The 72,089-nt window shown below is 41.2% G+C and overlaps 1 protein-coding gene across 2 annotated transcripts; it reads right to left on the reverse strand.

Annotated features, from left to right (window-relative positions):
- Window positions 1-4,931: 4,931 nt before the first annotated feature.
- On the reverse strand, window positions 4,932-41,166 carry htatip2 (HIV-1 Tat interactive protein 2). 2 transcript variants are annotated; one of them, XM_073049752.1, is made up of 6 exons: window positions 41,092-41,166; window positions 39,000-39,189; window positions 35,002-35,109; window positions 29,047-29,184; window positions 11,548-11,609; window positions 4,932-6,317 (listed from the first exon to the last, which is right to left on the reverse strand). In XM_073049752.1, exons 2-6 carry the CDS (start codon window positions 39,186-39,188, stop codon window positions 6,092-6,094), a joined length of 723 nt encoding a protein of 240 aa, XP_072905853.1. In that variant the 5' UTR covers window position 39,189; window positions 41,092-41,166; the 3' UTR covers window positions 4,932-6,091. The 2 variants fall into 2 exon arrangements, with proteins under 2 accessions (XP_072905853.1, XP_072905852.1); XM_073049751.1 differs by having other exon boundaries at window positions 40,976-41,117.
- Between the last annotated feature and the right edge of the window lie 30,923 nt (window positions 41,167-72,089).

Consider the following 72,089-nt stretch of genomic DNA (forward strand, 5'->3'; position numbering starts at 1 on the left):
ATAGCGTATATGCCAAGGAACACGGTGCTGGACCAGTGGTGTCGCTCGCCATCCTTCACACAACCCGCTGCCCTAGATTTTCCTTAGCTCTGCAGCAACAGCTATTTCAGCTTCTCAGGGTGAACTATCCTTCTGACACAGTAATCACAGCATCACTGGGTGTTGTCGGGCAAGGCACAGACATAATATTATTCTCCCTTTCAAAATCGTGCATAAATGTCATTGGGCTCATCAGAGAATGAAGCATCCCTGCCATTTGAGATGAGCTCGATGCTTACTATGCTCACTTTGACCACCAGAACAGGGAGGAACCATCGCGCACCCCCGGCCTCCCAACGATCCTTTGGGTTCAGTATCTGAAGATGGCGTGCGGGTTGCCTTCAAGAGAGGGAATCCAAGGAAAGCATCCGGCCCGGACAGAGTACCTGGCTGAATGCTGAAGACTTGTGCTGACCAAGTGGCAGGTGTATTCATGGATATCCTCAAACTTTCACTCTGGCAGTGTGTGGTACCCACCTGCTTCAAGCAGGCCTCAATCATACCAGTGCCCAAGAAGAGCGTGGTAACCTGTCAAAATAACTCTCGCCCAGTGGTTCTCACGTCCACAGTGATGAAGTGTGAGAGGCTGGTGTTAAAGTACATCAGCTCCTGTCAGAATGGGGACTTGGATCCGCTCCAATTCACCTACTGAAGCAACAGGTCTACAGCAGATGCTATCTCGTTGGCTCTTCACACAACCCTGGAACATCTGGTTAGCAAAGCTGCATACATTAGGATCTTCAACATTTAACACCATCATCCACTCAAAATTGATCAGTAAACTCCAAGACCTGGGCCTCAATACCCCTTTGTGCAATTGGATCCTGGGTTTCCTCACTTGTAGACTGCAGCCAGTTTGGATTGGCAAAAACATCTCTTCCACACTCTCCATTAGTACAGGAGCTCTACAGCGATGTGTACTTAGCCCCCTGCTCTACTCACTTTACACCTATGACTGTGTGGCTAGGTACAGGTCCAACACCATATACAAGTTTACTGACTACACCACTACTGTGGACTGTATCAAAGGGGTTGATGAATCAGCATACAGCAGGAAGCTTGAAAACTTGGCTGAGTGCTGTAATAACAACAACCTTTCACTCAATGTCAATAAACCAAGGAACCAATTGTAGACTTCGGGAGAGGGAAACCAAAGGTCCGTGAGCCAGTAATCATCAGAGGATCAGAGGTGGAGAGGGTCAGTAACATTAAATTCCTGGGTGTCTCTATCTCAGAGGACTTCTCCTGGACCCATCATATAGATATTGCAAAGAAAGCACAACAGTGCCTCCAATTCCTCAGGAGTCTGCTGAGGTTCGGCATGTCATTGAAAATCTTGGCAAACTTCTATGGATGTGTGGTGGAAAGTGTGCTGACTGGCTGCATTACAGCCTAGATTAAGAACACCAATGCCTTTGAGTGTAAAATCCTACAAAAGGTAGCCCACTGCGTCACGGGTAGAATGCTCCCAACTATTGAGCACATCTACATGAAACATTGCCATAGCCAAGCAACATCCTTTATCAAAGATCCTCCGCACCTAGGCCATGCTCTTTTCTTGCTGTTGCCATCAGGTAGAAGATTCAGGAACCCCAGGACTTGCACCACCAAGTTCAAGAACAGTTACTACCCCTCAACCATCAGACTCTTGAAGAAAAGGGGATAGTTACATTCATTTAAGAACTGCTATATTGTTATTTCATGTTCATTATTTATTGCTATTTATTTATATCTATAGTTGTTCCATTTGTTCACAGTTAACAGTTCCTGACGTTTATTGTTACTGTTCTATGGGTTTGCTAAGTATGCCCACAGAAAAAGAATCTCAGGGTTGTATGTGGTGACATGTAACAATAAATTTTACTTTTGAACTGGGGACATCTCTTTTTCCCTGATTAGGGAGAGAGAGCCTGTGGTATGTTGAATGATTGGGTGAACGAGTAGTTTCTGGGGTACTGCATGCTTTGCTGCATGCTTCAGTGCTTGGTGGAGGGTGCTGATGCTGGTGGGGGGTGGGGGCATTGCCTTGCTGCTGCTTGTGTGTGGGAGGGGGAGCGGGGGGGGCTTTGGGTTCTAACATTTAACTGTCATTCATTCTTTGGGGCACTCCTCTGTTTTCATAGATGTTTGCGAAGAAAAAGAATTTCAGGATGCATATTGTATATGTTTCTCTGACATTAAGTGTACCTACCTATTGAACATTTATGCTGTTAGGTTTCATTCGTAGGAAGTAATGGCATACAAACCCTGTCACAACTGTCATTCATATGGCTGTGTCTAATTTCAGGCGGAATTTTTTCTCTCTTTCACGATGGCTTTCTGTAGGTCATTCCTGAACTTCTTGTAGGATTCTGGATCACTGGTCTTAAATGTCACAGATCTAGCCTTCACCAATCTGTAAATCTCCTTGTTCATCCAGGGCTTCTGATTTGGGAAAACTCAGTACATTCTCAAAGGCATATGTTCATCAATGCAGATCTTAATTTAAGTCTGTGATGACAGTGGCACATTTATTCAGATATTAAGATAAATCCGTGAATATGATCCAATCCACAGATTCAAACTTTAAATGCTCCAACTCCTCCCTTAACCATACTTTCACAGTCCTCACCGCTGGTGTGACAAGTCTTCAGTCCTGATGAGTGGTCTCAGCCCGAAATGTTGATACTTTATTCCTCACTATAGATGCTGCCTGATCTGCTGAGTTCCTCCAAGACCTTGTGTGTGTTACTCTGGATTTCCCTCATCTGTGGAATTTCATGTTTCGTCTTCACTCTCTGCCTACATACCAGGGAGCGGAAGGATCAAAGGCACATAATAATGAACCCAGAAAATGGCCACACTTATGATCAACATCTATACACATTCTGGCTATACCTTAGATTACCAGTCAGGAGGCCTTAATACATTTAAGTTAATAATCTCACAGTTAGGGTTCATTAGTCATTGTAATGAAGTTCCATGTCAGAATTTGAAACTGAAATGAACTTGAAATAATGTTCTTCCAATGCAATGAAGAACAATACAGGAAAATAAGAGACAGGAGAAGAGGGAGGCTACTGGAGTATTGCTGGAATTCGCTCTAGTATTCAAAATTAAAACTAAATCTCGATTCAAGTCCACCTTCCTGCTTTATCCAATTCCTCATCTCCCTTTGTGTCTAAAAGTACACAAGTGCAATATTACAGGTCTTATTGTTGAGAGGTATTTTTCAGGGCATGTACCAACCAAAATGTAACCAGGAAACTTTCAAATATTTTTTAGTTCTGTGATGTCTTCAAGTGTAAAGTCACTAAGTTCACACATTCCCATCTCTGTCACAGCATCAGCTCTACCGATGCTTCACTTCATCTGCTGCTGAAACCTTCATGTCATATTTCATTCCTTCTACTCTGCTTGCTGCTGTGCTCATGTCCCACTAATGACAAATCTGATTCAGCCCTCGCTCCTGTGTTCAATATTCTTCACGAGCTCCTAGTTAAAACTGTCACCAATGGATTTTCCTTTCTGACCACACCTTCCCTATCTTATTAATCTTATTAAAAGCAGATTTTTTTTAAATCACAGAAGTCATTTTTGTTCACAAAGTGATCTCACTGTGCTGGTTCATGAGACTAGGAGGGTTCAGATAGCACTTAAAATACAGACAGTAAGTTGGTCTTTATTGCAAGAAGATTGGAGTACAAAGGAAGTCTTGTGGAAGCCTTGCTGAGATTACGCAGGGATTAGGCAAGACCCCATTTGGAAAGAGTCATTTTAGTTTCCTTACCTAAAGGAATAATCAGGTTTAATATTACTGACATATGATATGAAATTTATTGTTATGCAGCAGCAGTACATTGCTTGGTGACTGCTGTGTAGGGACGGGGTTCGTATTCGGGAGATGGAAAGAACAACCAGAAATCAGCAGGAGAGCCAGGAGAAATGCAGCCATGGTTGCCATCACTACCACCACTACCACATATGCATGTCCCATCTGCAATAGAACTTGTGGGTCCAGGATAGGACTGTATAGTCATCAACGATCTTACCGTTAAAGGAGTGGACGTTGTCATCGGATTCCGATGGACAACCAAAGAAGATATTGCAACACATAATAAAAACTGAATCAAAGTGTGTATTAATATATAAAAAACATTTAAACATTAAATGAAATAAGTAGTGAGTGTTCACGGATTCAATGTCCATTCAGGAATCTGGTTCCCTTAATTAGTTCTTCGGATGAAAACATTACACAATGAAGAGAGGATAATTGACCAATACTTACTGCAGTTTACTGTGAGATACACAAGGGGACAGTCAATGCAATCTGACATCTGCTTGCCGCATACCTTCCAAATGCAACAATAAATGCAACATCCAGAGATGTACAATGTTGTGGAGTCAGTATCCAACCTGACACCGCTCAACCATCATTAGCAGATGGGGAAAGACCATGGAACTGGCCTTTGCATGCACTGACAAAGGCAGCTTCTTTCTCAAAATCTAACATTGCGTCCCATCCTATATCCATATTTTCAGGAAAAACAGCAAAGATAATGGCTGCTCAAAACTGTTCCTTAAGTACAAATGTCTTGTGTGCTTTTACATGCTGGGGAATTCATTCACCTTTAATAAATTCTACATTATAATAGCAGCCCTTGTTAGACTAAATGCTTCCATTTAGAACAGATGGTCTGTTAAAAGTGACCATCACCCTTCCTAGATCTACCATATGTGAAACAAACCGTCCCTGCTGATATAGTATTTCATTTGGTACCATATTGTCAAAGGTGGCGTGTAACTTTCAAAGAGCTGCATCAAAGGTTGGTGATGCCAGCTGTGCCAACTCAGCAATAAATCAAGTTTCCCCACCTGCAAAATCACCAATAACAAGTAAATTAACAAGCATCTTCTTTTACAAAATAAATCCTTTATTTCTTTCAGTTCATTATGATCAAGCAATGAGTTTATTAAATAATTATTGAGTATTTCAGAGGCATCCAGAAATGTGACAGTCCTGAGAAGTCACATTAGGCAACATGTAATTAAATAACCATACATAACAAATACACATTTTTGATAATAAAGTATTTAGTTTTAAGATTTATGACTTGTGCTTTCTTTTCTCCTTTTATGTAAAAATCATTATAAACGTGGTGTAGAAAAGGGGGATGGGGGAACTGCTAAAATGAACATTCTGAATAGTGTTTCTAGAGGTTTGATGTATTTAAATAAAGATCAAATAAAAACGTGCAAGAGCATAAACGTACAAACACAGAGAACGTTGCCCGTAATATTTTGCTCAGTTTCTGATTAGGTAATAATAAACCTGATGGAATAAATCCCCTCATACGTTTAAGATCGAGGTTCCTAATCTAGGGTTCACAAAACCCCACAGTTAATGGCAGGGCTTCGTGGCATAAAAGCTGGGAACCCCTGCTTTAGACAAAAGTGCTTCCCGTGACATTATTCACAGCCGCCATAAAGTGTTGGGCCAACGCACTCAAGAACTAGTATCTTGCAACTTATTCCAACAGAAAGCATCATGGTGTAGCTGTCGCAACTCCAGAGATCCAGTTTCAATCTTGACTTCTTCTGTGGCTTTTCCCTCCTATATTTCCCTCCTGGATGCCTCCGACATTGCAAAGACATTGTGTTGGCAGGTTAATTGGCCACTGTAAATTGTCCTTAGTTTGTGGGTAAATGGTACAATCTGGGGGAAGTTGACAACAATGTGGGGAGAACTGAGAGCATAAGTAGGTGCTTGATGACTAATACATATTCAGTGGGCTCAAGGGTTTGATATTCTGTTGTATGACTGATTATAAAATCTCAGGTTTTGAATGTACAACTGAAATACCTTCTAAAAGGTATACTTTTCCCATATCTCACACCTCTTTAGCAGTTCTTCCAGAGCAGTGTTAAAAGAAAATTGCAAGGAGCTTTGCTATGCATACCAACAGCTATAGAATCCGAGTATGTCCAAGTGAGGACACAAATAATTCAGAAGGTCAGAGGGATTAATGATGTTTAAAGAGAACACATCTTCCAAAATGAAACCCAAAAATTGCTACTTCTCTGTAGTTTCTCCAAGTTTACCCAACTCATGAACACCCTTGTTGGAAAAGAGTTCCACTTTCTTCTCAGATGGGAGCACAACATTGTTAAGCATGGCTTTTGCAACCACTGAAATGGGGATCGTTATTGCAGTTGGAAACATGTATGCCACAGGCACAAGTGCTTTTCTTGCTATCCATTCCATTGGTCGCGATTCTTGTCTGTCACACATCAAAACTCTGTTTTGAAAAGGCAGTTGAAAACAAAAGAGGAACAGATTAGAAACATTTCTCTGAGAAAGAAAGTTGTGGGTTAAAATCCCCTCACATATACTTAGGCACAAATATCTAGCCCGCTACTCTAGTGTAGTACTGAGGGAGAGCTGTACTGAATTTTCAGGCAAGACAATAAACCTCCATCTCACAATTAAATCATTCCATAACGTTATTTTCACATCATCCCAAATCAGTGAAGGGGTATTGTGCCTAATGTCCTCTGACATCCAGTCATTCCCTATTCCTTGCACTACAATAGAATAGTGGTTAGCTTGACGTTTACATCTCGGGATGTTCTGGAGTATGGAGTTCAATCCCAACACCATTTTATAAGGAGTGGGTTGCATGGGTTTTCTCCGGATGCTCTGGTTTCCTCCCACAGAGCAAAAGACATACCAGGTGGGTTAACTGGTTATTGTAAATTGTCCTGTGATTAGGTTAGGGTTAATTGGGTATGTCAGGGGTTGCTAGGGCAGTGTGGCACGACGGGCCATAAGGGTCTACTCTGCACTGAATTGCTAAATAAAATAATTACTTTCCTTCTAACACCCATCTTCTTCTCTTTTAAAAGCCCCAAATGGCACTTCATGCCCCCGACACAATGATTCAACCCTTACATGCAGCACCAACTTTTAGACAGGAAAATAAATAAGGTTGTCATTGCACCCCTTAGGCCATAACACCATAAGGTATAGGAGCAAAATTAGTCCATTTAACCCATCGAGTCTGCTCCGCCAGTTCATCTTGGCTGATCCAATTTTCATCTTGGTCCCAATCTCCTGCCCTCTCCCCGTATCCCTTCATGCCCTGACCAATCAAGAAGCTATCAACCTTTGCCTTAAATATACATAAATGCTGGGCTTCCATAGCTACCGGTAACAACGAATTCCACAGAATCATCACTCCCTGGATAAAGGAATTCCTCATTTCAGTGGCACCTTGTCAAAGGCCTTCTGAAAATCCAAATACACAACATCATTTGATTCTCCTTTGTCTATCCTGGCTGGTGGCTCTTCAAAGAATTCCAACAAATTTCTCAGGCAAGATTTTCCTTTGAGGAAATCATGCTGACTGTGCCTCCAAGTACCCCGAGACTTCATCCTCGATAATTGACTCCAACATCTTCCCAACTACTGAAGTCAGACTAACTGTCCTATAGTTTCCCTTCTTCTGCCTCTCTCCCTTCTTGAAGAGTGGAGTGACATTTGCAATTTTCAAGTCTTCTGGAACTATTCCCGAATCTAGTAATTCTTGAAAGATCATTTCTAATGCCTCCACAATCTCTTCAGCCACCTCTTTCCGATCCCTGGGGTGTACACCATCTGTTCCAGGTGACTTATCTACCTTCAGACCTTTCAGTTCCCAAGAACCTTCTCTCTAGTTACAGTAACGTCACACACTTCATGCCCCCTGACACAATGGTTCAACAACTTCTGACCCTATGTCACCTCTTCCTAATAACTTGATTTCATTTTTTTTTTTAAAAACCAACAGAGCAACACCATCCCCTCTGCCTTCCTGCCTGTCCTTTCAATACAATGTGTATCTTTGGACATAAAGATCCCAATTGTAATCATCTTTCAGCCATGAATCAGTGATGCCTACAACATTATACATGCCAATCTGCAACTGTGCTCCAAGTTCATCTAACTTATACTGTTTACTGCGCACATTCAAATATAACTCCTTCAGTCCTTTATTCACCCTTTTCAATAATGTCTACCTTTTATGTTGCAACTCATCCTGATGACTATAATTTTGCCCTATCAACAGCCTCTCTTCATTACACATTGCCTCTATTTGTAAACCAGCTACCTTATCTTCAGCACCATCAGCCATTCCTACAATACTCCTTGAAATATACGCAGCTCAGGACACTAGTCACACCATTCTTGACCTTTCGATTCCTAACTTTGTTTGAGGTCTTACCAACATCTGCTTCAAAAAGTTCCCTACCATCTGGGCTGGCACTCTGGTTCCCATCCCCCTGCAACTCTAGTTTAAATCCCACCATGCAGCGTTAACGGGTCTTCCTGCTAGGATATTAGTCCCCTTCCGGTTCAGGTGCAAACTGTCCCTTCTGTACAGGTCCCAATATTTCTGGAAGAGAGCCCACTGATCAAAAATCTTAAGCCCTCCTTCCTACACCAAATCCTAAGCCACGTATTGAACTGTATAATTTTCCTAGTTCTGGCCTCACTAGCATGTGGTATGGGCAACAATCCTGAGAGCACAACCCTGGAGGTCCTGCCCTTAATTTAACACCTGCATCCCTGAACCCTCTATGCAAAACCTCATCACTTGTCCTACCTAAGTTATTGGTACCTACATGGACCACAACTTCTGGCTATTCACCCACTTAAGAATGCTGAGGACTCAATCAGAGATATCTTGGACTCTGGCACCTAGGAGGCAACATACCATCTGGGAATCTCGATCTCGCCCACAGAACCTCCTGTCCATTCCTCTAACTAACAAATGCATCTCCCCTAGAACTCAAATCATCTACTAACAGGAACATCTTGGCTTCAATGACCGTATCAAAATCATGATCTTTTATATTTATATCAAATCTTCTTCACCCCAAATCTCCTTTTAAAGAAGAACCAACCCTGGTTCTCCAAACAAGAGAAGATTTGCAGCTGCTGGAAATCCAAGCAACACACACAAAATACTTGAGGAACTCAGCGGGCCAGGCAGCATTTTGTGTGTGTTGCCTGGTTCTCCAGTCTACTTTCACTGTAAAGATAGTTCACCCAGAATCATTTCAATATAATTCACTCTCTGATTTTCACCTACAAGTGCTTTGATCAAGCATTTTGTTTGCCCCCAAAATCACAAGCAGTAACAATTGACAACTATAATAGTAACCGATTATAGTAAACCACCCTTCGATTGTTCAGATTGTTCACCCTTGTGGTTTCAGCATTTGACTCATTGGGTGCTGATTTCCACACACTCGCTAAAACATTGAGGCCCTAATTTCCATGATCCCTTTAATGAATTCCAGTCTCTACTCTCTTGCTACCTTTAAACTCACTGGGTTCACTGGAAGATTTATTGTACTGTGTAACATTTAAAATGGATTAAATGTCTACTGGAGTGTTAATTGGAATAACGTCCATAAGTCATGAAAAGCTGCTAGCTTTACAATATGAAGGTCCTGAGCATGCCAAATTAAAACTGTTTCACTGCATGTACACCTTTTCTAATCCCTTATTAGTAGTAAGCAGAACTAGACCCAACACTAGTTGTGGCCTGATTAACATTTTATGAAAGGTCAGTGAAACTTTCCTGCTTTTCTATTTTGTGACAGTATTTAAGAATCTTAAGATCCCTTTGACCCGGGTTATGTATTACCATTCCTTGCTGATGCATTTCCTATATTACAGCAGTAGCTTCACATCACAAGTACATTGCTTGTAAAGGACTTCTGGACATACTGAAAGGAATGTGTACAGTGCATTATAAAAATAAGTTGTTTTTTTTGAAGAGATGCCCTTCTTTCCTCCTCAAATTTGGGACAGGAATAAAGAAACAACTCAGTGTACACTTCATGGGGGCTCCATATTTTCGATTCTACTCGGCCTTATAACGTTGATACAGAAATTGGAACATTACCTTTGGTCTTTTACTTATTGAGATTCAGCATGGAGTAGGCCCTTCTGACCCTTAGAACCACACAGCCCAGGAATGCCCCAATTTAACCCTAACCTAATCACGGGACAATTTAAAACAACCAATTAACCTACCAACTATTATGTCTTTGGACCGTGGGAGGAAACTGGAGCACCCAGAGGAAATCCATGCTGCCGCGGGGAAAACGCACAAACTCCTTACAGGCAGCAATGGGAAATGAACCCGAGGCCGCTGGCACTGTAAGGTGTCTCGCTAACCACTACGCTACGGTCAAAGAAAGTTATGCTTCCTCTTCCACACCTGTCAAGATAGGCAGGAACGGAAGGTTGGCAAGAAATAAAATGAAACTTCATAGTTCAGAATTGTATCGCTTTTTGCACTTATCCAGTGATCAATCCAAGGATGTAGAGGATTATGGAATTATGAAATAGAATGGAAAATGTAAAATTATGAAGGTCTGCAAAATCAACAAAAGCAGTTAGAATTTGGAAATGAGTCATTTCACCAGTGCAGCACAGTTGGCGCAGCTAGTAAAACCAGTGCCTCATGGTGTTAGTGAGCTCAGTTCTATCCTGAACTCAGATGCTGTTTGTGTGAAGTTTGCACGTTCTCCCTGTAACAGCGCAAGTTTCCTCCAGGTGCCCCTGCTTCCTCCCACATCCCAAAGATGTTGGAGCTGACGGGTTAATTGGCCACTGCAAGATGTCCTTAGTTTATCTGCACGTAATAGAATCTTTAGGAAAGTTGATGAGAATGTGGGAGAATTTAAAAAAATTAAATGGGTGCTTGATGGTCATCATGGACTCAGTGAGGCAAATAGCTCATTTCTACAGCAAGAATTTAAATAATTCCCTGTTGATTATGAACTTCAGAAATCTTGGTTTTTCAACAGTAACTGCATAATTTCAAATGTTATTAAATTACTTTACAAAAAAAGTTAAATTTATGAAAGCAACATTTTAACTATGCCAATAGGAAGCTGAGGATGTGATACATTGAAAGGATAAGCTCAGGACTTATGAACTTTGAATGACTGGGGCTAGGAACCATGACCCAAGAATAGACAGCCTATGGCAAGTAAGAAAGTGAGGAGTTGGTACAAGGCAGATGTATTGAAAAATTTGAAGAGAAGATGAGGCTGCAGTGTAAAAGTAGTAATTCTGAACAAGAGGGAAACAAATCAATTTTGAAGACAATGTGAAAAAAGTGGAACAAAAAATGTAATTAAGATCACTGATGTACAATTTTTTTTGAGGTGGTGTGAGTTGGCAAGGGGATGCCATAACGAAACAGAAATAGGGCTGAAAATTCATAGTTTTATACAAAACAAAAAAAACTGAGAATATCACAACAAGTAGAAAGTGCAAAAAGAAGCATTGAGTGTTATTTTTAAATGGTACAAAATAGTCAGATAAGGTCACTCATTTGTTGGGGTTTACCAGTTATTTGATAAACTGCTGAGATGATCTGATGAACATTGCCAAGGTGACACTTAATTACTTGAATTCATAGGAATTAAACAAATTTACAGATGATTTCACAGAAATATCCTTACCCTGGTCGAAAGATGCTATATCTGTCAAAATCCAGTTCTTCAATAGCAGCTTCCACTTTACCCTATTGAGAAGTTAACAGTTTTAATACACAACATAAAAACTTAGTTTTAGTTGAACTAAGTTAGCAAGATTTCTTTGTCAATCTAACCAGACGGAGAAGGGGGTTCCCAAACTGGGGTCCACAGACCCCTCAGTTAATGTTAAGGTTCCGTGGCATTAAAAAAAGTTGGGAACTCCTACGCTGACAACCTGAGCTTTTGTCTGTGCTACCTGAAGGTGAATCACACTTTGCATGAAGGAGAATGTCCTGACATTGTGCTGCATTTGCATTTTATCCATTTACTCATTCTTCTGTTCTGTCCTAAAGATTAATGATCTGGACTATTTCAGCATCACTACAGACTTCAGCACATAATCTAATGTGACATTTGGCTGATTGAAGTGCACAGCACTGTCAGAGGTGTGTCTTTCAGACAAGGTGTTAAAGAGAAACCCTTTCTGCCCTACAGATGCATCAGACTGGTGCAAAAGACCCCATGAGTTTTGCTGCAGAAAACTCCTCAGTACTACATCTTCAACCAAAACCCTAATACAAACAAACATAATTTTTGACAATGATATGGCAAGGATGCCAGAGATAACTATCCAGTTCTTCTTTGGAATAGCACCACTGGCCATGAAAGAACAGTGTTGAACCAATTCAAAAATCAACACGGGAGTTAACTCATTATTAGCAAGGCCGTTTATTCACAGTTCAACCTAACTGATGCATTTGGAGGACAATCCGGAATGTTTCCTGGCTCATTCTGCCTGACTTTCAGAGTTGTGACAATATATACTTTTTCAGAGCTGAGCATGCACAACTACTGTGGCGCACCATGGTAGCATACTGATTTGCACAAAGCTGTCATAGCTCGGGGCATTCCGGAGTTTGGACTTCCATTGTTGCTAATGTCTTTAAGGAGTTTGTACATCCTCCCCATGACCGCATCGATTTCCTCAAGGTGCTACAGTTTCTTTCTACAATCCAAAAACATACTAATTAATAGTTTAATTGCTCATTGTAAATTGTCCTAGTGTTAAATAGGTGGGTTGCTGGGCAACGCAGCTCGTTGGGCTGGAAGGGCCTGTTCTATGCTGCAATTCCAAATAAAATCATGTTCCTCGCAGTGCTATCAGCACAACTACAGCCTTTGTGCCGTCTTTATTTTTAAACTGCAGGAGCCCATCATTGAGCTGCTGCACCCCATTTGTTCAGCAGTCGCTGTCTACATAGAAACATAGAAAATAGGTGCAGGAGTAGGCCATTCGGCCCTTCGAGCTGCACAACCATTCAGTATGATCATGGCTGATCATCCAACTCAAAACCCTGTACCTGCTTTCTCTCCATACCCCCGATCCCTTTAGCCACAAGCGCCATATCTAACTTCCTCTTAAATATAGCTAATGAACCGGCCTCAACTGTTTCCTGTGGCAGAGAATTCCACAGATTCACCACTCTCTGTGTGAAGAAGTTTTTCCTCATCTCGGTCCTAAAAGGCTTCCCCCTTTATCCTTAAACTGTCACCCCTCGTTCTGGACTTCCCCAATATCCGAAACAATCTTCCTGCATCTCTACAAGGCCACAACAGTTTATTGCACAACAAGATCAGAATCTTTCTGATTCAGATTCATTTATTTATCACAGGAACATTGAAACATACAGTGAAATGTGCTGTTTGCATTAACAACCAAGACACCTAAGGATATGCTGGGGACAGCCCACAAGCATTGCCACACATTCCGATGTAAACATGGCATGCCAGCAGTGTTCAGTAGAACAAAACTGAGGCCTCCATCGGTCAGAGTTGACCATGGATATTGTGTCCTAGCTGCCTAGATACACAAGCTTGGGCAGAACGATATGGAGAGCAAGCTGCTGGCCACGTAGCAACCTCCCTCTCGCCACACAACTGATGAATCCAAAGGAACAGCAGAAACAGTATGGTACCAGCAGTGTCTCAGGAGTTGCCAATCAGCACTGAACTCAATGCAGGACCGCCTTAGGGATTCCAGCTCCGGATTTTTCCCTTGGGGTGTATTCCCAAAGCCTTTCCCAAGAATGGGTATAGCCACAAGGCAGCGGAGGTTTGAGATCAGAGTTTTCCTTGTCCTAGATAAGCTGCCAACCACGGCCGGCAAGCCCCATCTGCCTGAAGTGACTGGCTTTAAGGCGCCAGTAACGCGCCTTTGCCCCTTTTCCTGTCACTAAAAATGGTTCTGCCAGGTTTAGTAGCTAAGCCACATGTGAAGGCCAGGAGCTGGAATTTGTTGTCAGAGGATACTAGAGGCACATGCCATTGGGAGCATTTAATAGGTAGTGGGAGCTTGCCCCCATCACCACCCTGGCTATAACAACCTGAAGGAACTAGCAACAAAACAACAACAAAATAAGCCCCTTTCCTCCTTCCCACCCACTCACACACACAGACCGCTTCCAATGACTTGCAGACATCAAGCCTCCAACTTCCGCAGTGAATCTACAGACTTGTAGACACAGGAGTTCGGCCATCGGGCCTCGACTTCCAGACTCACCAACTTTGGACTTTGACCTGCAGGCTTCAGACCTTTACTTGTGCAACAACACCATTGCTTAGCCTGCCTACAGCCACTCCTAACAATCTCAAGAACAAGCAGTCAAGATTTCTGTTTATGCTTCACCACAAGGACAGCACACTCCCACAAGCATTAACTCAAAAGGTGCTCAGGACCCTCACCTGTAATGTGAATGAAGCATCTTCTGACTCAGGAGAGAATTCTACTTACAGCAATGACTCAATCAGCAAGTCAGGTACAAGAGACTTCGAAGCATTGAAATAGTTCTATCATATAAGATAAAAACAACTTTCTAAAAGATCACTTAAGGCCTCAAAAATAAAAGTTACATACAGTAAGTAAATTATTTAAGCTATTACCTTCATTACACTTGAGGCTTTTCCACACTTCAAATGGAATAAAACATGCATGCAAATGCACCTTAAGATGTGTATTTGGAAGTTACTTTAGCATGCTGCTATATTCCAGTCCAAACTTTACCAAACTATACTGTCACATTATAATGTGGAGAGAAACAAAAAATGCTGGAAACACTCAGCAGGTTAGCAGTATTTGTTTAAAAATAATGCAATAGACTCATTACAAATAAGATAAAATCTGCAGATACTGGAAATCCTGCTGAAGGGTCTTGGCCTGAAACGTCAACTGTACTCTTTTCCATAGATACTGCCTGGCTGCTGAGCTCCTCCAGCATTTTGGGTGTGTTACGATAGACTTATTGTTCTGAGTCAAAGACAGACAGAAACAAAACAAATGAGAGCAAAGGGTAAAGGAATGCAAAAATTGGAAAACGCAAAGAAGATGAGAGTGTAAAACCAAGCTAACATTACATTTGATTGAACTATAGATGAAACGACCACTCCAGATACAGAGAAAGCTTTTAGCTAAAGTAAGAGAATTTAATCATTAATCCAGAGGCTGTGACTTACTCAGCTAGATAATGTGATGTATTACTGGTGGAGTGGGAAGAAAAGACAGGGAAATTATCCTTGCTCAGTTCAGGAGATGGTGTGAGAGCACAGGCATGGAAAGTAAATGGGTTCAAGAACACTGTCCACTACAGTAGATATGAAGCCATGGTTCAGGAAGAAGGAAGATATTTCAGCAGCAAATGGGACAGAGGGCCTGATAAAATAGAATCTAGACTTGACAGGAGAAAGTATAGCCAATAGCCATGGTAATCTATGGATTTGTAATGGATGTTTGCGATGAGTCAACCCCACGGGATAGAGATATCCAGAAAGGGAAAGGAAGATGGGCACGAAGGTGATGGTGACAGCATGGTGGAACGTGGCAGCAAAAGTGAGAATTTGAGAACTGTACAAGTTGAGGAAGCAGCACAAACAGGAACTGATTGTAGACAGAGGTCCATAAGTCCTGATGTCCATGAAATCAGAGTCCTCATTGGAAGTTCGGAAGTGGAGCGGGTCAGTAACTTTATGTAACCCCTGGGTCACCTCAGGCATCGCTCAAACTCGTTCTAGTCTAGGGGGAGCAGCCTTCGGCCCCGCCAAACTGGGTAATCAGCTGGTGTGGATGCTGTGTGATGTCCCCGCCTCGCCCAAAAACAGACAGTACACCTTATGCGATTAAATGAGTACAATTTATAAAGAGTACTATAACTAAGCGATTACTAATGATACAGTATATATGAATAAGAGAAAAAAAAGAAAAGGCGCCAAACTTATCAAAGTCCAAACCACTTCGTGCACAATCGTTGGAGCTCAATTACTGAAGTCTTCTGGTATTCGATCCCCTCCGAACTCCTCGACCCGCCTCCTGGGACCCCCACGGTGGTCGACCAGACGCTCCACACTCCTCTGTCTCCGTCTCCTCTCCTCACCGAAAACCTTGGGCCGGGGACCCCCGCTCGGGGTCCGTACCGTCGCCCAGCTTCCAGCACCCCGTCCTCTCTCTCTCACTCCATCGCGCCGACTCCCCAAAACCCCCACCAACAATCAGTTTACAGTCCCAAACAAGCTTCCAGCACTTATCATAACAAAGACGCTAGCATTCCTACTATTAACACAGGCGCCAGCATTCCTACTTGTAACAAAACAAAGACGCCATTTTGATTACATACACAGTAACAAAGAAAAAGAAAAAAAACCCCCGTTACACTCTCCCCCCACCAAATAAAAGTCATGTCCTCATGACTATTAGATAACTCGTCACCTTTCCTGCCAACACACCGTAACCCAAGCACAAGCAGTGACATCTCCTCCCCACACAGTAAACCTCACGCCCTGTTCCTTAGGCGCTATATAGGCCAACTATCTGGGCGTTCCCTAACCCTTCTGAGACCTCCGTACCCCCTTCACCTAAACCCTTAGGCTAGGACACAGCTGGGGATACCTTGGGTCCACTACCAACTCCTCTTTCAATCTCTCACTCATACCCCACACTGCACACAGCTAACCCTCCCCACTACACCTGACTCAGTGGAAGAAGGGCCAAAGGTCTCTTCCTCAATCGAGGGAAAGTCAGCAAAAGGCAGCATGTACCACACATCCAGCCATCAGCCTTTGAATCCGTATTCATCCTCATTTCTTTGATCGGTAGCTGCTGTTTGATCTTCTCCAAACAGAAACACGTGGCCTGCACTGCTCCTGCAGTCTCTTCAGCCTCCTGCAATTGAGATTATCATCTTCTCTGGCCCCTGGCTCAGCAGTTCTGACTCCTGCATCCCGGCCATCTCAATCTGGAATGCAGTTACTCCAACAGCTTCTTCCACCCCGACCTGAAAAGCAGCAGTTAAAGATTGGTCACCCTCCAGTTCAGTATTCACTGCACTTCTCTCCAGCTTTTTTTCTCCTCATGACTTCTTCCAGATCAACCTTCAGGTGTTGCACTTCATTTGAACTGTCGATGGTCATCTTCAGGTTCCCTTCAAGCTACCGCTTCCCCCTTCCAAGATTTGTCCGCAATTTCTTCACCTCCGCAAGCTCCCTTCTCCAGGCTCTCAGTTTGCTGTGGCCCTCAGTCAAACAACTTTCTTCGTTCTCTCCAACTTGTACATCTTTCAAATGGGTCCAGATCACTCTCTCCGGTCTCTCAGTCTTCATTTCAAACTTGATTCCGTAGAGACAGACACTCACGAGCTGCGACCTTCGCCAGCCCTGGCACGTGTCCAGAAAACACTTCAACTCTGTAGTTCTCAGCCGCTCCAGCAACGACCTCACTTCATATTCTCCTGAGGCAAATCCAAATACCAGGAGATCATCCACATACGTCAAAATTCCAAACGCCTCCACACCCCCATGATCTTCCACATGCCCTGCAGGAAGGTTGCAAGGGCTCCGGAGATACCCTGTGGTATCTTTTCGGACCGGAAAGACTCCTAGGAAACTTAACCGCCGTCTTCTCCTTGGCGGCCTCACTCATCGGGATCTGGCAACATCCACTCCTCAGATCCAGCACCTTAAACCTCTTCGCACTACTCAGATAGGCCATCGCCTCTATGGCCCAATATAATCCACACACACGCTGCCTACGTCTGCCACGCTGTAGGGGCCAGTCGCCACAACCTCTGCCTCACCGAGGTGTCTTCAGCAGTCAACTCCCCTCCCTGGTGGTATTTCGCAGCGTCCACTAAGAGGGTCTCACCCTCAGATACTCCTCCAGGCCATACCACCACCGGCTCTCGTTTGAATTCGGTATTGGCCCAATGCTGCTACACACGTCCGCACAAGCAGCTCGAAACTCTGGGTGCATCGATAATGCCTCCAAACAGCTCTCACCCGCCTCCTCCGGGCAGGCCCCCATGCGCACCAACAGGATATTGGTTCTCTCCATAACCGAAACGCTGCCCGTCTCAACAGGGTCTGGACACATCAGCATTAATGATTCACGAACCTCAGTCACCTCCACATTTGCCTCTAAGAACTCCATTTTCACTGACCAACAACCGTCGTCTTTATAATCACCAGCACTGGTACCCCAAATCTCCAGTGCCGTCAATGTCATCAAGGGTAAAGGCTTCCAAAAGCGGTTATAAAACAAACTGTACAGCAACTTAACCGGTGCCCCGGTGCCGAGGATGGCTTTAACTTGACTTCCATCCATCCGTAACAACACCTGAGTGTGTGGTCCCTCTAAGCCTTCAGGAATAGAGTCTGTTCCTTGCGGGAGTTCCTTGGTACATTGCTGGGAACGTGCTCCCCCAGAGACCCCAAGCCGTTCCCCCACTGGGCCTCCTCTAAGTTTCCCGACACCTCTCGGATCAACGGAACAACTGATCCCCTTGACAGATCCCCCTGTCTCCGCAAGCAATTTATCTGCCCTCCTAACCAAAAGGGATACCCTAAAAACTTCCCACCAATCTCCTGCCACGGATATGATAAGCCCCCCAGCTGCGGCATTTGACTTCCAGTCGAACCACACGCATTTTCCCACACTTTCCCAGAACTGGCAGCTGTCACTTCGAGGTAATTGCGCCCGACAGTTCTAACAACGCTACCAGCCCGCCTACTCAAACTTTCAACCAATCCCTGTCGCTTTCCCTCAGCCAAGCACTGCCACTCACCCAACAACTGAGAGGTCTGCTCCGCCCCTTTAGGGCTGGACATTATTCCAACAACCGGGCAGAGCCCACCGTAGCTGAAACATCCCAACCTGTCACTCCTCACTCTCCAAACAGTACGGACAACCCATGGTACCACCACCATTTCGTCAGCGCTAGCCGGAACTCGAACAACGACCCACGGGCTACCAACAGCAGCCACCCCACCCAACACACATGCAGAGTCAACCGGCAATCGCACACCCACAAAGGCACACCAGCTCTTCGCCGCAGACACAATTCAAAGAGGGCGATCACACAGCTTCCACAGAAATCAAACCCGGACGAACACCCCCACAATGTAACCCCTGGGTCACCTCAGGCATCGCTCAAACTCGTTCTAGTCTAGGGGGAGCAGCCTTCGGCCCCGCCAAACTGGGTAATCAGCTGGTGTGGATGCTGTGTGATGTCCCCGCCTCGCCCAAAAACAGACAGTACACCTTATGCGATTAAATGAGTACAATTTATAAAGAGTACTATAACTAAGCGATTACTAACGATACAGTATATATGAATAAGAGAAAAAAAAGAAAAGGCGCCAAACTTATCAAAGTCCAAACCACTTCGTGCACAATCGTTGGAGCTCAATTACTGAAGTCTTCTGGTTTTCGATCCCCTCCGAACTCCTCGACCCGCCTCCTGGGACCCCCACGGTGGTCGACCAGACGCTCCACACTCCTCTGTCTCCGTCTCCTCTCCTCACCGAAAACCTTGGGCCGGGGACCCCCGCTCGGGGTCCGTACCGTCGCCCAGCTTCCAGCACCCCGTCCTCTCTCTCTCACTCCATCGCGCCGACTCCCCAAAACCCCCACCAACAATCAGTTTATAGTCCCAAACAAGCTTCCAGCACTTATCATAACAAAGACGCTAGCATTCCTACTATTAACACAGGCGCCAGCATTCCTACTTGTAACAAAACAAAGACGCCATTTTGATTACATACACAGTAACAAAGAAAAAGAAAAAAAAACCCCGTTACATTTAAATTCCTGGGTGTCAATATCTCAGAGGACCTGTCCTGGACCCATCATATAAATGTAATTGAAAAAAACTCACGACAGCACCTCTACTTCCTTAGAAGGCTACAGATTCTGCATAACATCAAAAACCTTGAAAAACCTCCATAGATGTGTAGTGGAAAGTGTACTGACTGGCTGCATTACAGCCTGGTAAGGGAATACCAATGACTTTGAACGGAAAATCCCTCAAAAGATAGTGGATTCGGCCCAGTACATAACAGGTCAAGCTCTACCATCAACTGAACATATCTACATGAAACATTGTCGTAGGAAAGCAGCATCCATCAAAGATCCTCATCACCCAGGCTATGCTCCTTTCTCACTACTGCCATCACGTGTAAGTGCTTCAGGCTTAGACCGCCAGGTTCAAGATCAGTTACGATCCCTCAACCATCAGGCTCTTGAACAAGAGAGGATAATTACACTCATCTATTGAGATGTTCCCATAACCAATGACTCGCTTTGAGGACTCTCTATCTTGTTATTTCATGCTCCTGATATTTATTTCAATAGTTTGTTGCCTTCTATGCTCTTGCTCTTTCATTCATCCTATTTACAGTTACTATTCAATGGATTTGCTGAGTATGCACACAGGAAAAAAATTATCAGGGTTGTATGTGGTGACATGTACTCTGACAATAAATTTTACTTAGAACTTTGAACATCACACAGCCTTGTTACTATAACATAACGCAATGTGAAACGCACCTCTACTTAACACATAGCCCTTTTACTGTCACCTTTTCATTTTGTTCTACCCATTCCTCACGTAGCATATTTTTTCCCTTACTTGGTTGTGAAGGAATGGGGAGGGAGGTTGGTTTGTTGTAACAGAAAATCTTTAAGCCTGCTACCTGTTCCACAGAACACTTCCTGTATTTTGTCTTTTTCTTCAGGTTAAAAGCTTTGCAGTTTTCTAACTTGCATCATGATATCATAGATGAACATCCCCATGTGCCATACAGGTCTTTGCACCATTCCCAACCCCACCAAAATAAAGTCCATAATTTGCCCTCAGTCGAGTGAGCTTACACTTTAGCTAACCTGCTCTTTTTACGGACATTATAAACTGCCTGGCACATCCATCCTGTCTTCTGTTTCTGCAATTATATTGAACACTTTAATTAGTCTTGTCGAGCATATCTCATCTACCACAAATCCATTTTAGATCTCTGATCAGCTGAAAATTTTCAATTGTTAATCAAGGACTATGACATTTTCCTGTTAAACTAATTCACTCCATAATTGTCCTCACCATCTCAGAGATATTGTTTGATCTTGGTACTGCATTGCTCTATTACCACATGTACCAAGACACACGAAATGCTTTCGTACATACTATTCCCATATATCAAATCGTTACACTGTCCATTGTAGTAGAACAAGGTAAATCAATGGCAATGCAGAATAAAGTGTAAAAGCCATGGAGAAAATGCAGTACAGACAGTTGTTCTCCGTTTTTCACAACTTAAACATGCACATTTTCTGAATTTTCCGAGTTCTGACAATGGTTCATTAACCTGAGACGTTAACTTTGCCTTACTCTGCACAGACGCTGACCAACATGCTGAGTATTAATTGCATTTTCTGTTTTAATTTCAGTGTCTAGTTCTTTGGTTTCCGTTTCATGTTTGAGACTGGAGTGTCAGTGGGTAGAGCAGCATCCAATCTTCTAATGGTTTGTAAAATAGTAATGGAAAAGAATAGCAGTGGTCCACAATTCAAAGTCCTACAGTCTAATTCTGATTGTATTACATAGGAACTTCCAAAAGGTGATTGGGGAGGCTGTTAAGGGATATGTGGAAAATAGGAAGTTTTTAAAAATGAAATAGCAAGAGGTCAGAGCTAGTTCATGTTGAAGTGATGAACAGGACTGGAAGGAATAGGAAACCCTAGTTGGCAAGAGATATTGCTGCTCTGGTCAAGAGAAACAAGGTACAGTTGACCCTCCTTATCCGCAAGTTCCGCATCCGTGAATTCAACCAACCGCAAATCAAGAAAACCCGGAAGTGTTCTTCCAGCACTTGTTCGAGCATGTACAGACTTTTTTTTCTTGTCATTATTCCCTAAACAATGCAGTATAACAACTATTTTACATAGCGTTTACATTCTATTAGGTATTATAAGTAATCTAGAGATGATTTGAAGTATATGGGAGGACATTCATGGGTTATTGTGGATTGGGATCGAAAAAAAATCGGAAGTTCTCTTACTAAGTAAGTTGGAACAGGTACATCCGGTATTATTTAGCGTCAGTTAGTCAAATGTTTGTCTTAGTATATATTTTAACTTTCTATGCATAAAAAACACTTAACGTATGTTTCAGCGCCGGGCTCAGGAAAGAAAGTTCCCAAATTCAATCCAGTGACAGATCGCTCCGAGCACGTTCTCTATCCGTGCCTGGTTGATGGGGAGGATCAAAAACCCAAAACCCAATAATTAAACCACTGCATTGCTTAGTAATAATTGCAGCTTTCATCAGGGCAGGGCCTTTCTCACTTTATCCTTTAAAACTGTTCCGATCATTGACCGACTATAGCCTAACGCTTTTCCAATAACTGAAGGTATTTCACCTCTTTCCAATCGCTTTATTATTTTCACTTTATTTTCAATCGTGATTGTGATTATTTTCGTGAACAGAAACACTGCGGATTCAGAGCTCTACCGCCGGGTCCTAATGTCCACCACACTGAGACAGGTTAAATAAGGTCTGGGTATCTGCTGGGTCCTAAGGTCCACCGTATTGAGACAGGTTGAATAAGGGATTTGAGCATCTGCATTTTTTGATATCCGCGAGGGGTCCTGGAACCAATCCCTCGCGGATAAGGAGGGCCAACTGTATATGTCAGGTACAAGGAAATGGGATCAAACAAATCCTTTACTATTGGTACACAAAAGGGAATCTGAAGGTTAAAAAATGAGATAGCTTTGGCAGAAACAGTGAAGGGTAATCCTAAAAGACTTTCCAAATATATTGAGAACAATAGAGTAACTAGGGAGAAAATAGGACCCTTATAGGTGAACATCTCAGTGTGGAGGCTTAGAGATGAGCAAGGACCTAAACTAGCCTGGAAAAAGACATGGATGATTGGGAACTACATCAGGTTAATAGTGACATCTTAAAATCAAGCCTATATTACAGGAGAGGTGGTGTTGGGAATCTTCAAAACACAAAAGTAGAACTATTCCCTTTGTTCCTAGGATATTGAGGGAAGCTCGGAAAGAAATTGCAAAGCCCCTCCTGGACATATTTGTATCATCAAAAGCCACAGGTAAGATGCCAAAAGATGAAGGGTAGTTAATGTTGCGCCCTAATGCAAGAAGAGCTGCATTGAAAAGCCAGGGAACTTCAGGCCTGTAAGCCTAATGTTAGAATGGCAAAACCTGATTAGGGATAGTCAAAAATGTGCAGAGGAAAACACACTTCACAAATTTGAGCTTTTTTTTTTGAAGAATTGATTAAGACAAATGTGGTGAGCTTAGTAAACATCATTTACATAGACTTTAATATGGTCTTTGACAAGATAGTGATTGGTAGGCTGGTCCAAGTTATATCACATAGCATTCAGGATGAGGTAGCTTGCTGGATACAAAATTGGTTTGATGATAGAAGACAGAAGGTGGTGGTAGAGAGCTGTTTTTCCAAACTGGACGCTTGCGAACACCAGTGTGCCACAGGGATCGATGCTGGTTCCACCGATTGCTCTTCATCATTTATATTAATGATATGGATGAGAATGTAGTTGCTTGGTTAGTAAGTTTGCAGATGACACTAAAATTGGTGGAAAAGTGACCTATGAAGAAGGTTATCTTGGGTTTCAATGGGATCTTTAACAACTGGGCCAGTGTGGAAGGAACAGCAGATGAAGTTTAATCCAGATTAAAGAAGTATAGAATTTTTGTAAAATAAACTAGGGCAGCATTTCCACAATAATTGGTAGGGCCCTGGGGAGCGTTGCAGAACAGAGAGACTTAGGGGTGTAGGTGTATAGTTCCTTGAAGGAGCCAGTACAGGTAGACAGTGATTTGACACACTGGCCTTCATTGGTCAGGATGTTAAGAACATGAGCTGGGATGTCATATTACAATTGTACAAGACATTGGCAAAGCCATTTTTGGAGTACTATGCACAGTTCCGGTTGCTCTTCTTATAGGAATGATGTCATTGAACTGGAAAGGGTGTATAAAAGTTACATGGATGTTACCAGAACTGCTGAATTTGGGTTAAAAGGAGAGATTAGATAAGCTTGGAATTTTTCCCTGGAGCAAAGAAGAATGAGGGCTGTCTCTATAGGAGTTTTATAAACTGATGAGAGGCACAGTATAACATCAACAGCCACAGTTTATTCCCAATAGGTTTAAATTGAGAGGGGAAAAATATAAAGAGAGACCAGAGGAACAAATGTTCCCAACAAAAAGTGATGTGCATAGAAAACAAGCTGCCTAAATAAGGGGGGGGGGGGGGGGGAGAAATACAATTACAACATTTAAAAGATATTTGAACAGGTATGCAGATAAGAAAGATTTAGAGATATAGGTCAAACGCAGGCAAATGGGACTAGCTTGGCTGTCATGGATGACCTATGCGGAAGGACAAATTTCCATGCTGTGCAGCTTACAATTTTACTTTTCTACACTATGCATTGTTGTAGGTACTGAAGAAAATTAACTTTTGAAGATCATTGTCAGGTGACCTGCAATATTCCATCTTTATATCCTTGAGATGAAGTTATTTGGTTTTGAGTTTTTGTCACTTTACAATACTAATTTTAATGATCTTTCAAAAGTCATCAGATTCTGGAATGGTTCCAGAGGACAGGAAAATTGCAAATGTCACTCCACTAGGAGGAGGAAGGGAGGCAAAAAAAAAGCAAAATATAGCCCAGTTAACCTGACCTCAGTAGTTGTAAAATTTTGGAATCAATTGTTAACGACGCACATGATAAAATATGCCATCGTCAGCATGGTTTACTTAAGGGAAAATCTTGCATGAGAAATCTGTTGGATTTCTTTGAGGAAACAACAAGCAGGATAGATAACGGAGAATCGGTTGATATTGTCAGAAGGCCTTTGACAAGGTGCAACACCTGAGGCTCCTCAAGAAGTTAGGAGGTCATGGCATTACGGTAAAGATACTAACATGGAGAGAAGATTGGCTGACTGGCAGGAGGCAAAGACTGGGAATGAAGGGAGCCAGTGACTAATGGTGTTCCGCAGGCATCGGTGTAGGGACCACTTCTCTTTAGGTTATATGTCAATGATTTTGAAGATGAAATTGATGGCACTGTGGCCAGATTTGCAGACAATATGAAGATAGGTGGAGGGGCAAGTAGTGCTGAGGAAGCAGGAAGGCTCCAGAAGGACTTGTTCATATTAGGAGAATGGGCAAAGAGATTGAAAACAGTGTCTGGAAGTGTATAGCATGCACATTAGCAGAAGGAATAAAAGTTTAGACTATTTTCTCAATGGGGAGAAAATTAAAAAATCCAAGGTGCAAAGGGACTTGGGAGCTCTCATGCAGGATTCCCTGAAAGTTCATTTGCAGGTTGAGTCGGTGAAGGGTAAGGAAGGCAAATGCAATGTTAGCATTCATCTTGAGAGGATTAGCACATAAAAGCGAGGATATAATGCTGAGGATTTATAAGGCACTAGTGAGTCTTCATTTGGAGCACTGAGCGCAGTTTTAGTCTCATTATTTTAGAAAACACGTGCTGACATTGGAGACAGTCCAGAGGAGGTTCATGAGAATGATTCTGGGAATGAAAGGGTTATTGTAATGAGGAGCACATGATGGCTATGGGCCTGTACTTGCTGGAATTTAGAAGAATGAGGGGGATCTCATTGAAACCCATTGAACGTTGAAAGACCTAGACAGTGGATTTGGAGAGGATTTTTCCTATAATGGGAGAGTCTAAGACCAGAGGGCACAGCCTCAGAATAGAGGGGCAATCAGAGATAATGAGGAGGACTTTCTTTAGCAGCAGGTGGTGAATCTGTGGAATTCATTGCCACAGGCAGCTGGGGAGTCCAAGTCATTGACTGTATTTAAGGCAACGGTTGATAGGTTGTTGATTAGTCAGGGACGAACAGTTACAAGGGGAAGGCAGGAGAATGAGGTTGAGAGGGAAAATGGATCAGCCATGTTGAAATGGCAGAGCAAACACTATAAGCTGAATAGCCTAATTCTTCTCATGTCTTATTGTCTTATGCAAAGATCTACAAGAGCCATGCCTGAAATCAAAGGGTACTTTGCAAGGCAAGATTTCCTGAAAATACAGAAGGTTTAAGGGAAGAATCAATGATGAAAGTTTCAGGATATTAAGAGGAACTGATAGGTTGGGGAGTCAAGGACAAAGAGCTATAAATTAATAATTAGCCAAGCATTTTCACAAGTCAAATCAGATCAGATCTCCATTCATGACTAAATATTAGTTTACTTGAAGGTTCTGACATACCATCATTTTTCTGTGGCATGTACCAATGCAATTTATATCATTTTAAGTTTTGAAAGGAGTTACATTGTCCCCATTCAGCAGCTTACCCAGGAAGCACTCTTCCACAGTAAAGTTAGTGAAATTTGAAAGCTTTTCCTTCAAAAAGGCTATGCATTTTAAGGTAATTGATACTTCAAAGAATTTTTTTTGGTTAGGCAAGACTATTATAGTTGTGGAACAATACTGGGAAAATGTATCTGGATTCCCTAACGGTTACAACCCAACTTAAGAGCCATTAGTATAATTTCTCTTTAAGAATGGGATTTACTGAAAAACCGAACATCCAGCTCAAATATGCACAATTGTGTGCATAGCGGTTAGCATTAGATCTTACAGTACCAATGACCCGGGTTCAATTCCCACCACTGTCTTTAAGGAGTTCGTACATTCTCCCCATAACTGCGTGGGTTCCCTCCAGGTGCTCCGGTTTCATCCCACAGTCCAAAGACACACCAGTTGGTAGGGTAATTGGTCATTGTAAATTGTACAGTGATTAGGCTAGCGCTAAATCAGGGGGTGCTAGGTGGCAAGGCTCAAAAGGCCAGAAGGGCCTATTCCGTGCTTATCTCAATAAATAAACAAAAACATTAAAATGGATCTCCCTAGTCAGGGAGCTGCACAGAATGGAAACAGACCATTCAGCCCACCACATACAACTTGACTAGTAGAGAGCCATCCACGCTACTCCCATCTCCCGACACTTGCCCTATACCCTTCTGTGCAAAAGTGATTCAAGTACTCATTTAGAGATTTCTTCAAAGCTGCCAATGACCGTGATTGGATCTCCCTCTCCAGCCGTGCACTCCAGGTACTCACCACTCTCTGGGTGAAAAAGGACTCTTCAGAATCTCTTCCCCACCACCGCCATCTTAAATCTACATCCTCACATTTTACCTCTCCCAACATGGGAATATTTACTTGCAGTCTACCCTATCTATAATCACTCAATTTTTATATACATCAGTCATGTCCCCCTTAACCTCCTCCCTTCCAGAGAAAACAAGACGTTGCTTCTCTCGTCTCTTCTTGAAACCAAATGCTTCATCCCAGGCAACATCCTTGTGAATCTCATCAACATTCTTCCTGTAGTGTTGTGCTCAGAAATGCGCACAGTACTCCAATTGAGGCGTATTCAAAAGGCATTTTATGACGTTGGTCATTACCTCCGTTTTTGTATTCATTGTCCTGACTAATGAAGGCCAATATCCCATTTGCCTACCCACGTCATCTACTTAGACTGCCAGGATCTCTGGACATTCATAAATCAATGTGTAAAGTACAGGAGTTGGGATGTAATGCTGAAATTGTATAAAAGTTGGTGAGGCCTTATTTGGAGTATTGTTTCCAGTTTATGGCACCTACCTACAAGAAAGAGGTAAATAAAATTGAAAGAGTACAGAGAAACATTTGCAAAGATGTTGCTGTGACTTGAGGACCTGAGTTATATGGAAAAGTTGAATAGGTTAGGACTTTATTCCCAAGAACTTTGAGGGGAGACTTGATAGAGGTATACAAAATTATGAGGGGTACAGATAAGGTAAATGTAAGCAGGCTTTTCCCCCCACTGAGGTTGGGTGAGACTACAGCTAGAGGTCAGTGGTTATGGGTGAAAGGTAAAACGCTTAAGGGGAACATGAAGGGGAGCTTCAGAGGGTGCTGGGAGTATGGAACGAGCTGCCAGTGCAATGGAGGATGCAAGGTCAATTTCAACATTTAAGAGAAATTGGGGTAGGTTGAGGAATAAGAGGCATATGGAGGGCTATGGTCCCGGAACAGGTCGATTAATGGTTCTGCACAGACTAGATGGGCCAAAGGATTTGCTTCTGTGCTATAGTGTTCTACGACTTGTACTCTTAAGACTCTATCATTCATCATATATGTCCGAACCTCACTTATTGAGATTCATCTGCCATATATCAGCCAATTTCACCAACTCAGTGGCTAATTTAATGCAAATTTCTAATCAGCCAATCATGTGGCAGCAACTCAATGCACAAAACCACGCAGACATGGTCAGGGGATTCAGATGGTCAGAACAAACATCCGAACAGGGTAGAAACGTGATCTAACTTTGACCATGGAGTGATTGTCGGCGCCAGTCAGGGTGGTTTGAGTATCTCAGAAACTACTGATCTCCTGGGATTTTTTACACACCACAGTCTCTAGAGTTTACAGAGAATGGGATGAAAATCAAAAAAACACTCAATGACTGGCAGTTCTGTGGGTGAAAATGCCTTGTTATTGAGAGGTCAGAAGAGAATGTCCAGACTGGTCAAGCTGACAGGAAGGTGACAGTAATTCATAACTACATATCACAACATTGGTGTGCAGAGGAGCATCTACATTAAGCAAAACGCGTCAAACCTTGAAGTGGGTGGGCTACAGCAGTGGAAGACCACAAACACATGCACTCGGTGACCACTTATTAGGTACAGGAGTTACTTAATGAAGTTGCTACTGAGTGTATCACTCAAGCTTAAGATGCACTTTCGATGACTCTGCAAAAGTTCACGTCATCTGCAGCCTTAGTGATCCACATATATAAAAGAGGCCTCAATATATTTCAGGTAAATGCTGGAAATGCACAACCCATCACAATAACTTTGATCCTGGCTTTCGACTTCAATACTTTATGTTAGTGCTTTACTATCCGAGACAAACTGTGTCAATTAAGACTCTTAACAAGTTGAGATGTAGTGAAGAGCTACATGTCATCAGTCAGGATCTTCAGCAGAAGTATCAGTACCCCAGAGTAAAGTTACCAAATCACAGATAACATTGGCCTCAATGTCAATTGCAAAAGTAATAGCAGACCCGAGATTTTCCGACCTTTATTTTTGGATACAGCATTGAACTGTCCTTATCTGCTCCTTTTGAAGACTGCAGGTTAAAATGAGTGCATCCTCCGGCTTTGGCAAGTTGGGCTGACTTTAATACATAATCATAATCCACACGAATGAAACCCTCCTGCAAAAGAAGGAAAATAATGTCTCGTTACCTAAAGTCTGAAACCACAACACGGATTCTTATTGTAAAAAAAAGCACTCTTTCATATTTAATTTTATACCTTTACCGAAGTACAACAATTTGCATCTAGGCATAGGACAGCACTCCAAAGTTATCAGAGACCAAATTGTAAACATGCATTAATTAAAAGGAGCAATAAACTATGGCTGAAATAGGTCAATTTTAATGACTGAAGCAAAGGATGATGGAGGAAAAGAGAAGAATTCAAGGGCATTTCTCTAAACCTATTTTTTTATATTCAATACCTTAATAAATATTACATTCATGCACCCATATGATATTCTTTGTAAAGTACAGAATGGAATGAAATTCATTTATACAAAGGAAGCTGCAGGAATCAATCCTGGAAAAATGAGCAGACTATCAATGAATGGTTCCATTCTGATAACATCATACCAATTTACATTGAAATGATATATGTCATTTGATCTTAAACTCAGAACAGCTTCAAAAAATTATTAAAGATTTGATGGACCAAATAATCTCATTCTGTTTTCAACTGTTGAGGCGAGGGCCTCCAGTCAGTTGACCATGGATATTATGTCCTAGAAGTCTAGGGAGCAAGCCTGGGGAGTACAATATGGAGAGCAAGCTGTTGTCCATGTAGCAAGCTCAGCCTCTCCACGCAACTGATGAACCCAAAGGAACGGCAGAGACCGATACAGTTTGGTACCAGTTTTCTACTACACTATGACTTAAAGATCCCTTGAAGTCATCCATGATTATGACTTAAGCCCCTTAAGATTTAGAAAACTTCTAAATCTCTGTCAGTAGAGAGAAACCTATTAGAATAGCTTACTGAATTGGATTTAACACTTAAACTCAGACACGGTCACCAATGCCCAGTTGAACCTGAAGGGGTACGCACAAGAAAATGTATTAAGAAGAAAAACGTCCTGGCCAGAGAGGTAGAAGCAGTAGAGTTCAAAGGTTCACTTATTTATTATCAAAGCATGTATCCCTATAAGACTCTGAAATTTGCATTCTCCAGAAAGCCACGAAACAAAGAACATGAAAGTCATTGAAACATCAAACCCACCCACCGCACAGAAAAAGAACAGCATCCCGATCATCAACCGCCCCCTCCCCTACACAAAATGGAACAGGAACATCACACCAAAAACTAACAGGTCATCAATCCCTAAACACCTTTCCCCTCACACGACAAACCGGAAAAGGAACGGGCAACAAAAAACACAGAATATCAAGACCATATCTGAAAAAAGTCCACAATCCATAAACACACTAGTCCAATCCATAACCTCAGAACTATGATACCATCCCATAATATCATCGACATTCATCGAAAGAGCGGGACACCAGGAAAGACAAAGAGGTTTGCCACAGCAAACCACACACCGATAAGCCACTCACTCAGACACCTTCTCCAGCAGCAATCAAAAGGTAAGTAGTCCATGCTGAAACTCTCATCTCAATGACACATGAGACATTGAAACATTCGCCTCAATGTCTCAATCTTCCACAACGCTTTAATTGGTGATTAATGGATGCTTTAAATGGCGAAATGCAGTCGATCACACAGTCTCGTAGTTTCTTTGCGTTGAGGCTGTCTGAGTATGCACTCGCTTCCTGGAATCTTCTCAAAGACAGCAAAGCACTGGCTCACTCAAACAATCTTCTAACCGTAAATTGCAAACTCGAGCAGCCCCAGAAACACATTCAAGGTAAAAACAAAATAGACGTGAAAGTAGTTAAAAAAAAAAGATATTTTTGTTTGCCATCTGGAAGATGTTAACCGAGGGAGCGTTGTACACTGGTGCCATCTTGACAGGAAGGGCTCATTGAAAGTACACCAAATGGGAAAGGGAAGGTCATGATCATTTACAGTAAGTTTGGAGGACTGAAACATTATAATTAAGGGGTTGAAGCCTGAAGGGAAAGTTTATGGAGGTTGAAAAAAAATCAGAAAAATAAGCACAGAATAGTCACATTTGGAGAAGACAATGGCATAGATTACATTTTCAGTGATAGGTCAGCCAGCTAAAGTAGGCTAGGCTAAAAAAAAGTGTAATCTATAACGGGGTGAATGAAACCACCGTTAAATAGCTGCCTGTGATTTGGCTCTAATTTCTAGACATCAAGTGACATAGGTCTGCACATTTTACAAAATGTATGAAGAATGTGATTATTTCTCTCCTCTACTTTGAAGTAACTTGGTTTCAATATGAAAACAGAATGTTCACTAACGGACAATTTTATTAACTATGAAAAGCAAAACAGGTCAATTTTAGGTCAGAGTTGTACAAGATTATCAAAGAGCCATAGAGTAAATGAATAGCTAGAGACTTTTTCCAGGATGGAAATGGCAAATATGAGGGGGCATAATTTAAAGGTGGTTGGAGGGAAGTGTAGGGGGATGGCAGAGGTAGGTTTTTTGTCTATACGCACACAGTAGTTGGTGCGTGGATCACACCACCAGGAGTGCTGGTAGAAGTAGATACATAGGGACATTTATGAAACTCTTAGGCGGGCACATAGATGACAGACAAATGTAGCAGGGAAGGACTAGATTGATCTTAGAGTAGGTTTAAAGGTTGACAGAACATTGTGGGCCAAAGGGTCTGTACCGTGCTGAAATGTTCTACGCTCTATGGAATGATTCAGAACAGCAGGATAACTCCTCCCGTTCAATGAATTCAAGTTGTACACATCTCTGTACCATCTACATAAATGCAGATTTAATGTGACTGAACAATTTAAACATCTCCCTCCCCACCTCATTCTCATAACTTTCTTCACAGTAACCTGACTACTGACATTTATCAAACATTGCCGTAGTTATTGCAACCACTTATGGCCATTAAAAGAAGTTGTTGAAAAATGGAATTAAAGAAAGTGTAGCCATATTTCCATAAGCTATGAGTCATCAGGTCACAAAGAATCTGTGAATATCTTCTAACAATTGGGATGCTTTTAAATAAAAATATAGGTGCAGCAAGCTACCTCCCACATTGATTTTAGCTGCTATTCTGAAACCACTGAATGACATTTGGTGCCACACTGATTTCAGTTGAATTTATCTCAGTTCAGTGCTATCCATTTCCCCGCCCCCACCATCCTCTACTTTCCAAGACGCCTACAGATTATTTGAAGAGCGAGAAACAAACAGATCCACATACAACAGAACAACTTTAAGCCTCAAAAGTGTTGAAAATACAAGTCAATTATTCGATACCCCTGACGCTTGAATTAAATGACGCTTGATTTTGCTGCCCTTAGTTCTTGGTCAATGTTCTAAAACAGACTGGAGTTGACAGAGGTTCACAATGGTCACCTGATGAAATCTGAACTGACACAAATACTATGAGCTCACTTTAAATCCAATTACGCAGCTACACCACATCAATACCAGCCCAGCCAATAGACGCTGGCGTCCCTTATTCAGAAGTACTGCAAACACGCAGCAGCCCCTTGCCCGTGAAACAAGAACCCACGCCACTATTTCTAACACCCACGCTCAACCATCATCCCTTCTCAATAGCTTCCAGTTGACAAGTTGCCTTGCTGCTTTTTTTAAATGAATCCACTCCAAACAAAGTAAAATATTGTCTTATTACCAGCCAATAGAATTAATCGCAAAATTTTAAAACACAGTAAAGCTTGCAATAGGTTCCCTTGGTGACTGAAAAAGAAACTGATTCACAGTGGAGAATTTCAATGAGGAAAAAATCGTCATGTAAAATTGAGATGTGCACAATCACAGCCTCACAATCAAAAGGTAAATAACTTATAGTTTTATTTTTCAGATCTTGACTATATGAAAAGAACATTAAAATAACTTAAATTGAAGTGGAAGAACTTTCAGCATTTAAGTGACGAGTAATATTGTGGGTGGATAAGTAGTGTTACAAAATGGATGAACTAATAAACAATATTTACCCACAAATCGCCAAATGCTAATTCTAAACATCCTGCCACTCCCTTTAACGAGTTTGAACAGTCTCCCCGTGACCCCATGGGTTTCTTCCAGGTGCTCCAGTTTCCGCCCACAGTCCAAAGACGTACCAGTTGGTAAGTTAATTAGTCAATGTAAATTGTCCCGTGATTTAGCAAGGGTTAAATTGGGCTATTGCTGGATGAAGTGATTCAAAGGGCCTGTATCTTAAAAAAAACGATATAGTGGCATTAGCGTGCTTTCTTCAATCTCTGTAACCTCAGTTTCTTTGAAGCCAATGGAATCAAATTTCAGAGGCAGAATACAAAATATCATCCTGTGTGACTAATGTTGCCCACTAGGGAATGCTTTCTGAGAACAGAATCTTTAAGTCAGTGTGTAGCAAAAAACAGAATGGGGTTATTTGGTCCATCTAGTCTGTACTAGTTCTCCTGAAGTTGTTCTCAGTCTACATGGCAAATAGAATACACTAAGCTATTCTACTGTTCGGCACATACCAGAGAGATTGAGCATGAAGCTTTCCGAGTCAGTCAGAAGCATGAATGACTTCAAGGGAAAGCGAGCCAAATATGACAAAGGAGAAGTGGGAAGATATATGGATAGAAATGAACAGAGCAAGGGGCAGCTCACAGGTCAAATAGTCATTCCTGGATTTGAAAGCAAAACTGAAATGCCACACAGCACAGAGCCATAAAGACTAGGGAGATTATAAATTAAATCTATGGTTAATTGCAATCTTCATCAACCTATGTTTTAATCCCTTAGGAACTCAGATGCAGATAGCACCCTCAGACACTGACAGTTAACTAAAATACCCTGCGGCAATCCCAGTCTTAAAGTCTTCTAGTCAAACAACTAATTCCTTAAAGAGCATTTTGGAGATTTATATTTCCTTTCTAAGTCTGTATCCTATTAAATAAATTGTAATCTTACTACAGAAAATCCTCTTAATTTGAGCATTACTCTACCTCAGAATTAACACAAGCCTCTGAGCAATTTGGAACGCAGCAGTTCATTATAAAAAGGTAGGGAATCTCCATGAGTTAAACAGTTACCAATGGTACGTTATCCAATGATGAAAGAATATACTTATTTGAAAACAGCCAACAGATCTAAATTAGATGAAGCTAATTTAGTAAATGTCCTCCTTACCTGCGGTTAATAACACAAGTACAGCATAATGATTGCCTGTTACACCACTGGCACTTAGGGCAGCAGTGAAGGCTCTCCATCTCTGGCAGTGTTCAGGGCTTCCTTAATCACGTCAGGAACCTCCTTTCAGTTTTCACTACTGTCAGCCATGCAAGTCCCAGGTGGAGACACAGGAATACCACCACACTCAGTTGTAGGATTCTTCACTGCTGTTTCTATAGAAACTTTGTTTTACCAGTCAGGGTTGGTAGCCCTGAGCAGATCCCCCGAACCTGGAGAACCGGTGGACCACTCTTAGTCTGTCCTCTACACTTTGACCTGCTTGGCATGGGTGATGCTAACAAGAGCCAAAGCATAAAGCCCTGATTCCAGCTGACATAGCTCTTCAGGCCATTGAGGCACACAAGCCTCCAAACCTCGACAAGGTTGTGGTTCTCTCGGAGGACAATTATAGCATTCAATGACAAGAAAGAACGTCATTTATTTATTAATTTAAATAAACACAGACCCCTGTGACTAGCTTCCCAATCCCCACCACCTGTGATTTGGATTGAGGCATTTACCTGCTCAACATACAAAATACGATTTTAGTTGCCCTAATCTGTTCACAATGACTCAGCAAGTTTACAAAGTTGCATCAGACGTGGCTGTCATTATGAACTTCCAAATAAGAAAATACTTCACTTTACCACACCAGCTTTGCCCCGGGTTGTTCCCAAGCAGCAGAATCCGACATCGTGACCTTGGAAAGCTGATGCGTGATCCTCCAGTTTGTCAAAATCTACAATTTCTTGAATCTGTTCAAACAAAAATAAAATTAAATAAAAAAGAAAACTAAAATTCATTTTAAGAGAATAAACAGCAAATTTAAAACATGAAACTTAAGGTTTATTTTTTTTTCCACCATAGCTGAGGTGTTAAAAACAAAAACAGCTTAAGTTTTCTAGTAAAGGGCAAGCTGCCTGCAGGAAGAAAAATTAATCAGGACATCTGTTTAAAATTGCCTTATTGAAGAAATGAAGATTCAAGGAATGATTTATCCCATTTCCTCCTCTGTCGGTAGACTTCACTGCTTACACTCCAAATACTAGGTAAAGTGACAACGGATTATTATTGACGTTTAACTTTACTATACAAATCAAAGATCAAGACTTTGAAAGATGCCATCTGACTTGGTCCGGGCTATAAAGGGAAACAGTGCCTCAGCTGTTCAGTGCCTACTTATTGCTAAGTTACAGCCTGCTATTGACAATAGAGGAATGATCCAACTGTTTGCAACTTCGTGGTACACTATACTGCAGCACCAAATTATAAAACTATAATAAATAACTTATTATTTTTAAAAGATGAAATCTGTATCATGTTCCTCAGTGCCAGAGTAAAATTAAAAAAACTTTCAGAATCAGAATTAGGTTTAATATCACCAGCATATGTCATAAAGTTAATGAATTTCATGGCAGCAGTACAATGAAATACATGATAGAGAAAAAATATTGAATTATACTAAGTATATATATCTATTAAATAGCTAAGTTAAAAATTAGTGCAAAAAAAAGCTTCCAGTTAAGATGGCTCTACCAAATGTGTGAAACAGCTCTCTGATAGTTAAAAAGATAATAAATCAGACCAGAAACATCACTAAAAATACCTTTTCTGATGTAATTTTGTTTATTCTTTCTACTTTTCTTCTAATATTTGTATATCTGTACACAGGTAATGCTACTATGACACTGTAATTTCCCTTGGGATCAATAAGCTACTTATCCAATTTGTGTTAAATTTTCTCCGCATTGAGGAGCGAGTGATGGCAAGGCAAGTTCAGGGGATGAGCCAAGATGGTGTGTTGCAGGATCACTGCAGATGGAGTTCCGACACGCGTACGACTTGCACAGGTGCGAAGTGGGATCACTCTGGATGCTGAGAGAAGTCAGGGCTTGGGGAAGAGGAGATCTGGTGCCCATACAACCAACCCGGGTGCAAGATTGGATTGCTCTGGGTGCTGAACTGATCTGAAGGGGTTAAGAGCCACTTCGGACTGAACGACGAAATCTGGGCCCAGAGTGAGTCACTGGGTTGCGTGGTCTAGGCCCGGAGCCTTTCACTGCTTCCGGATCCCAGTGCGAGGTAAAATTCACTGTTCAGACAATTTAAACACCAGCCCATATCGGAAGCAAGAGCAGATTTCACTAGTTCTTCACAATGTTCATTCCTCCCTCCAGGGTGCCAGAGCCTTTCGCTGTTCTGTTGTTTGGTCAGTTTAAACAGCAGCCCAGATAGACTGAAGACAGTGTTGGGATCTGGGGCAAGAGCCAATTTTGCTTGTTCTTTGTGACAGTCGCTCCTCTCTCCATGGCACTGTGCTGCGTGCCCACTTATATGATGTACTGATAAGTGAGGCTTTGGGCCTACTCCGGGCTGCTCCAGGGTTCAGATCTGAGGACTCAGTTTTGGTTTAGAATTGTGTTATTCGCTTCAATTGTTTGCAATGATTTGTATTTTTTTTCTTTCTCTTGCACTTTGAGTGTTGATCTTTATTTTTATTCTTCTTTTTCTTTAATTGGCTTCTTTCAGGTTTCTTGCTTTGTGGCAACCTGTGAGCAAAAAAACCTCAAGGGTGTGTAATTTACACATTCTTTGATAACAAATGTACTTCAATCTTGAAATCAGATGGCAAAGGGGAAAATGCCATTCCTGGATCACTGAGTGTGTGCCTTCAAGCTTCTATACCTCCTACCCAACGGTACCAACGAGAAGAGGGAATGTCCTTAATGATAGACCCTGCCTTCTTAAGGCACCACTCCTTGAGATCTCTTGGACATTAGAGGCTAGTACCCATGATGGAGCCGAATAACTTGACAAGTTTCTACAACTTACTTCGATCCTGTGCAGTAGCCCCTTCATACCAGATGGTGATGCAGCCAGAATGCTCTCCACAGTACATCTGTAGAAGTTTGAGCGTTTTAGTTGACAGACCAAATCCCCTCAAATTTTCAGACTTGCATAGCATATAAACATGTACAAACAAGCTGGATGAACTCAGCAGGTCGGGCAGCATCCATGGAAACGAGCAGTCAACGTTTCAGGCCAAGACCCTTTATGTTTACATAGCATATACCTTGCTCTTCCTCCTCACCCGTTTGAAGCCATGTGAGTTAACCCGACCTGTTCCACTTATGACTGTGCTTTCAACCATAAGTCAGCCTTTTAAAGACCATTAAGACATAAGATCAGAATTAAGCCATTCAGACAATCAAGTTTGCCCTGCTGATTTGTTTTCAAACATTGCTGATTTATCTTCCCTCTGAACCATTTTCTCTGCCTTCTGAACTTCTATTTCCACCTCCCTTTCCTGATTGCAATCTTTTCTCCCAGTCATTGGTATGTAGATTTTCTGATTATTATCATCTTCCTGTTTGTCAGTGCTTGCTTTTCAGAAAATGTGCTATCTACCTCATTTTACAAGGACTACATATCAACAGTACATCACTGGCAATAAAAAATATATTCATATTAAAGCCAGTATGTATTCAGGATAGTTCTTTCTTAAATGAAGAGACTCCATCCATCTAATGCCTACTTGTCCCAATGTCTCCCCACAACACTTTTCAATGCCATGGACCCCTACCATTAATGTTATTAACCCCTGTTTTATACCAAAGTTGACTGAATGCAATTTGCAAAAATAAAATTATAACTGCTGAAACAGTAGAAAGACTTGGTGACAAAAGTGAGGAAATAACATTGCAAGCAATAAGTCTGGCAATGCCCATCAAGTAATGCTTATATCAATCCAACTTCATTTCGACATGTTGGTTTCGCTTTTTTTGCAATACATGCAAAATGCTGGAGGAACTCTGCCAGAAGGATCGATAAAGAATCTTGGCTGAAATGTTGACTGTTCATTCCCCTCTGCAGTTGCTGCCTGACCTGCTAAGTTCCTCCTGCATTTTGTGTGTGTTGCTCTGGATGTCAGGGTAGTACTAAGGCACAAAGATGGAAGATATAATATGTACGCTACCATAAATGAGAGCTTGATTGCAATTTCTCAACTAATTACATTCCAATGTAAGAATTAACATTCAGGTGCTCCTATGTTATACAATTATGTGGCTGTATGGTTAGATTACTATATTTACTTTTTCCATAGGAAGTTAAACTCAAAATTAAATAATATAGACACACAGAAATGTGATTGTTACTGATGTGCCCTCCAAAATGGTACCCGCATCTCGTTAGTCCTGACGAAGGGTCTCGGCCCGTAACGTCGACAGTGCTTCTCCCTATAGATGCTGCCTGGTCTGCTGCGTTCCACCAGCATTTTGTGTGTGTTACCCGCATCTCTTGACTGAATAAATAAAATTCCTAGAAGCTTAGTTCTCACATGAGAACCATTTCAGCCAATCTAACAGAGCTCTTGTCAAACTAATCCAACCTGGTTCCTAGACTTGAATGTTACTTCAAGTGATACTTTTAAATGTTTCTGCTCTACTACCCTTCAGAGATTCAAACCCTCAGCATACTTTGGGTGAAGATAAATTCAACTTCCTCCCAACAATTACCTTGAAATTTTATGAGCCTAATTAGAGTTTCAACCATTGATTAATTTCTCATTTGTACCAGTCCTGCTTATTTGCTCTTCAAAGTAAACTGAAACCTTCTGTACCATTATAACATCATTGAAACCTACCACATTTTCATACATTGCATCCTCAAAAGTTAGCTTCCTACGTCCGATCAGTGTGACCTTGGAGAAGAGCTGACTTGTCAAAATCTCCTTCAGCAGTACTTTTCCCGTCTCCCCTGAAGCTCCGAGAATGAAGCAAGATTTATTTAACATTTTATAGGTTTCTTGGAGCTTGTTGATATCCTGAGACATTCTGGAGTAAAACAAGAGCAGTGAATGGGAAGCATCAGTTCCCTGCAATTATTAAATGCATATAGTTTTAAAATTGATGGTAAGCTAGCTTTCACTGCAAACAATCATCTGGAACAGGTTATCCTGTAACCTAATTTTACAGTAACACTGAACGAAGTATTTGTTAAGGTACCCACAGTTTCACTGCTTTTCTTCATCAAGTACCACATAATCGTTGATTTGTTTTTGTCACATCTTTAGTGTCTTGTTTGAAAGACATCAAGTCTAACAGTGCAGAGTAACAATGTACTGGAGAATCAACCTGGATACTTGTGCTTATACCCTTGAACCAACAGCCCTGACCCAAAAGTTAGGCGTTAAGGCTGGCACTAACACGATAAAAGGACAAGGTGGACTTTGAGACATTCTAGATGGGTACACCTGGGTACAATATTAAAAGCACAAAACCGAACTGATGACTTTCATATTTTCTGTTCTTCCTCTTCCGAACACTAATAGAGTAAAACCCTGATAATATGATAGCTAGAAAACCCCTGATAGTTTGGTCTTTTGCCTCGTAGGGGTCTCGTTTCCCATGCTCCCTCAAAGCTCACGCAGGTCCCGTTTCCCGCACTCCCTTGAAAACCAACAGGTGTACTGGAAAAATTTATTATACTACTGTCTAAAATCTTTAAAACACAAACAAATTTGTGTTGGGATATTAATAGGATATCAATTTAGTCCACAAATATCAACCAGATCAGCAAAGTGCCAAGTCTAGTAGATTAACAAAGTTTTACACCAATTTACCCATCAAGGAAACAAAAATGGAAGACTGGTTAGAGGGAATGGTTAGATTAATCTTAAGGTAGGTTAAAGGTCCTGTACTGCTCTATGTTCTAATAGATCATTTCCTGCACACTGAGACCTGCACTAATTTAAACTATCACATACACATAGTTTTGACTCATGCTCATAATACGTCCCATTATCCCTTAAACCCATCCCTTCTTTTTTTTTTAAGACTTCGAGTTTTCACTGTATTTTTCTTTAAGAAAGCTTCTGCTATAACATAAAGGTTGAAGACACATTTCCAATTTAGTCAGCTTAGTTATAATTTGCAATGAATGCAAGAAGCTACAGGGAAATAAAACAAACTTAGGTAGCACTTAGACACAGTCAAATAAACTAAGTGTCTCAAATTAACAGGTTTCTTTAAACCACCACAGGGAAGCACATTGAAAGCCCTCACTGCTTTTTGGGGGGGAATATTAATGGTGCTAATTAAAAACATAAATGTTGTGCATTTTGAAAACTCATAGGCGCAGGCTGTAAGAGTTTTCTTTGACAGCCACTTGGTTTGGAGCGTAACTTGCTTCCAATCCAATTTCACAATCTTTTAGTTAGCTGATGCAACCAGTGTAGGACCCAAAGTTTCTGCCACGGGCCAGTTGGAAACATCGAATAACTATACTCCTTCGATCACTTATCTTGTGTTTCCACATCTTCCTGATGAAGTGGCATTCTGAAGGCTCATATTTCATTTTCAGGCGTCTTTGCTAGGTGTTCCCACGCTTAGGTGAAGACGTTAGGCTTTGCCAAAGCAGCTTTGGGAACAATTTAGAACCATAGATATTAAACGAGCCAACACCATTTACATTCGACATCTACACGTTCACCTTTAAAAAGATGTACACAACATGATAATGTTTTCTAAAATCTTTATCGGAAGTGGGGAAGAGCCCCAGAGAATGACTAAGCCTCCTGTACAACCTCCCACTCCTCACGCCCTGCTGCCCTACGCTTACCTTTCACTCAGCGAGGCTCCTGGATCGGAATTCTCTAAGTAGTACAGTAAATAAGCCAAAGAAGCCACTAAAATGCTGACTAAGAGTACCGCATTACACCCGGTTACTGCACGAACCTTAAGGACCGGCATTTCCTCTTCAGCAGCTGGCGAAGGTGCTGCCGCCTGTGCTGGAGGACCGCCGGTGGGAACTGCAGCCTTGCCGCGAACGCCCCATTCCCTCAGTAAGAAGCTTCAGTATTTTAATCATAATTTTGTCCTCAAAGAAAAACTTGCTAAAGAGAACCTCATTGACTTATATAAAACAAATTCATGATTCCAGAAGCTTTTTATTGTTCATATACAGTTAACACTGCAAATGTTCTTAAGGATAATTCATTGTTACCTAAATTTTAAATCCCCATATTTTCAACTGTGGATCTTCAATCTGTTATAAAAATCGATAAAAAGTTCCATTGCAGAGGGCTATCTCAAACGTTAATTATAATAATCGAAAACAAATGAAATGCAGATACTTAAAATATAAAATAAAGCAGGAAATGTAGAACATTCAGATTAACAGATCTATGGATCTGGAATCAAGAGGTAACAAAATATCAACAGCAACAATTACAAAAAGAACGCATAAGTCTTTTGGCCAAACAGGGACGAATGGGACTAGCATGGATGGGCATCTTGGTTAGTGTGAACGAGTTGAAGAGCATGTTTCCGTGCTGTCTTGCTGTGTGAAAGGGGGCGGGAAATGGTGTTGAGCGCTAAGATCCACCATCATCTTGTTTAATGACAAAGTCTTCTCAGAGGGTCAAAGGGCTTCTTCATACTTCTATTATTTATGTTGCTATGATACTTTCTATTCCTGATTACAATACTGGTTGAGTACTCCTGATCCAAAATGCTTGGGGCCAGAAGTGTTTCTGATTTTGGATTTTTGTCCAGATTTTGGAATATATAATGAGATAGCTTGGGATCACCTTCATTTCCGAGGACTACCGGTAAGCAGTCTTTGTCTTACACTTGTCCATCGTACATACAGTATGTGTTTAACAGTGAAAATCATTACATGGCCGTTAATATAATGGAACTATAATGTGTGCTGGGTGACAAAACCCGCAGAGCAGCATCGGGAGAACACCTGAATCAGCCGTTGAACAACAAAGCTGACGGGCTTTCCGTCTCCGCCTACAGTGCCGCGCCTTGATTAAAGCGTTATAGTGCACCCTATTTGTATTTTACTTTCTGTTTGTTTTCATGTAAGCTATAAAAAATAATCAGTACTGTAGACTTGTTTAGGTGTTAGATTTTCATCGGTGATGATCTTCGCAAACTCAGTTAATTTCTATAGGAAGAAGTCCTATAGAAAGTTCTATAGGAAGAAGGGTTTGCAGTCCTGACGAAGGGTCTCGGCCCGAAACGTCGACTGTACTTCTCCCTATAGATGCTGCCTGGCCTGCTGCGTTCCACCAGCATTTTGTGGTGTTCCTTGAATGTCAAGCATCTGCAGATTTCCTCGTGTTCAGTTAATTTCTTGCTGCTTCGTGATCAGCAGAGGCTTTATCTTTAATTTTTTTATCTTAAAAAATTTAATTTTCTTAAATTAAATGCCTTTTCTTAAATTTCTGCACAATTACCTTCAATTTCCAGTTCGTCATGATAGATCTTTAATTGTTTCATGATCAGGATATCGTTAAGCGGTGTATGCTTATTCCGACACTGACGAATCCACTCTTTCAAAACATATCCAAGAATACTTTTCGCTTTATGCAGTTTTTTTCTATTTTTCAATAACTTCTGTTCATTAAATTTGCGAGGTCACTTCTCAGAATTGTCTTATCATGTGCGGAGATCTCTGCACATCGCCTGGAACCTTCACTGTGTCTTATGCAGGTCATGTCCGCACTCCAAAAAAAATAGGATTTTGAATCCTGGCGGGTTTTGGAATTTCAGATAAGGGGTACTCAGCCTACATTTGAAACAAGTAAACGTCTCTATAGAAACAAATTATATAAAATGTTCCCTCATGAGAATAAAATGCTGAATTTTCAGACATTGAACTTTGGATTTGCCTGTTCATAACAGAGGCAAGCTCTCAATCAAATATCACCATCCTAAAACAGGAGTATAGTGGATCAATACTGATAAATGTTCCTACCCCCCCCCCCCCCCCCACACACACACACACACACACACTCCTGCTCTCTTCGGTTGTCCATCGAAATCTGATCCTTACAGAGCTTCTTCAGCCCTCCAGCTGAGCGTCGACCATGATGTAGCTGGCTGTATAACCCTCTGCGGGGTAGCCGACATGGGGTGGGGGGCGTCCTTATTACGTGCCCCATCCACTGCAACTGACGCTGGATGATCATGGCCTCAATACTTCCGCAGTTGGTCTTTACTAGTATTTCAGTGAGGTAATTCCCAGGATGCGCTGAAGGCAGCTTATGTGGAAGCGCTCCAAGGACATGATGTGACGGTTGTACTTCACAGCCATAAAGGAGGGTGGTGACACAGACCGCTTGGTATACCGCGACCTTTGTGGAGGGACGAAGGCTCCTGCTGTGAAAGTCTACGCCGAAGTCTCCCAAAGGCAGCTGACGCCTGCTTAATGCGGCTCTGGATGTCGTTGTCAATGCCGCTAACCTCAGAGAGAATGCTCCCCAGATATTTGAAAGATGGCACTACTGACAGCTTTTCGTCATCCAACAGTGAAGGCAGGTAGGATGGGTGGGACACTATTGGCAAACCACTTTTGCCCCCCCCCCCCCCACACACACACACACACACACACACACACACACACACACACACACACACACACACACACACACACACACACACACACACACGCCATACTCAATAGGCAGGTAAATTACAAGCAGATGTGTCAGGGAGCTCGCTGCCAATAAAACTGATTTGATCACTGTTATGGACTGAGAGTGGGAATGGGGGAGGGAGAGGGGAAGCATGGTAGAGAAGAAGGGAAGAGAGAGGGGAGAGAGTGGGAAGTACCAGAGAGACGTTCTGTAATGATCAATAAATGAATTGATTAGGTTTGGAATCAAATGACCTTACCTGGGCACTTAGGGCTGGGTGTGCCACCTCACCTGTCCCACACCCTGCCTGCAGTGCTCCACCCTCACCGTTCCCAACATCCTTTGCTCCCACCAGATTTACAAACTCACTCTCCACTCCACGTTGACAAATACAGTACTGTGCAAAAGTCTTGAGCACCCTAGCTGTGTATATGTGCCTGTGACTTTTGCACAGTACTGTATTATCTTAAATTTTCCCGTCATTGTTTATTCACTAAGTGAAAAAAAATTAACCCAACCATGGTTTCTGCAAAAAAAAAATTACAGCTAGTTACCAAAAAGGTTGGTCTCATGAAAGATACTGAAGGTTCCCAAGCCATGGTCTGTTGGCCGCAGTCTTGCATAAACTCAAATAAGCAACAAAGCATCATAAAATCTTATACCTGGATGGTGATGTAGAAGGCATGGTTGCTAAATGTACTTTTGACCCAAAATAAGTCTGTGAAGAGATCACAAGGAGGCTACAGAGGGTGATAGATATGTTGAGTGAGTGAGCAAAAGATTGGAAATGTATTCAATTATTCATTTTCACAGGAAGAATAATGAATATCTTATCTAAAAGGTGAGAGTTTGAAAAGCTCTGAGGGGCAAAGAGATTTGGCCTTGGAAATAGACAACTGGTTGTTGTCTTCCAAAATTTTAAAGATACTGGAACACTTCTCATTGATTTGAAGACTGTAAATGTTATCCCACTACTTTAGGAAAAGGAAGGAACAGCAGACCAGCAGGACAATTATCAGCACAAAGGTAAATGCTAGAATCTATTATTAAAGAAATGTTGGCTATCACTTAGAAAATAACAATAGCAATGAGCCGAGTCAAAGCAGATTTATAAAAGAAATGTCATGCTTGACATATTTGTTGAAGAGCTTGAGGTTATATACAGTGGAAGAAAGAAGTGGTACATTGGATATAGTGTATTACGATTTCTAGATATCAGTGTAAGTAAGTTGGAAAGGGTCACCACAGACTATTGGTAAGGACGTGCTAACACAATCAGTATGAATGGGTTAAATCAGCAATGTTCGGGATCCTACCCTAATAGCAAAAGATTCAATTCACTTTCACTTCAAATTTTAGAATCCTTTATGCTGCTACACAAGTAGTTATTGAATAAAATTAGAACACACGGGCCTTAGAAGTTATCCTGCCATGGATTGTGGAATATTTAGAAGAGAAAAAGCACAGTGTCAGAATAACTGAGGTAATTTCTGGATTTTAAGCTGCAACTAGTGTTAGGTCAAGGCAACTGTCCTCAGGGTCCATGCTCTCACAGTCTCACAGTCTCACAATCCACATAGAGGATTATTATTATTATTATTATTATTATCATTTATTAGAGGAGCAGTTTGAAAATTAGGTGGCATGTAAGGAAGATGTGGAGAGGCTTTGGGTACATAGATAGGCTACATAAAGGGTGAAAACATGCAGCTGAAATATCATGTGAAAAATGTCACAGTTGTCAATTTTGATAGATAAAAGAGAAAAAGCAAAATACTTTTCAATTGGCAAGGGATTGAAAATGCTGTTATTAAGTGGGACTTGAGTGTCAATCCGCACAAAATCAGCCATAGTGTTAGATTACAGGGTAAATTCAAGGTATAAATAATATACTCCTCCTGACATGAATGGTACTTGTTTAATTATGCTTACATGTCTCTATATAATCTCTTTGGTAAGCTCATGGGCAGTGATCCAAGTACTTAACAGATAAGCCTCATGACACATGAGCCAAACATCCAATTTACCTTCAGCCTGGAATAAATGTTCCATGGAAACTCACGAGCTTCGTTCTGCAAAACAAGGAAGACCATTGGGCATTGTTTGCTGATTAAAATTTTCTGCTAATTAATGCCTAGGGATGTGAAACGTCCATCTCCTGGAGCTCAACACTGCCGTCAAAAGCAAGCTGCTCCCTGGGAATTTCAGAAAGCATGCCAACTGGCATTCATTTTGTACCTTCACCAATAAATCACACAAACATAAAGGCATGTGAGGTAGGAGGAGTGGGCCATTTGGCCTGTCAAGCCTGCTACACCATTCAATAAGATCGTGGCTTATCTGTCTGTAGGCTTGGCTCCGCCAGCCTACCTTGTCCTCATAACCCTTAATATCCTGCTAGGCAAAGATCTATCCGACTGTGTTTTAAATATATCTAATAAGGTAGTCTCTACAGATTCTCTGGGCAGAGAATTCCATGGATTCATTACTCTCTGGAAAAACAGTTTCTCTCGTCTCTGTCCTAAATCTATTCCCCTGAATCTTGAGATTATGTCCCCTAGTTCTTGTCTCACCTGCCAGATGAAACAACATTCCTGCCTCTACCTTATCTATCCCTTCCATAATTTTATGATTCTATAAGGTCCCCTCTCATTCATCTGAATTCCAGCAACTATAGTCCCAAGTGACTCAATCGCTCCTCATAGCTAACACCGTCATCTCTGGAATCAACCTGGTGAACCTCCTCTGCACTGCCTCCAGAGCTAGAATATCTTTCCTGAAGTCCGGAGACCGGAACTGCGCATGGTACTGCAGGTGTGGCCTCATCAATACCCTGTACAGATGCAGTGCAACCACCCTGCTCAAAATCCAACCCCTCTAGCAACGAAGGCCAACACTCCATTTGCCTTCTTGATAACCCATTGCAGGAGCAAAACCATGCTTTACGATTCAGGCACAAGCCCTCCTAAGTCCCTCTGCAGAAGAGCGTGTAGCAAACTTTCACCATTTCAATAAAACGATAAGACAAGGGAGCAGAATTAAGCTCTTTAGCCCATCTAGTTATCTCCATCATGGCTGGTTTATTTTCACTCTCATCCCCATTCTCCTGAATTCTCCCTGTAACCTTTCATGTCCTTACCAGTCAAGAACTTATCACCCCCTGCTATAAATATACCTACTGGTTTGTCCTCCATAGTTGTCTGTGGCACTGAATTCCACAGATTCACCACTCTCTGGCTAAAGAAATTCCTCCTCATCTCCATTCTAAAGGGACATCCTTCTACTCTGAGGCTGTGCCCTTTGGTCCTGGACTCTCCCACTACTGAAACATCCCCTCTGTGTCCACTCTAACCAGGCTTTTCAATATTGGGTCGGTTTCAATGAGATCCCCTCTCATTCTTCCAGTAATAATCCAATCTCTTATTTTTCAAAGGATCAATAACTTTTTGAAAAGATGGTGTTTTATTCCAATTTGGCATAACCTCAGAGTGCATTTAAATTCCATAAACACCAGAGATTCTATAGATGCTAGACAGGCACAAAATGTTGAAGCAACTTGGCTGCTCAGGCAGTACCTATGGAAGGGAATAAGTAGTCAATGCTTCAAACTGAGACTCTTTATCAGGACTGGAAAGGAAGGAGGAAGAAGTTGTTCCAAGTTTTATTAACTTCCATGTTTTAGCCAATGAAGGAAGACAGTCCACATGCCTTCTCAGATATCTCATCTACCTGCTTTTCAACCTTCAGTGAACACTCATGGCCTCCTCATTCTCAGACATCAGGGTAACTTGACTTCAGTTACATGTTCTGATTGCAAACAAGTTCTCCTGCAATTGCACGATTCACACTCCAGAGGGCAGGCAAGGCTACACACTACACAAGCAGAATCAGCCTGTTTTGAGCATTTGCTAAACTCCAAAATAGTCTTGAAGATACATAAGATGGGCACTTCAATGGGAAATTAATTCACAAGGCAGATCTTAGAATGTGCTTGGGAAATCCTGGCGAGTAGATAGTAGAGCTGCTGCTGCTATAAAGACTGTATTGATTATTCTTTAACAAGTGATAGATAGATAGATAGATAGATACTTTATTCATCCCCATGGGGAAATTCAACTTTTTTTCCAATGTCCCATACACTTGTTGTAGCAAAACTAATTACATACAATACTTAACTCAGTAAAAAATATGATATGCATCTAAATCACTATCTCAAAAAGCATTAATAATAGCTTTTAAAAAGTTCTTAAGTCCTGGCGGTAGAATTGTAAAGCCTAATGGCATTGTTCAGAAAGTGCTGTTCAGAATTAGCGTACCTGTCAGCAATTGTCCGGCTCCATACTTTGTAAGAACTTCCTTCAGCAAATAATGTAAACTGATTTAATTTTGCATAAACGATCTTGAACTGCATACCATTATATTGATTGGAAGATTGTCTTACAGTAACATCCATCTCTCCATCCCGGTTTTGGTAGATTTATTATGTTCTAAAGTGACGATTTTCTTTGAAATATGGGGAACAATTTAATAATGATCTTATAAGAGACGTGCCAACATTAATTAAAGTAATATAGCATTTGAGAACGTTTACATTCTTGAATGTTGTTAGTCTGTTTCCTTGACATAAATAATAACCCTTTCTATTAGTGGGGCTTTAGTTTATTGAGCCTTTATGACTAAATGCAAGAATTCAAGGTTCATGATTTTTTTTTGTCATTCTTCAGTACACGAGCGTAAAGGAGAATGAAATGATTGTTACTCCAGATCCGATGCAGTATAAAAAACACAAGAAGCATAAAGAATACAATTAAAAATAATAAATATACAGTAAAAGAAATCCTATAAAACACAATGATAAGTCACTGTCATAAACATAGACTGATTGAATGTACATAAGGTGATGTGATTGTGGGTGAGTATGTGGGGTGGGTTAAGGGATAGAAGTATTGATCAACTTAATGACTTGGGGAAAACTACAGTTTTGGTTTCTAGTGGTCCTGGCATGGCGGCTGCGTAGTTTCTTCTCTGATGGGAGTGTGACAAACAGTCCATAAGCAGGGTGGGTGGGATCCTTCTCGATTTTGCTGGCCTTTTTCCAGCACCTTTCTGTACATACACTCAGTGCCACTTAGGTGCACCTGTACACCTATGTGTTAATGCAAATATCTAATCAGCCAATCATCTGACAACAATTCAATGAATAAAAGCAAGTTGTCCATGGTCAAGGAGTTCAATTGTTGCTCAGACCAAACATCCAAATGGGGATGAAATTTGATCTAAGTGACCATGCAATGATTGTTTTTGTCAGATCCAACTGCTGATCTCCTGGGATTTTCATGTACAACAGTCTCTAGAGTTTACAGAGAATGGTGCAAAAAACAAAAAAAGACATCCAGTGAGCTGCAGTTGTGTGGGTGAAAGTGCCTGGTTAATGAGAGAGGTCAGAGGAGAATGGCCAGACTGGTTCAGCTGCCAGAAAGGCAACAGTAACTCAGATAGCCACACATTATAACAGGGGTGTGCAGAAAAGCATCTCTGAATGCACATCATGTCAAATCTTGAAATGGAAAGGGCTACTGCAGCAGAAGACCACAAACATACTCAGTGGCCACTTTATTAGGTACAGGAGATACCCAATAAAGTGAGCACCGAGAGTATTTTCTTGATGGTGAGAAGTATTAATTCCTGATTTACTTCTCAAATTACTGGTGTGTCTGTTTATTTAAGGAGTATTTATTGACTACAGTGATTACATATCAAAATTAGTTTGTTGGTGGTGGAACACTCAAAGGGTTCAAACTGGGCATGTAAATGCAGGTGTCAGCTTCAGCACAAGGGTAGTATTCTCTCCTCTGAGCTGCAAGATCGTGGCTCATTGTCTATTGTTGATTCCTCACCTGCCCTTTCAAAGAAGACATTAGTCAAAGGAAGCCTGCAGAGTTCTCAGGGGTGACTGGTTTTATTACCCAATCAAAATCACTTGCCAGAGGCTTTGCCGCACCAGAGAGCTCTTTCCCTTGAAAACTCTCTCTAAACATCTCTAATCAGTTTCTAAACATCAGTGTGGTGCCTGGTGCTTCTCTCACCAGAGACTTGGGCTTAATTATATTGTACAAAGCTTGCATTTAGAAGATACCCAATGAAGTGCAGTCTCTATTATAATGGAAGCATGCTAGCCAAATGGCATAAAAATGGCTCTCACAAAAAATCAATACAATACTAACTTCTTCTCCGAAGGCAGTCCATTTGATTTGAGGATGGCTTGCTTTGTTTCTGCTCCAGTCTTGTAGATTCTGTGGTGGCCAGTAGAGAAAGACAGGCTTTAACAAGGCCTGTGGGGCCCTCAGTACATGGCTGCAAGTTTCTCAATACCACCCCAAACGGTCTTTTTCTTTGCTTTGATTGCTAGGTGAGAGATTGCAAGGTGCCAATGGGAATGATACTCTGCCTCAAGTGGAAGTCCTCCCCAGGTTATAAAAACCTGATTTATGTACAGCTCATACATGTGAACAAATGTCTGGAAGACAACTTGATTGGATTTGCCATCTGTTGCAGGGCAGCAGCCATCTTGTGCCGTGTGGAAATTCAGTTTGGGCAATATCTAAGTGGTTGAGTGAAACATCCCTGTTTAACTGCCTGCTTCTATTGGTTAGCCTATGATTATATTTAAATATTTTGCTAGCCAGACACATTTCCAACTTGTGACCTGTTCAGGATATGAACAGCTCTGAGTGAACAGTGAGGTGACGGAGGATTAAAAGATAGCTGAAGTTGTTCCGTTGTTAGAGAAAGGCTCTAAGAATAAGCCAGGAAATTATAGGCCGGTAAGCCTGATATCAGTAGTTGCTAAGTTATTGGAAGGTGATGTAAGTATCTGGATAGATAGGGAATGATTAGGGATAGTCAATATGATGTTGTGTGTGGTAGGTCATGTCCAATCAACCTTATAGAGTTTTCAAGGAAATTACCAGGAAAGTTTTTGAAGGCAAGGCAGTAGATGTTGATAACATGGACTTTAGCAAGGCATTTGACAAAGTCCCACATGGGAGGTTGCTCAAGAAGGTTTGGTCACTTGGCATTCAAGATTAGATCATGGGAGCAGCCAGAGAGGGGCAGAAGATGGTTGCTTTTCTGACCAGTGGCCTGTGGCTAGTAGTGTGCCGTAGGGATCACTATGGCACATAGGGTCTGTTGCTGTTTGTCATTTACATCAAAGATCTGGATGACTGTGATAAACTGGGATGATACCAAGACTGAGGAAGGCAAGGGAGGGTATCTAATCTTGCAGTGGGATCTAGACCAGCTGGAAAAATGGCAGATGGAATTTAATGCAGACAAGTGTGAGGTTTTGCACTTTGGGAGGACAAACCAGGGTAGGACTTACATGATGACCAGTAGGAACTGAGGATTGTTATTAAACAGGGGGATCTGGGAATACAGATCCATAATTCCTTGAAAGTGGCATCACAGGTAGATAGGGTCATAAAGAAAGCTATTGATACTGGCCTTCATAACTCAAGTATGGTGTACAGGAGTTGTATAAGACTTTGGTGAGGCCTGATTTGGAGTATTGTGTGCTGTTTTGGTCACCTAACTGCAGGAAAGATGAAAGAGCACAGAGAAAAGTTACAAGGATTCTGCCAGGACTTGAGGACCTGAGTTATAGGGAAAGGTTGAACAGATTAGGGCTTTATTCCCTAGAGTGTAGAAGAATAAGGGAGGTATACAAAATTATGAGGGGTGTAGACAGGGTAAATGCAAGCAGGCTTTTCCCACTGAGGTTAGGTGGGACTAGAACAAGATGAGAGGAATGTTTAAGGGGAACATAAGGGGCAACTTCTTTACTCAGAGGGTCGTTAGATTGTGAAACAAGCTGCCAACAAAAGTGGTGGATGCAGGTTCGATTTGAACATTTAAGAGAATGTTGGATAGGTACATGAATGGGAGGGCTATGGAAGGTTATGGGCTGGGTGCAGGTCAATGGAACTGGGCAGATTAATATTTTGACACAGGATAGATGGGTCGATGGGACCTATTTCTGTGCTGCAGTGTTCCATGGTTCTATGTCCCTCAAAACCTGTAAGCTTTAATCACATCTGAGTTGTCTATGTCCACTGGTAATCTCCTTCTGTAACAGAGCTCAAAATAACCTCCTATATTCATATGAGGTCTGCATTTCAAGGCCCAGCAACCAATAATGTCTCCTGAAGTGAACTAGCTTCAAACCATCAAGCTCAGTATTGAGGCTCTGCTTAAATTATACTGGTTATACTGGCCAGTCTTTCAAAGTTCAAATTAAACTTATTACCGCAATACGTGTATGTCATCCTCTCATAATTTATTAAAACTCTACATAAACAAAGACTGACAAACAGCCAATGTGCAAAAAAAAGACAAACTATGCAAACACGAAATAAATCAATCAATCAATCAATCAATGAAAATGAGAACGTGAGTTGTAGAGTCCTTGAAAGTGAGTCCATAGGATGTGGATTCAGTTCACTGTTGAGGTGTGTGAAGTTATCCACACTGGTTCAGGAGCCTGATGGTTGAAGAATAATAACTCTTCCTGAACCTGGTGGCGCTTGAACCTTTCTGACAAAGGCAGGCCTGCTGCCAACTGAGGCACAGCTGAAAGTTGAGTGAACTTTACATTGACAAATATAAATGAAGCATCTGGAATGTAATTTCTTTTTGCTCATAATTCAGTAGGATGGTAGGCTGAGTTGGTTTCATGTAAGAGTGCTCTTATTCACTACTGGTTTCACCAGATTATCCAAAGTACCAAGAAAAATGCATTGTACGCACAAAAGTCGCACTGTAATCAAAATAAATCAATTAAAGCCCAGTGATTTCCATATAATCTGCAATGTACTGGAAAAGGATTTGAAAAGATTACAGTGATAATTTCAACGTTTGAAGCTTCTCACCATCTGTTGGTTTTGTTCATTCCAATTGCATTCTTATTTCCCCATTTATCGTTTACTGGAGCTAATTTCACATCTGTTTAATGTAAGTGTTTGAAACACCCAATGCTGCAGGATACCTCGGGCAGCTGTTCCCTGTTACTTGCAACCTTTTCCATTCTCATCAACTGTACAACAATATACACTCAGTAGCCACTTTATTAGGTACCTCCTGTATCTAATATCAAGTGTACGTTCATGTTCTTCTGCTGGTGTAGCCCATCCACTTCAGGGTTTGACGTGTTGAGCATTCAGAGATACTGTCCTGCACACCACTGTTGTAACATGTGGTTATTTCTGTTACTGTCACCTTCCTGTCAGCTTGAACTAATCTGGCTATTCTCCTCTAACCTCTCTCATTAACAAGGTGTTTTTGCCCGCAGAACTGCCACTGCAATGGAAGTTTTTGGTATTTCACGTCATTTTCTGTATCCTCTAGAGATTACTGTGCATGGAAATGACTGGAGATTAGCAGCCTGTCAGGAGATCAAACCACCCCATCTGGCGCCAACAATCATTCCATGGTAAAAGTCACTTAGATCACATTTCTTCCCCGTTCTGATGTCTGGCCTGAACAACAGCTGTACCTCTTGACCCTATCGCCATGTTTTTATACAGTACATTCAGTTGCTGCCACATGATTGGCTGATTAGATATTTGCATTAATGAGCAGGTGTACGGATGTACCTAAAGAAGTGGCCACTGAATGTTCTTGGAAGAAGCAAACAACCCTAGTACACTCCTGGACTGCGTAGCAACTTTCCTAATCACGGTAGTGTTATTTGCTATGACCACTCACTTTGTTATTTACCTGCACTGCACATTCTCTGAAGCTGTTACGCTTTATCGTACATAGTTATTGTTTTCCCTTAGACTGCCTCAATGTGCTGTGTAATGAATTGAACTGGATGAACGGTATGCAATAAATTTACTATGAAATAAATTTATTCAAGACAATATATTTATTATGAAAGTACATATACAGTACGTCACCATGAGATTCATTTTCTCGCCGGTTTTCACAGTAGAACAGAGAAACACAACAGAATGAAAGAAAAACTGCACACAAGGACTGTCCAACAGCCACTGTGCAGAAGAAGACAGGTTCTGCAAATGATAAATAAATAAATAAATAAATAAATAAACCCAGAAAACTTGAGTTGTAGAGTCCTTGAAAGTGAGTCCATATGTTGTGGAATCAGTTAAGAGTTGAGGTGAGTAAAATTATTTACCCAGGTTCAAGAGCCCAGTGATTGAAGTGCAATAATGTATTGATGTACATCAACACCAATGTACTGATAATTTGTCAGTACATAGAAACATAGAAAGCCTAGAGCACAATGCAGGCCCTTTGGCCCGCAAAGCTGTGCCAAACATGTCCTTACCTCAGAACTTCCTAGGCTTATCCATAGCCCTCCATTTTTCTAAGCTCCATGTACCTATCCAGGAGTCTCTTAAAAGACCCTATCGTTTCCACCTCCGCCACCGGCAGCCCATTCCATGCACTCACCACTCTCTTCGTAAAAAACTTAAACCCTGACATCTCCTCTGTTCCTAATTCCAAGCACCTTAAAACTATGTCCCCTCATGCTAGCCATTTCAGCCCTGGGAAAAAGCCTCTGACTATCCACACGATTAATGCCTCTCATTATCTTGTACACCTCCATACATGTGACAATAATAAACCAATACCAATAAACTAATTTTCCAAGAGGACCACAACCTTGTCATTGGGTTTGGAGGCTTGTATGCCTCAATGACCAGAGAGCTGTGTTGGCTGGAGTCGGGGCTCTATGCTTTGGCCTTTGGTAAACTCACCGATTTCAAACAGGTCAAAGGGTAAAGGCCAGACTAAAAATGGTTCGGCAGTCCTCCGAATTCAGATTTTCAGCTCAAGGCTAGCAACCCTGACAGGTTAAACAAAATTATTAAGGAAACAACGATGAAGAATCCTCCTACATCTGATTACGACAGTATTCCTGAATCTCCGCCCAGAACTTGCATGACTGACAGTAGTGAAAAGCAAGAGAAAGCTACTGACATGATGAAAGAAGCCCAGAGATGGAGGACGTTCACTGCTTCACCAAACGCCAGTGGCATAATGGGAAGAAAGTAAGTAATAAACTAATACCAACTTAATCACTGCACCATAAGCACACTCTATTCCAGTTCTTCAATCTATTCTAAAGAAATGCCATTCTGCAATCAGGAGCACCACCCCACCCACCCCTTCAAATGTGGGATGCTGAGGACTGCAAGGCTGGTAAGAAATCTAAGTTATAGTAGCTCCCCACCATCATGACTTATGTTAATGTTTCTACATGATACTTTTTAGCGCAATAGCTCTAAAATTCACTTAACACATAGGTCTAAAAATCATGTAACACATATTATTTCCAAAATACATACTTCCCAAAATATGATATAAAAAAAGCACAAACAGCATATCACAAATTTATTTGAGGTAGACAAAACTGTCTATCTTTCAATCTGTCTATATTTATAGTGCTAAGCAGACCCAATGAGACATTTACTGTATGTAAGTCAAAATTATTTAAAAATGTATTTTATTCTGTCTTAAATATTCATCTCAGACTTCAGTGTCTTCTAATGAAATGCCATATTCAAATTAAAAGATTTCATTTGCAGCACCATTTATGACTTTTTTTATCCTTTGTTTTTATTCGATGTGCATGATCACAAGCCATCACTTCATAGTGAATGTTCTCATTAACAGTTTCCTGCTTGAGGAGCCTTTAAAAAAAGTTCTGTAAACTGATTGCTTCACTGTCTGGTATGGAGAGACCACTGCATAGGATAGAGAAAAAAAAACAGCTGCAAAGGGTTGCCAACACAGCCCAGCTTCATCATGGGCACCAGCCTCTCCACGTTGACAACATCTTCAAAATGTGATGCCTCAAAAAAGGCAACATCCATCATTAAGGACCCCCCTCATCCAGGACATGCTCTCTTTTTATTACTACCATCAGAGAGGAGGTGCAGAGGCCTGAAGGCAAATATTTAATGTTTTAGAAACAACATTTTTCCCTCCACCATCAATTTTCTGAATGGACAGTGAACCAACCCACAAACACTACCTCACTATTTTTCTCTTTTTTCACTATACATATATTCATTTATTTACTTATAGTCATTTGTACTGTGTATATATAGTGCATTGCACTATATTACTGCCACACAACAACAAACTCCATGATATATGCCAGAGGTAATAAACCTGATTCTGTTTCTGACACAGTTCAGCCACAATTGGAGTTTTGTGCCCACTTCTGAGCACCAGACTTGTAGCAAAATATGCAGGATTTGTATAGGGTGCAGAAGAGATTTATTCAGAAGGACACCAGGAATGAAGAACACCAGCTATGTGGATATTGGAGAATCTATCATTGCTTTTATTGGAATAGGGGAGGGTGAAGGAGTAGTGCAGAATTTACATAGAGAGAGAAATTCTTGACATGGATGGTCAAGAAGTAGATTGGAGAAAGAACAAAAGTAACAGCCTCAGAAGAGAAAATCTGCAGATGCTGGAAATCAAAGTAATATAAGGAATTAGGCAAGCCAGACAGTATCTATGGAAAAGAGTAAAACAGTTAACGTATCAGAATGAAACCCTTTATCAGGACTGGAAAAAAGAGATGAGAAGTCAGAGTAAGAAGGTGGGGGAGGGGAGGAAGAAGTACAATGTGGTAGGTGATAGGTCAAACTGGGAGGGGGAAGGAGTGAAGAAAAGAGCTGGGGTCAATTGGTGAAAGAGGTAAAGGACTGGAGAAGGGGGAGTCTGATAGAAGTGGACAGAAGTCCATGGAAAAGAGTGAAGAGGGAGGAGCACCAGAGGGAGGTGATAGGCAGGTAAGGAGATAAGGTGAGAGAAGGAAATAGGAATGGGGAATGGTGAAAGTGAGGGTGGGGGGGTCATTGCTGGAAGTTCAAGAAATCAATGTTCATGCCATCAGGTTGGAGGCTACCCAGATGGAATACAAGGTGTTGTTCCTCCAGCCCAAGTGTGGCCTCATCACGCCAGTAGAGGAGGTCATGGACTGACATGTCGGAATGGGAAGTAGAATTAAAATGGGTGGCCACTGGGAGATCCCACTTTTTCTGGTGGACAGAGCGTAGGTGCTCGGTGAAGCGGTCTCTCAAGCTATGTCGGGTCTCATCGATATACAGGAGGCCACTCCGGGATCAATAAATTACCCAACAGACTCAGAGGTGAAGCATCACCTCACCCGGAAGAACTGTTTGGAGCTCTGAATGGTAGTAATGAAGGAGGTGTAGTGGCAGATGTGGCACTTGTTCCACTTGCAAGGATAAGTACTAGAAGGGAGATCAGTGGGGAGGGATGAACAGACAAGAGAGTCGTGCAGGGAGCGATCCCTTGGGAAAGCAGAAAGCCGGGGGGTGGGGAGGAGGGAAAGACGTACTTGGCAGTAGGATCCCGTTGGAGATGGCAGAAGTTTATGGGGAGTTATGTGCTGGACACGGAGGCTGGTGGGATGGTAGTGAGGACAAGAGGAACCCTATCCCTGGTAGGGCAGTGGGTGGATGGCTTGAGGGCAGACGCATGTGAAATGGAAGAAATACGGGCGAGAGCAGCATTCATAGTGGAGGAAGGAAAGCCCCTTTCTTTGAAGAAAGATGACATCTCATTAGTTCTGGAATGAAAAGCCTCATCCTGAGAGCAGATGCGGTGATGCTGGAGGAATTGAGAGAGAGGGATGGCATGTTTGCAAGTGACAGGGTAGGGAGAGTTATTTTCCAGTTAGCTGTGAGAATCAGCGGGTTTACAGAAGATATCAGTAGATAAACTGTCTCCAGAGATAGAGACAGAGAGATCGAGAAAGGGGAGGGTGGTTTCAGAAATGGGCCAGGTAAATTTAAAGGCAGGGTGGAAGTTGGTGCCCCCTTAGGACAAAGATAAGGAGGAACTTCTTTTGCCAATAGATAGTGAATCTGTGGAATTCATTGCCACAAACTGCTGTGGAAGTCAAGTCATTCAAGTCATTGTGCCTATTTGAAGTGGAGGTTGATGGGTTCTTAACTATTAAGGGCATCAAAGGTTATAGGGAGAAGACAAGAGATTGGCATTTGGAGGGATACTAAATCAGCCAAGACAGAATTGTAGAGCAGACTCGATGGTCCAAATGGCCTAATTTTGCTGGTATGTCTTATGGCCTTATGATCTTAACATGAGAGAAAAAAATACAGTGGGAATGATTAGGATTGGAATATATCGTGAAAGTTAGCTGTGAAGGCAGATATAATTGTAACATTCAAAAGGAATCTGCATAAGTTTCTGAAAGGAAAAAAAGTGCAAGGCTATTGGGAGAGGGGAAGTGAATGGAACTAGTTGGGTTACTCCAATATGGGGCTAGTATGACCATAATGGGCCTAATGGCCTCTTTCTGTGCAATAGCCATCCCACGAAATTCTGTATAACCAAAGGATTCAGTTCATCATGTTGCTCACTGCACAGGTGCACACAAAGTTTATTGACAGTTTTCTATTCAACAATGTCGGCATTTTTAACCTAACTTGGATGAAAGGCAAATGTTTTCCTGACTTTGCTTTCAGAATAGGACAGAGGATTGAGGCAGCCAGTTTGTATTTACTGTTGGGATTAGATGATAACCCCAACCGTGACCTTTCTGTCATGACCATACATTATGAAATGTTTTCATGCTTGTTTTGAAATGCATGGACTGATAAATGCACACGGATTGCACACTCATTTGTTGATTTATCCATTTTGGGTTAAAATCCTCAGTGCTTGAAAAGAATTGACTGACAGAACTAGGAAAGACCAAAGATTGATGGTCTCGGTCTTCATTTTTAAGCCATAAACAGTTGAGGATTTAGAAAGCAGACTCTCCTTTCACTCAACACTGTGAGATTCTTGTCAAATTAGTGTACTCATTTATGTGATGATAAATAGTGAGTTAGTACTTACCCAATCACTCTGAGATAGTTCATTTAACACTTCTGTCTTATAACCTTCAATTTAATTTGTTTTATTTTGTGAAACCTACTACCTAATTTCAGTCAAAAGTACTTCATAGGACTTAGAGAATTACGTTGGATGATAAAGTTCTCCAGGCTGTAAAGCAAAATGATCTGATACACTTTTTTAATTTACACATCATATCATTCTACATTGTTTTTCATAATATTTATGAGAAATTATTCAGCACACAATAAATTTCAAAGTTCAAAGTAAATATATTATCAAAGTGTGTAGATGTCACCATATACTACCCTGAAATTCAATTTCTTGTGGGCAATCACAGTAGAGAAAAGAAATACAATAATATCAAGGAAAAACGACACACAAAGATTGACTATTCTGCCCTTACTCACAGGTTTTCCCCATTTCTTAAGCTAGACAGATAGATAACTCCAGTCCCAGCGTAGGTGTAGTTGAAGGCAGTTTTATTATTCGCTAACGCATTACAGTACACAAGGAGCCGGTGTGAAAAGACAGTACTTCTCAGTGTTCTAACAGAAGATAGATACAAATATTGATTGAAATTCTTTTGCTTCTAATGAATGAATGAGTATACAAGCAATTATATAATGGCCAATCTAATGTCGAAGGCTAATTGCTTAACAACGCAATAATAAATCATCAACAACAGTTGTGAATTTACAAGTCTTGAGATCCAGTAACCTGAGATAACCAAAACACATTGCAAAAGGCAAAACACTGACAAACAACTAACGTGCAAAAGAAGGCAAACTGTGTAAATAGTATATATACACCTGTAGAGAGATAGGTAGGCAGGTGGATGATATTGAGAACATGTGTTGTAAAATCTTGAAAGGTTGTGGAATTAGTTCAGTTTTGAGGTGAATGAAGTTCTAAGTCATGCTAAGTCAGGACTGAATTCATGAATATGATTGACACAAGAAGTACTACAGATGCTGGAAATCCTGAACAATACACATAATGTGCTGGAGGAGCTCAGCAGGTCAGGCAGCATCAATGGATGGGAATAAACAGTCGACATTTTGGGCTGAGACACTTCATCAAATCCTGATCACAAACAAGAGAAAATCTGCACATGCTGGAAATCCATGCAATACACACAAATTGCTGGAGGAACTCAATGGGCCAGGCAGCATCTATAGAAAAGAGTAAACAGTCGATATTTCGGGTCAAGACCCTTCATCAGGACTTGTTTATTCCCGTCGATAGATACTGCCATGACCTGCTGTGCTCCTCCAACACATTGTGTGTATTGTTCATGAATCTCAAAATAAGATATAAAAATATTAATAAGATGGTTTGGTTCTTTGGGATTTCCAATTTGGACAGGTACTTGGATGGAAAAGGAACTGGGGGACCTAATCCAGGCAAATAGGATCAGCATAGAAAAGCATCATAATTGACAACGATTGTGAGCTGAGAGAGGCTGTTTCTCTGCTGTACAGTTCTTGAAAGTTCTTCTCTAATGAAAGTTGACAGCTGGCAGAAATGTTCAGAAGTGAAAACAAATATATTGATGAAAATGTAATAACACAGGACAGCGTAGCCTTGAGATTTACAATGTGGAAATTAACAAGAGACAAGCAATATAGCTTACACCGGAAGTGAATAGCAAATTAACTAAAATGGAATTGGACACGGGCTTGACTGTTTCAAAATAAGTTTGAATGACATTTCAAAGATACTAAATTGAAGCCTGCAGATATCCAACTAAGAACTTATACTGGAGCAAAGGTAACTCCTATGGGAATGACATTTGTAACAATGAAATACAACAACCAGCAAGCCACATTGGGCTTGTATGTTGTTAAAAACAGCAGGACTAGCATTGTGAGGCCGAGTTTGGCTGAGACAACTACAGCTTGATTGGAGATCAATCCATCATTTGCATGTCACATCCCCAGCAATAGAATCAACTGAAAGTGAATTAAGAAAGATACTGGATGATGCTAAAGCAGTGATCAAGAATGGCATTGGAGAACTCAAATATATCAAGGATAAAATAGTGTTAAGTGAAAACGTCAAAAACCAAGTTTTGCAAAGCCCATCCAGTTCCTTATACCGTCCATGTTAAAATAGCCATGAGGTAGATCACATGGAGGCTGAAGGAATTCTTTTCAAGGTTCCAATGGGCAATGCCAGTGGTCCCAGTAGTCAAGAAGGATGGGTCTGTCAGGATCTGCAGTGATGTTAAGGTCACCAACAGCCAGGTACTGAAAGTAGATCAATACCCTCTGCCCAGGGTAGGGGATATCTTTGCAAAACTTTCTGGAGCAAAACATTTAGCAAAATGAACTTAGCTGAAGCCTACCTAGAGATAGAGATGGAAGAAGAGTCCAAAGCATTTCTCACCATAAACAGCCACAAAGGGCTTTATTGCTATAATAGGCTTATTTTTGGAGCAGGATCTGCACCTACACTCTGGCAGAAAGCTGTGGACTAGGCACTCAGTGTTACCTGGGTGACATCATTGATACTGGTGCAGATGACAAGGAACACCTCCAAAATCTCAGAACAGAATTAAAAAATTAGAGGATTGTGGGCTCAGAGCACAACATGGCAAGTGTGAAATTTTTAAACCAAGCGTCACTTACTGTGGTCACATCATTGATACACAAGTTTCACACAAGTGTGCTGAGAAAATTCAAGCAGTGTTGGATGCCCCACAGCCAAGGAAGTGTCCCAGTTGTGGTCCTTCTTAGAATTTGTCAATTACTATAACAGGTTCCAGCCAGACCTGGCTACTGTGCTTCACCCCTCGAACTCATTACTACAGATTGGGAAGAAATGGCAATGGACAAAGCAGTGTTTGGTGGCTTTTGAAAAGGTAAAGTAAATGGTGATGTCAGACACAGTGCTCACACGTTATGATCCACATCATCCAGTGACGCCTGCCTGTGACACCTTGCCTAATGGTATAGGTGTAATCATGTCACATGTTATGAGTGACGGAAGTGAACGCCACATAGCCTTTGTATCACGTTCCCTTTCTGCAGCAGAGAAAAATTACACACAGTCTGACAGAGATGTCATAAGTCTGGTTTGGGGTGTAAAACATTTTAACCATTACTTGCGTGGGAGAGAGTTTACCCTCGTTACTGATCATCAACCACCAGTGTCCATTTTCAATCCACAGAAGGATGTTCCACTAACAGCAGCAGCAGGAATGCAGAGGTGGACTCTGTTTCTTGGAGGACACACTTACAAGATCGAATTCAAGAGGACAATTAATCATGAAAATGCTGATGGATTATCCCATTTACTCTTGAAAAAGGAAATACCTAAAAAATTTACAAAGGAGGACACTACTCTTGATATATTCTCCTTAATGCAAATCAAAAGTCTCCATAATATGGCAGAGGAGATCCAAAGAGAAATCAAAAAAGACACTAAACTGTCTCAGATCTACATGGCCAACCATGTAGATGTAGATCATTCCATGTAGACTGGAATGTATAGCAGAAATTCCAATGCTTCAATTTCTATCAGCACCGGGATGAACTTGATGTGGGTTACCTTATGTGGGGATTGAAAGTTGTACCATCCAAGCTGAGAGCTGAAGTGTTGGAGGAGCTACAACCGGGCATAGTAAAAATGAAAGCATTGACTCGGAGCTTTGTCTAGTGGCTTAGAATAGATCAGCAGTTTGAACAGCTTGCCATGCACTGCTTGGGATGTCAACATGTTCAGAAGATGTGAAGAGCAGGGTCTCTCCATCCCTGGGAATGGCCTGCATTGCCCTGGTAGAGTGACCCCTTTGTCAAGAATGACATTATCCCACAAGAGTAAGATATCCTCAACAGCAATGAAAGGCTTGAATGGGACAATTTAAAATTTACTATGCTATGGATGTCTGTATAGTATTTGTATTATATAGTATATTGTGTATACATATATATCTGAGAATGTGGAGAGGGTAAGGGGTATGTGTAGAAGGGGGGACAAGGGGTAAGTGTAGCAAAGTATGCATACAGGACTGAGGGCAGAGTATGTAATTGAGGAAGTGTAGGAGGACAGAGAACAGGTAACTAAAATAGAGTACCAGACGGACATGGCAACCACAAAGAAAGGGAACCTTGCGACCGCAAGGCAATGTGTTTGGCAAAGTGTCTGAGCTATATACCTATTTCGAGTTTTTTGCTTGTGTCTACTTATTCCAAGTACTTCGCTTGCATCTATGCTCATTCCGAGTATTTTGCATGCTTAACTATGCGATAGCCAATCAATCGATGAATTTGAATCGGTAACCATATTTGCGAATGTCGTGCCCCGCTTTTGGGTATAAGTATGACCTCTGTGAACCGACAGATTGGGAGTTGGCTACCTTACGCCCGAAGTGCGTGTGGCTGCGAACTCCTCTCTGAGTAAAAACTGCTTCAGAGGTAATTTTGTGTCTCTCATGTTTTTCCTCAACTGAGCAGGTTAATAATTTCAGTTGAACATATCTATATATAATGACTAGAGAGCAATGCATTACATATTTGAGTTGAGATGCATTCTATATTGAGTTGGAGTTTATGGCTAAGCACGGAGGAGTGTAGTGTATTTAATATTTCAGCAATATTTGAATAATGTAAATATATTGTTTGAATAAGCATTCTTTGTTTGTTTACATAATTCATTATGGGTTATATGTAAGAAGTACATGAATGGCATACGTCATTACACGACCGTGTCATATATGAGTGCTTCACTGAAGAAAAACTAAGTAGAAAAGTTATCCTGGACTCCTGGGTTTTTCTCTCGACTAGTTTCTGGAATTACAAAATATCACAACTACTGGTGTTGGCTGAATCAAAAGTTGTGACGATTCAGACAGATTGAAGATCCGGCTGAGTGGTGCCACAACAACTTCTCACTCAATTTCAGCAAGACCAAGGAGCTGATTATTGACTTCAGAAGGAGGAGATTGGCAGTTCGTGAGCCAGTCATCATTAGGGAATGAGAAGTGGAGAGGGTCAGTAACTTTAAGTTCCTTGGCATTACCATATCTGAGGATCTGTCCGGGACGAGCACTTAAGCTGTGTCACAAAAAAGGCACGACAGCCCTTCTACTTCCTTAGACATCTGTGTAGATTTGGCATGTCACTTAACTAACTTCAAAAAATGACCAGTGGAAGCTATTCTAACTGGTTGCATCATGGCCTGATATGAAAACGGCAGTGCCTAGGAATGGAAAAGTCTGCAGAAAGTAGTGGATACAGTCCAGGCAAAGCCCTCCCCACCACTGAGCACATTTACAAGGATCGATGTACTATTGAATGTTGAAAAGCCGAGATAGAGTGGACATGGAGAGGATGTTTCCAACAATGGAGTAGTTTAGGATCAGGGGGCACAACCTCAGAACACAAGTGTGTCCCTTCAGAACAATGATAAAGAAGAATTTCTTTAGTGATAGGATGATGTATCTGTGGAATTCATGGCTATAGACAGCTATGGAGGCCAAGTCATTTGGGTGTACTTAATTTGGAGGTTGATATGTTCTTGATTAGAAGGGCATTATAAGTTATGGGGAGAAGTCAGGAGAATAAATTTGGGAGGAATAATAAATCAGCCATAATCGAACAGCAGAGCAGGCTAGATGGGCCAAAGGACCTAATTCTGCTCCTATGTCTTATTTTAATTTTGCTTATTTTGATGTTTCAATATACATGTGGCAAATAAAGCTAATCTTTCTTTCTTCCTTTCAATCTAATCGTTCTTCTGTCTAAAAGAGTTGCACCTATTCAGCAAAGTGTCTTAAGCTTAGCATTGTAGAATATGAATGTGACCTCCACAGTGACCCCTCTTCAAGCAGCAAATTTTGCCAGCTGGACATAACCTTTAACGAAGAAGAATAGACTGGCTTGAGGAGTTCGGAGGGACTTTCTGTTTCCATGCTGGAATATTAATGACAGTTATTTATGGGGCCTGACAGAACAATCTGTTTCACATTGTCCTGTACGAGGCAGCTACTGATTGCATTGACTGGCTTTAGGTGATGGGAGACAGATTGGTGTAAATGAGAACCTGCTGTGAGGTGGTCTGTGTACAGATGATCCCCTCACTCAGACGGCAAGGATTAGATTAATTAGTGTGACTCTTTCCCTTCAAAGGCAGCCAAGAAAGGATTTATTATATTGGATGAGATTTCATAAATGTAAGTGCTTTTTGGTCATCTGTTTTTAAAGTGGTTGTGACTTTAAGGTATCATTCAAATGAAACAGATACTATACACTAACCACTAAAATATTGGAATTAAAATTTAAAATTTAGTTACTATGAGATACTTTCAGTTGAATTTATTTATTAGCTATTTTGTTTAGCTGAAATAAACTCCAGTGAAAAGAAAGGAAGAACGGAGATTAATAATGTGACAAAACTTGCAAAAGCCTGAATTTTTTCTCAGAGTGTAGTGAGGGTTAGTGTGACCTGGGGCAATATTGTATCAACTGCCCCATTATATTTTTTTTCTGCAGATCTTAATTTCCTTTGGCATTAATTTGAGTGCTATAAAGGCTACAGGCTGAATTATGAAGGAGGGTGCTGGAATATTTTTTTAAATGATCCAACTTGACTATTATTAAGATGACTCATACTAAAGAATATGAGTGAACAGATCCTGGGAAGTGTCATAATGGATCACCAATGTTGTCCATTGTACTCTGGCTATCTCCATTATAGATATACAGCAGGGATGCAACACAGAAACTTTGGCCCAGCTCATCTAAGCCAATCAAGATCTATCCGAGATTGTCACGTTTGGGCCATATCTGTCTAAACCCAAAATAAAATAATCATTGCACTTGGGATTAGAGGTGCCAATGTCCAGAGAGTTAACAAGAGTTAGCATATTAAGAAGAGGGCAAGAATAATCGAAGGGTGAAAATTCAAGGTTCACGATTGTTTAATGTCATTTCCAGTACACAAGTGTAAAGGAGAATAATTGTTACTCTGGCACCAATTCAGCACAAAAAACACAATAAGATAAAGAACACAATGATTAAAAACACAATAAATATAAATACACAAGATAGCTTATATACGTAGATTGATTGTTGTTCATAAAGTGATGGTAGGCACAGGAGTGACTGTACATAAGGTGACTGACAGGAAATGATAAAATGGTGCTTGTGAGTGTGGAGGGGTAGGTTAGGGAGTGTTGATCAGTCTTACTAGTTGGGGAAAGTAACTGTCTTTGAGTCTGGAGATCCTTGTGTAGATACAGTACTATGTAGCCTTCTCCCTGATGGGAGTGGGACAAACAATCCATGAGCAGGGTGGGTTGAATCCTTCATGATGTTACTAGCCCTTTTAGAGCATCTTTCTATATACAGTATACTGTATATCCTTGATGCATTGGACAGTTTTGACTACATATTGTAGACCCTTCCTGTCCCCTGCAGTGGAGTTTCCATTCCATGACGTGATGCAGCTTGTTAGGATGCTCTCTGCTGCATGTCTGCAGAATGATGTGAGTATAGATGTGCATAGTTCAGCTCTTTGCAGCCTCCTCAGAAAGTAGAGGCACTGGTGAACTTTCCTGATTGTTTAGAATGTGTTCCAGGACCACGAGAGGTTGTGCGAGATGTGCACTTTCAGGAGTTTGAAACTGCATGTAAAGAGGAGTGTGAGTGCTGTGAATTCTCTGGAAATCGATAACCATCTCCTTTGTCTTGTTGACGTTGAGGAAGAGGTTATTTTGCCTGGCACCAGGCCTCAAGTTCTCCTTCCTCCTCTCTGTAGGCCATCCCATCATTGTGGGTGATGAGCCCTATCACTGTTGAGTCATTAGCAAACAATCATGTGATTGCTCAAATGTTTAGCCATGCAATCACTTGTGAGCCCAGAGTAAAACAATGGGCTCAGTACACAGCCGGGGCTGATACCTAAGGATGTATCATTCCACAACAACTGCCACAGAAAGTGGAAAACTAACACTGTTATGTTGACAAAAAATATTTTTTCACCTTTGAAATACATTTAGACCATAAGATAAAGGGGCAGAATTGCACCATTTTTCATCATGGCTGAACAAATTTTTCTCTCAACCCCAATCTCCTGCCTTCCCTCGTATCCCATCATGCCCTGACCAATCAAGAATCTATCAATCCCCACCTTAAATATACATAAAGACTTGGCTCCTCATCTGCCTGTGGCAATGCATTCCACAGATTCAGCTCTCTTTGGCCAAAGAAATTGCTCCTCATCTCCATAGTTTCTCTTTTGCCAAACAGTATTTTATGACTTAAAATAGATTACCACCAGGCCCACAATGCACCGAGTCTTGGTTGTCAACATTCCTATCAGATAAGTATCAAGGAGGCGGTGCCGACTCTTTGGAATTCTCTCCCCAGTCTAAATCACAGGATTGAATCATTAGATCACTCTTTGAAGTTGAGATCCTGGTCCAGTCTGACCATAATTCTACTGAATGGATGGACCTCAAGGGGCAGGTAGTGTTCTCGTGAACACTCCCAACAGGAAAAGAAACAACAATTTTTTTCCAGATTTTGAGAAAAACCTTTTAAGTTGACTACTATTACTGAGCCCACTCTTCAGCAACCTATAGATTCTGATTGGGTAACCTATCTATGTATATAAGCTACCTTAAATATTTATATTTATTGTGATCTTATTGTTATTCTGTTCATTGACTTATTGTGGGGGTTTTTTGTGCTGCATCAGATCCAGAGTAACAATTATTTCATTCTCCTTTACTGGGTACTGGAAATGGCATTAAACAATCTTGAACCTTGAGTCATTGGTGAATGAACTTAAACTACAGAAGGTCTGTAGGGATCTGCTGGATAGTGCTTAAAGGAGACAAGAAACCTCATTGCATAAGATAAATACTTGGCTGACCATTTATGCACATGATAATGAGCTAGATCTGGGAAGTGGAATTAAGGCGAATAGTTCCCCTAAGCTACAATGGACATAATGCATTGAAGGGCTTCTTCTTTGCTGTAAAGTGCTAATAATCAAGATTCTACAGAGGCTCATTATGGGTGGTGGAGTGGAGATACATCTCTACCAAAGGAGGTGGAAGGCACTCCATCCTTCCGCTAACAAGCAGGTCACCTTTGGGCAAGATGTAACACCTTCTTAGCCCTTCCCCCCCACCCCCCCCAATCAGGGTTACATGAAGCCATGGGAGCAGATGGTGGGCGGTCGTATGAGTAGCTGATGCCTATCACAGGTCCTGCTTATGCAGCCAATGATGCCAGGCACACATTCTCTGAGGAGTATTGATAATGGCTAGGATCACGCATCTTGTAGAGACACCGCCCAGAAGTAGGCAATGGCAAGCGACTTCTTTTTAAAAAATTTGCCAAGAACGATCATGGTCATGAGACCATGATCACCCACATCATACGACATTGCACGTGGTGGTGATGACAGAGGCTAATGCTGAATTTCAATAGAATATTTGCCACTTATATTGATGGTTACTGAAGTGAAAAAACTCAAAAATCTGAATACCAACCCAAAATGTAGCTTAAGAAACGTTTTTGACACTGAAACTAACATCCATTTCCTGCATCATTGGTGCACAGTATACCTGATCTACACAATGTAGTACAGCATCTCAGCAGGCTTATATTGAGTATACCTCCCAGGCTTTAACTCTCATGTAGGTAAAGAACAGCTGCGTCATAGGAACACCTTCACCCGTTTATCTCACAGCAGCTAAGGTTTGAAGTATAATGCTGTTCAGAGATCTTTGGGCGCAGAGCTCAGAAAAAGCGATGCAACAGACTTTTAACACAATAAATCGGCGAGTTGCTTTGTTATGTCTACCCTCTCGCTGTGAAATGGGGACATTTCTTTTTCCTTAATAAGGAGAGAGAGAGAGCCCGTGGTATGTCGAGTTACCAGGTAAACTTGGGGTACTGCAAGTCTTTGTTGATGCTTTGCTGCGCGCTTGAGTGCTCGGTGAAGGGTGAAGATGCTTTTTAGCTGGTGGGGGGGGGGGGTCGTCACTTTGCTGCTGCATATGCGTGGGAGGGGGAGCTGGGGGGGTACTTTGTAGTTCTAACATTTAACTGTCATTCATTCTTTAAAGCTCTCCTCTGCTTTTGTAGATGTTTGCAAAGAAATTTCAGGATGTATATTGTATACATACATTTCTCTGACATTAAATGTACCTATTGAAACCTATTTTTTTGTCAATGTTGAGTTTGTAAATTGGAATTCCCTCCTTTTTCCATGAGAAAGCCATTAAAACATGATCAAGAATTTTCTCTGGTCTGGAATTTCTGAGTTGGCTAGCATCATCCATATTCTGAAAATAGTGTAATTAATTTCAAACTTCTGGTTGTTTTACATGTACAGCATATGGGTTTTGCTGGCAAGGTGAAGATTTTTTGATCAGCCCTAATTGTTCTTGGGAAGGTAGCAGTGAAATGATTTCATGTGAAAGTCCTCCTACGGTGCTGCTGTGGAGGGAGCGCCAGGGTTTCTATTGAGTAATAATGAAGAAAACACCATGATATTTTGAAGTCAGGGTAGTGTGTGACTCATATAGGGAGGCTTACTGCTCTTTTCCTTTTCAGTGTGAAATGCTGTGAATTTGTGAGTTGAAATATTAATCCTCTATATACAGGTTGCATGACAATTCCTTTAACATTTGTTTTCCAGAATCATGAAGGATTTGTTGGTCATGACCAGACATGTTTCTTCACGTTCTTTCCTTAATATGTGTAAAACAGCAAACTAGGAAGTGCTATCAATCCTTTTCTTTGAAATGGTATATAAATGTGGGCTGGGTTTCCTGGAATTTGGCAAATAAAATGATAAATGAATTACATTTTTCAGATATGATGGAACACTAATGGAGAAGACAGAACAAAATGGTTCTATTGGTTGGAAACTGAGAATATGAGGCTTATATTCTGAAAGCTTTAAGACATTGATTTATTTTTATTTAGAGATACAGCACAGTAATAGGCCTGCCTGGCATAATGAGCCTGCACTGCCCAATAAGCCCATGTGACCTAATAATTCGTACATCTTTGGAATGTGGAGGGGAACCGGAACCTGGAGGAAAGCCACGCGCTCACGGGGAAAATGTACAAACTCTTTACAGACAGCAGCAGAATTAAACCTGACTCGCTGGCTCTGTAATAGCTACACTTCCCTAATGGCTATTAATTTCAATTCTGAATAAAGAAAATTTTATCGACTTAAAAACTTAAAATCAGCTATTTTAAGCCCAGTCATCACCAAAACCATCATTCCATCTAAGACATATATATTAACAATGATACAAAAGATTACCTAATTAACTGGAGACAAACTGTTCCTCTTTTGAAACAACCCAATTACATGGACAAAAATTGGTGGAGCCGTAGATATTAAAGAAAATTGTCGAGGAAAACAGTGGGACATAGATCAGCTGGAAAGTTGGGCAGAGCAATGACAGATGGAATTTAATCCAGAGAACTCTGAGGTAATGCACTTTGGGAGGTCAGATTCTGCTCGGATATTTAATGACAGGAACCTTAGGAATTATAGAGAGTTCCAGCCCAACAAGCTCAGGCTGTCGAATTTCACCCATCGTCAGGGAACCCCATCACCCAGGTCATGCTCTCCTCGTGTTGCTGCCATCAGGAAAACGGTACAGGGTCCTCAGTACTTACAGCATCAGGTTCATGAACAATTATCACCTCTCGTCCTTCAGGCTCTTGAACAAAAGGGAATAATTTCATTCAATTCCACTTAGCCCATCATTGAAATGTTCCCACAATCTATTGACTCACTTTCAAAGACTTTTCATCTCATGTTTTTGACATTTATTGCTTATCTATTTATTATTATTATTATTATTATTATTATTATTATTATTATTATTATTATTATTATTATTATTATTATTATTATTATTATATGTTTCTTTTTGTATTTGCACAGTTTTTCATCTTTTGCACACTGGTTGAACGCCCAGTTGGTATGGTCTTCTATTGATTCTGTTTTGGCTATTATTCTATGGATTTATTGAGTATGCCCCAAGAAAATGAATCTCAGGATTGTATATGATAACATATATGTACTTTAATAATATATTTACTTTGAATGTTGAACTTTGATCCTATTAACCAGTATTTCTTTGAATGTGCGAGGAAACTGGAACACCTGGAGAAAACCCATGTGGTCACAGGGAGAACGAACGAACTCCTTACAGACAGCGGTGGGAATTCAACCCAGGTCGCTGGCACTGTAATACGTTACGCTAACTGTTTCATGCTGCCACAAATCTTGAAAATCTTTAACCCACTACTCATTTGCTATTTGTGTAAGGGTCAATAAATTTCAGATTTGCGATCAGTTTAGGTACTAAATAAATATTCTACTGGGTGCTGCAGTTTCCTTTCACATTCCAAAGATATGTGGGTTTGTAGGTTAATTTGTCATATGGATGTAACTGAGTGGCACAGGCTCAATGTTATGCTGTATCTCTACATAAACTAAATTAACTAATTTTCAAAATTTCATTGTTAATTAAATCTGAGTCTTTAAACATTATTAATCTCATGTAGCCTTTTCCCATATTGGACATTCAAAATATAGTACTGTGCAAAAGTCCTAAGAACAAATATATAGCTAGGGTGCCCAAGGCTTTTGCACGGTATTGTATTTGTGAATTATGCAGTGGAGAGCAAAGAATGTTGGGAGTGGCGAGGGTGGGGTGCTGCAAGAGAGGTGTGTGACAGAGAAGGAGTGCCAGGGGCGGGGGGTGGCACGGGTGCAGAAACACCCAGCCCTGAAACACTAGGCAAGGTTATTTGATTCCAAGCAATTGGTTTATTTGTCATTACTAAATGTCTCTGTGGTGCTTCCCACTCCTTCCCCTCTCCCTTCCCCTTTTCCCAACTATGATTCCCCTCTCCCTGCCCCTTTCCCACTTTCAGTCCACAACAGAGACTCACCTGAGAATCAGATTTATCATCACTCACATGTCATGATTTTTCTTTTGTGGCAGCATTACAGTGCAATAGAGTGCTATGTAGCATCTGCAGCAGAACCACCAGACTCAAGAACAGCTACTTTCCTCAAACAGTAGGGCTGATCTATGCCTCCACGCCCTCAACCACCTCTACTTTATCATTTCTTGTCAGTCACCTTATGTACAGACACTCCTGTCCCTAGTGTCACTTTATAGACATACAATCAATCCTTGTATATAAGGTATCTTACGTATTTATATTTATTGCATTTTTGCTTATTATTGTGTTCTTTATCTTATTGCGGTTTCTTTTAGTGCTGCATCAGATCCAGAGTAACAAATATTTCATTCTCCTTTATACTTGTGCACTGGAAATGACATTAAACAAACCTGAATCTTATACCTTA

Source organism: Hemitrygon akajei, chromosome 6, assembly GCF_048418815.1.
Source record: "Hemitrygon akajei chromosome 6, sHemAka1.3, whole genome shotgun sequence".
Lineage (NCBI taxonomy): Eukaryota > Metazoa > Chordata > Chondrichthyes > Myliobatiformes > Dasyatidae > Hemitrygon > Hemitrygon akajei.

Coding starts and splice junctions, on each gene's coding strand:
- htatip2 (XM_073049751.1), bottom strand. CDS start 41,106: ATGCCGGTCCTTAAGGTTCGTGCAGTAACCGGGTGTAATGCGGTACTC. Junction 35,110..38,999: donor ATGCAATGTATGAAAATGTG/GTAGGTTTCAAT, acceptor TTGTTTGAACAG/ATTCAAGAAATTGTAGATTT. Junction 11,610..29,046: donor TGCTGTATCCAAAAATAAAG/GTCGGAAAATCT, acceptor ACTTCTCAATAG/GGTAAAGTGGAAGCTGCTAT.